Here is a 72089-nt window from a genome sequence, read left to right as displayed (position 1 = left end):
GCCATCTTCCTCTAGCTCATCAGCTCAAGCAGTCGTGGAGAAGGTGGTCGACGGGGTGGTTGACAACACCTCCACCACCACCACCACTAAGGTCATCACAGTCGTGGAGGAGGTGGTCGACGGGGTGGTGTTGTCATCTTCCTCTAGCTCATCAGCTCAAGCAGTCGTGGAGGAGGTGGTCGACGGGGTGGTGTTGCCATCCTAAACTAAACCATTTACAGAAAGCACACCTGACAGCTGTCTGCTCAGGGACCGATCTGGCCCGAGTTCTGTGTGGGTCCCACAGGTCCAAACCCAAAGAGAACCTGATCATCTCCAGAGCCAGCCTCTGTCACGAGCAAAAGCCCCTGCTTAATTTGAGAATCCACCTCCGTTTCTTTAAGTCCTGTACAATGAGCCTCTCAGTGTTTGAGCCAATAAAAAACATGAATAGCACTGTAAACGTGTGTGTAATTCTTTCAAACTCATGCACAGATACGATACACAGGTGCAAACGTACCATCACTTACAGAAATAGGATATGCTCAGATATCTACACTGGATTCAAGTGCAAATTTGTAAGCGCAGGATAAAAGGCTACAAAACATGGCTGCACAGACCAACTAAAGTCAATGGCACTATAAATGACTTTGTATGACAATAGCACAATCTTAGGTTTTTGCTTAATAATTAACTTAATAATGTGCTCTGTAATTACAAAATGCCAAATGACTCTCTTGATGAGTTCATCTCAGGTAACATCTCTTGATGCATGGATGTGTAAGAGAGCAGCATCACAAACCCAAGTTTGTATTGATAATAGATTGGGAGCAGCATCACAAACCAGTGAGCAAAGTAAAAGAAAAGAAAGGGTATATTGCTGAAGGGTACGTGTTAAGGCAGGAACCTAAGCCCTCCTATTCAAGCCGGAAAGTCTGCACACCAATTTCACCTTCTCCACGATGTATTACATTACAGACATATTCTACAATAGATTGACTTCAATTTCAGTCTAAAAATTATACACAAAATAGCAAAACAAATCTAAATGTAAAATATCATATGTACACAAGTGTGCAAGCCCTTTGATATGACACCCAAAAGTAAGCTGAGGTACATTTTGTTTCTCCTGATATTGCTTGAGATGTTTTTACGACTTAATTGGAGTCCACCTGTGATGAATTCAATTGATTGGACATGATTGGGGATTACCAACAGCTGCCTATATAAGGCCCCACAGTTGACAGTGCATGTCAGAGCAAACTCCAAGCCATGGGGTCAAAGGAATTATCTGCAGACCTCAGAAACAGGAAGAATAAAAGAAGTTTGGAAACACCAAGAATCTTTGTAGACCTGGCCGCCTGGACAAACTGAGCAGTGGCCAGACGGAAGAAGCCCCTCCTTACTAAAACACAAAATGCTAAAACTAAAAATCACAGCCCGTTTGGAGTTTGCCAAAGGGCACCTAGAGGTCTCTCAAACCAGGAGAAACAAGATTCTCTGGTCTGATGAAACCAAAATGTAACTTTTTGGCCTGAAGACCAAGTGTCATTTCTGGAGAAAACCAGACACCGTTCATGAACTGTCTAATACCATCCCTTCAGTGAAGCATTGCGGTGGCAGCATCATGATGTGGGGATGTTTTTCAGCAGCGGGAACGGGGCGACTAGTCCTGATAGAGGGAAAGATGAATGCAGTTAAGTACACCTTTTCTTACCTGCTCCGGAGCGCTCTGGACCTCAGACTGGGCTGAAGGTTTACCTTCCAACATGACAACGACCCGAAACACACAGCCAAGAGAACAAAGGAGTGGCTTCGGAGAAACACTGTGCATGTCCTTGAGTGGCCCAGCCAGAGCTAAGATCTGAATCCAATTGAACATCTGTGAGAAGAACTGAAAAGGGCTGTGTACCGACGCTTTCCATCCAACCTGAGGGAGTTTGCAAGGGTATGCCAAGAGGGATGAGTAAAAATGCCAATAAACAAGTGTGCTGCTTGAAGCGTCTTTCCCGACACGCCTTGAAGCGGGAATCACTGCCAAAAGTGCAGAAACCAAGTATAAGGCTAAGTGTACAGTGTCTTGTGCAAAACCTGTATAAAAACCTGTTTTAACTTCGTCATTATTGGCTACTGTGTGTAGATGTTTGAGGCAAAAAAAAATCTCAATCTATTGTAGTATAAGTCTGTAAGGTTATAAAACGTGGAGAAGTTTAAAGAAGTGTGCAGACCATCCGGCTTGGACCATATTTGTTTAAAGGTCAGTGGTAGAGAGAAGAGATGCGCTGAACATTCAGCTCTAAGTCCTGTCACGCAGTTCCACTAAGATTTATATGTTGTATTCGTCACCCTTTTGTCATTCGTCACATTCTCACATGAGTCATTGTGTCGTTTGCCAGTGGACGTGCTGAAACTTATATCAAAGCCAGCTTCGAGAGATTTACATTTTGTCATTTAGCAGACGCTTTTATCCAAAGCCTCATGGCGATATCCCTCGCATCATTTGGGACCTGATGCACATGTGGGCTGGCCAGGTGCAGGGGAGGGGGAGTCGGTTTACAGGAGCTGACGCGTCTGTGTGGCGGAGGATAAAAGGTCCCTCACAGTGTCGTCTCAACACTCACTTCTCTCCCGTCAGAGCCAGAGTACCCATCCAGCCTCTTCGTCATGGCAACACTCTTCGCCAGCCGTTCCTCCTTCGGTGGAGGTGGATTCTCCGTAGGCTCCTCCCGAGTCTCCATGTCCGCAGGGGGCGGTGGCCGCATGATGAGGGCAGGCAGCGTGTACGGTGGTGCCGGCGGTTCCGGGGTGCGCATGTCCAGCGCCTCCAGTCTGGGTGGTGCAGCTGGATTCGGCGGGGGGTTCGGAGGTGGTGCCGGGTTTGGAGGTGGTGCCGGCTTTGGAGGGGGTGCCGGCTTTGGAGGGGGTGCCGGCTTTGGAGGTGGTGCCGTAGCGGGGTCTGGAGGAGGCGTCATTGGCAATGAGAAGTTCACAATGCAGAACCTCAATGAACGTCTGGCTGCCTACCTGGCCAAGGTGCAGGTCCTGGAGAAGGCCAACGCAGAGCTTGAGCTGAAGATCAGACAGTTTCGGCCTTCATCCCCTTCTGGCCACGACTACAGCAGCTTCATGGTCTCCATTAGCGACCTCCAGGCCCAGGTGAGCTCCTCAAATTAGCCTCCATCTGCAACAGAGACACACTGTGCTTTCCTCTCATGCTAAACTTGTGATTTTGAAACAAATAAGGATCGTTTCTCTTGCAATAGCAAGCAATAAGTACATTATGCATTTGTATATGTGTTTCCTGATGAGTTCCTGATGTGTTCAGATCCAGGGTGCCATTCAGCTGAAGGGTTCTGTGCACCTGGCCGTTGACAACGCCAGCCTCGCCATGGACGACTTCAGGGTCAAGTAGGTTTGCGCACAAGAACATATAAATCCTGTTGTTTAGTTTACTCCAAAAGACCAAAAAAAAACAGTTTCTAGGTTTACTCCAAAAGATACAATTCAATTCAATTGTATTCATATAGCGCCATAACAATACAATTGTCTCTAGGCGCTTGATGGAAATAGATAGATGTGACCATCTTATTTGATATTGAATTAAAATTTAATGCGTGTAAAATATTACATTCAAATTATTCAGCCTGATTTGTGTATCCTATGCCATCAAATTGTGTGTGTGTAAAATACCTAACTTTCCACTGTTCTACTCTGTATGTTCTCTATGAAACACATTTTTTTTTGTGGAATGCATTTAAACCAGCATAATGAGCTTACTTTTTGGGTATTTATCGTACATGTTTTGTTTGTTGATTATCCCATCAATTGCCATCTCTATAAGGTATGAGACAGAGTTGACCATGAGGCAGTCAGTGGAGGCAGACATCGCCGGGCTGAAGAGAGTGCTGGATGAGCTGAACTACTCTAGGAACGACATCGTCATGCAGATCACCGCCCTGCAAGAAGAGCTTATCTATCTCAAGAAGAACCACGAGGAGGTGACAACAGCAAACAGGAACAAAACTAATACACAGGAATTAAGTTCGGGCAGGGCCACGAGGAAGTCTGTATGCCCGAGCCCAACCTGCTCTGAGGCCTCAGGGCACAAACAAGACTGGCTTTCTGTCTTAGCTTGCTGTGCAGAGCAGGTGGCAGTGACAGATAACACATAGTTCCCAAGCCACTCTGTAATGCACCCTCCCTGGGCATAGGTGTAGATTTCTCATTCACTTACTCACTGACTATCAGTTCTTGCACTGGCAGAAGTGGCTTCAGTTGAGCCTTGGTAAAGTCTTGAAAGGAGTGACACTGTCTGTCTTACAGTAGCACGTTGTTAATCCTAGTAGTAAAGAAAGCTACATCTCATTTTTAATAAAACTAATTCTGTTTTAGGAGCTGTTGTCCATGCGTGCCGGGTTGACCGGACAGGTCAACGTAGAGGTGGACGCTGCACCTCAGGAGGACCTCACCAAGATCATGGCAGATATCCGTCAACACTACGAGGCAGTCTCATCCAAAAACCAGAAGGAACTTGAGTCTTGGTTCCAGGCTAAGGTAGATGACATCCACATTTACACATGCACATATACCCCCAGTGTGCACACACACACTCATAGAGATTACATTTTTTGCCAGATCAGAATTTGCTATATCAGCCTCTAGACCTATGCATTCATGACCCTCCGCTCAATTCAATTCAATATTATGTATGTATAGCGTCAAAACAATACGTTTTGAGGTACTATACTCCAATGGTGACTTGTTTTGTAACATTGTGAAATAAATTAGCTAAAGTCCTTTCTCACATAATGTGTTCTCTTTTTGCTGCTGTTTTGCAGTCAGAGGAAGTGAACAAGGAGGTTGTTAAGAGCACAGAGACCCTTCAGACCAGCAGGTCCGAGATCAACACTGTGAAGAGCTCAGTTCAGTCCCTGGAAATCGAACTTCAGTCTCTAATGAGCATGGTGAGCCTACCCATAAGCACCGAAACACAGAACCATTGCACACAGTCACATGTCAACTCTGTTCATTTTGCACCCTGGATGTTGTGCTTGTCTAGTGAGCTTTATTTGGTTCTGCCGTCTGTGCAAGTACGGCAATCCAGACTATTCTTATTTGTAGTTCCACGTTGGTGGAATGAACTGCCTAGCACTACCAGAGCAGGGGAGTCCCTCTCTAACTTAAAAAAGCTTTTGAAGACCCAACTCTTCAGAGAGCACCTCCCTTCCTAACTAGCACTTCGACTAGTGCTTAACTTCTTCTTTTTCTCTTCAATTTCGGTTTTCTATTTGTTATGTAAAGTAGTATTTATTGTTACACCAGGTTAATATTGCTCGTAGCTTGACTGTTCTCTCTCTATAGATGCTTTGGACAAAAGCGTCTGCTTAATGACTAAATGTAAATGTAAACAATTCTAATGTTACATGTTGTCTCATTGAAGGTGGCAAGTCAGGCCATACGGTCAATCTGTAACGATTTCAAGGAAATCCTACTGTGTCCCACCACTGCGAGCCTTGAACTTCCACCCCACTCCTGTTCTAATCAATGTAGTTCATGCCATTGTTCTGCCATGGAAACACTACACTGGTATACTCACATATAACTGTGATACACCAGTTAAATAAGAAAAAAAGAAAAAATCTAATACCAACTCTCCTCACTCCCAAATCCCGACAGAAAGCATCGATGGAGGCCACATTGCATGAGACGCAGTCACGCTACTCCGGCATGCTCTCAGGCTACCAGATGCAGGTTGGCAGCCTGGAAGGTCAGCTGATGCAGCTCCGCGGGGACCTGGAACGCCAGGGACAAGAGTACTCCATGCTCCTGAACATCAAGACCAGACTGGAGATGGAGATCGGAGAGTACAGAAGACTCATGGACGGAGGGGCAGTTGCAAGTGCAGGGTATGCTAATCATTTAGTAGCTTTTGGCAAATTAACTAATGACTCAGCAACAGGAAACAATTAAATCTGAGTGGAAAATGAAAGAAACATATAGAATTGGGAAAAACTAAATAAATATCCGGGATGATTTTTGTCAGAAAAAGTCTTCATAAACTCTGTGTATAAACTGTGAGGTGACACCATGTCAGCATTGCACAGATGAGAGACTCAATGTGAATTGTCTTCTCTTTTTCCCTTACAGTGGCATGTCAGCCTCATCCTCCTCCTCCACCACCACCACCACCACTAAGGTCATCACAGTCGTGGAGGAGGTGGTCGACGGGGTGGTGTTGTCATCTTCCTCTAGCTCATCAGCTCAAGCCATCCTAAAATAAACCATCTACACAAAGCACACCTGACAGCTGTCTCCACTGGGACCGATCTGGCCCGACTTCTGTGTGGGTCCCACAGGTCCAAACCCAAAGAGAACCTGATCATCTCCAGAGCCAGCCTCTGTCACAAGCAAAAGCCCCTGCTTAATTGGAGAATCCACCTCTGTTTCTTTAAGTCCTGTACAATGAGCCTCTCAGAGACAATAAAAAAGGACGTGAATAGCACTGTAAACATGTGTGTAATTCTTTCAAACTCATGCACAGATACGATACACAGGTGCAAACGTACCATCACTTACAGAAAATAGGAAATGCTCAGATATCTATACTGGATTCAAGTGCAAATTTGTAAGTGCAGGATAAAAGGCTACAAAACATGGCTGCACAGACCAACTAAAGTCAATGGCACTACGTATAAATGACAACTATGTATGACAATAACACAATCTTAGGTTTTTGCTCAATAATTAACCTTGATGACCAATATTTCTTAGTGTCAAGACATTTCACCTGGTTTAATGTACCCATGAACTCTTGCAATACCACATTGCATCATCTATAATCCCATAGCCCATACAGTATTATAAGAGGATCCATTTGTGGCCTAATCCACCCTAATCCCAGGTTGTCATGGTGAAGCACTGGCCTGAAAATGGCAAGAGGATTCAGAACCTCAATTAGTATGCGAGGCAATAGAGTAGAATTGAATAGAATAGAATCAATGTGTATATTTAGTCTACAATTCAATAGTTCAGAAGTGTGGACAATTCTATAATTCCTATAGACGTATAGATAAAGCATATATGAGTCAACCAGAGAAACACTACAGCAAAAAATTAGACGCCCATGTGGTCAAAATTCTGGTAACACTTTATAATAACTACACACAATGGGATAATGTATAGAACACCGGTCAGTATCGGGAAAATAAGCCCCGACAGGGCGAACAGCCTGTTGCTTCACCCTGAAGGGGCTTATTTTCCCGATAATGACCGGCGTTCTATACATTATCCCGCTTATTACACGGCTACTTGCCAAAACGAAAATAACTTAAAACAGTGTGTCTTTTTACAATTTATTTGTTACCATTCGTAGAGTTAAAAAGCAAAGAAATAGTTTGCTAAAGACGTTGAACTTCAAAGATGTTGAACATTCTTTAGAACACAGCTGCTCAACCGTCCGCTGAAAGTCTTAAATAAGTTACCGGACTACTTCCGGAGTGCTACGAAAAACATGAATCAGGGGCAAAAAGGCCACTTTCCTTGACAGCGGTCATTAATGCATAGCAACGGTCAAATATCGATTAATAATTGACCGCAGAACGTTGGAAAGCCCCCTTCAAGTGAATGAAGCATTCTACAGGATTAAGAAGAGCCGTGTAATAATCATTAATTAAGCATTTGTTACCTGTTGGGTAATGGTTTGTTCACCATTAGTTATTTATTGTTCATTCATAATTAATCGTTAGTAAAGCATTTGTTCACACAATTATTAATGTTTTTTTTTCATAGTAAATAAGCTGATCTAATTTTTTTTATTAATAACAAAACAACCATTTATAAGTTAAATCATGTTCCCATTATAAACCAGTTGCAAACTAAAACTAAATGCTTTATTCATCATTTGAAAAGCATTGCTCCTATGTTAATTCTCATCAATAAAGCATTTGTACACACACTCTTGAATTGTTTGTTCATAGTAAATAAGGCTGTCCTAAATTATGTTTATAAGTTTGATATGTTTAAATTATGTTTATTGCGATACTTTGACATTTATAGCCGTTAGGAACCTCATGGCATTGGATTTCAAACCATCTTCCAACTCACCTGGCTTCTCTTGAGGATATCTCTTCTCCTTTCAACGGGCAAAACCTTATAATAAGTATTGTGGAAAAAAAAATAATTACATAATTGTCCCTTTATAAACTATTTGCAAACTATTAGTAATTTCTTTGTTCATCATTTGTAAATCATAGTTCCTGCATTCATTTTAATCAGTAAAGCATTTGTAAATTCAGTTAGTAAATGGTATGTTCATAGTAAGCAAGCCCATGTTAAACGTTTATGAGTGTTTTTTCATTCATCGTTCATGAATGATCTATTAACCTAGATCTAGACCTACATTTGTCCATGCCTTAAATAAAATGTTATGATTTAGAAATGGGCCTAAACTAATAGCTGGGGTGTTAATACATATGTTACAAATATTTACCAATAATGTAATCCATGATTAATTCAGGAGTTACTGCTGGTTAGTCAAGTATATTGTGTGAGCCCATCTAAAGTGAGCACTTTCTATGCTTTATGTAGTGGGTTGGAATTGGAGTGTCTGTACCTTTAAGCCTGAGGTGTGTTGTCACACCTGACTGACGTCACGGTTGATCCCTGGCTGTATTAGGTCACTCTTTTAACTTTGGTTTTATCGTAGTTCAATTACAGATGCACTAATACTTGCTTCCCATATTTTGTGCTTCCATTAGATTGCCGGCTGACGGCAATTGAGGCTGCCTTCTGTCACCAGCTGCTGTTTTGTTTCTACTTAAAGTTCCGTTTTTTCGTTATATATTTGTCCATGGATTCTTGATTATTGTTTCACTGCGTGCGTGCTGCCAGCTCATCTAAACGGTAACAGGCGCGTGTGTGTGCGTGCGGGTGTTTATGAGTGTCGGTGGGGATCACTTTGTTTTCATTTAATGTTTGTAAGTCTCCATTGTCTGCACGTTTTGTTGTTCGTACCCTGTCCTTGTTGCCTTCTGTAAAGCCTCACCAGTGGCGAACTTACCCCTGTGACTGGGCACATAACACTTTGAAGGGTATATTGCTGAAGGGTACGTGTTAAGGCAGGAACCTAAGCCCTCCTATTCAAGCCGGAAAGTGTGCACACCAATTTCACCTCCTCCACGATGTATTACGTTACAGACATATTCTACAACAGATTGAATTCAATTTTAGTCTAAAAATGATACAAAAAATAGCCCATAATGATGAAGTGAAAATTTTTGCTAATTAAATGAAAATCTAAATGTAAAATATCATATGTACACAAGTGTGCAAGCCCTTTGATATGACACCCAAAAGTAAGCTGAGGTGCATTTTGTTTCTCCTTTTGAACTTACCCCTGTGACTGGGCACATAACACTTTGACTGTTTATTTTTTGCAGTGCTATAATTTTAAGGTGCTTGAAGTGCCCATTTGGGGGTGTATTGTTTTGCCGTGCTTAACTGCGTGCTACTACGCGTTCTTTTACTGCCCAATCAGTCCGACGGGGAAGGCCGTCTGTTGGTCTCCAGAGGCTTGATTTGTGTACTACGTGTGGTTGTTCTTTTGTGTTTGTTTTCTGGTTGTCCTTTTTGTTGCAAGAGTTTGGTACTGTCAGTAGGGAGGCCTGGCACCTGGTGGTGGGTATTTGCATGTGTGTGACCATCTTTGCAGTGTTGGGTCACCCGGGTGTGCAGTGCAGTGTGTTCTCGTGTGGTCCCTTGGACCCCCCCTCCTAGACAGATTGCCCCCCTCTGGTAAGCCACTCTCCTGCCTATGTTTTGTGGTGTCAATCCTGTCATTGTGTATGTGTGATGACCAGCGGAGAACTTCTCCCGTAGTTCAAAGAAACCCAATGTAACCTAACTTATTCAATAAAAGAAATACATTATTTTTGTAATAGAAACCTGTCTCTGCTTTATCCTTGCACGAACCTGTGTTGCTGTGTATGAACAGGCTACTGAATGCTCATGTGCGTTGAGGACTTTCAGTTAGCAATAGTCTCATTTAGTTCCTAAGGGGAGCATAACTCCTCTGGGTGGCGTAGTCGACAAGTGAAACTGGTCATTACCCTGGCCTCTCTACATTTACAAAGAGTTGCAAACATAACCCGGACACACACATGTATTCTTCTATTTGGACAGAAATATGCCTACGGATAGTAAGTGTTAATGCATCTTTAACAAACACTTAACAACACTTAAATTCATGCTTAACTCATGAGTTAATACTGATTAGTTGACTACATGGTGTGAGCCCATCTTAAGTGAGGACTTGCTATGCTTTACAAGGCATTTATTAATGAGTTGCAAAAGCTAGCAGATACCAAAGAGACACAAGTGAAAGTAGTATTATTTTAAGTAAAGGGAAAGAAATGTCAAAGTGATGAAAACGTACAAATATTTATTTAAAACTTAATATTCACACAAGTTGAAAATCATCACTAAAAATAATGAAACTGTCGAGTTCAAGTAATACTTATATTTAGACATAAAAGCTTTACGCAGACATCAATAAAGCATTTGGAAAGAAATTATGAAATTCGGACTGGAAAGGCTTTTCTTATATCCCTGAACAACCTTCCAAGTGGCCCATCATCAGGGTGACCAGAGCCAAAAAGTCAATCATTTTATCCGGATCATGGCATCATTGTAACAAGTCCTGCGTTGCGTTCTGTGTGAGTCTGTTTGCTGGGCAAGAAATGGCCACGCACTGAAGTTATGATGTTTTGTTCCAGCGAAGTGGAGCTCCGTACACTGAACACATTAACATACAACAGACAGTCTGCAACATGCAGTCGTCAAACACACTGGATATTAGCCTGTTAGCAGAGGGAAAATGTATGCTAGACCTCATGGCATATGACAAACAAGATACATGCATTAAATATCACATTGTTTGTATCACATGTTGCAGTTCACAATCTTTGAGTATATACACCGTTATGTCATCATTATACCATAGCTTTGTGGGTTAATCACTTATAAATACATTTAGTATAGCATACGTACCTCTTTTCAAATCAGCAACTTCAAACTGCAGTCTTAAAGTAGATGCAAATTTAACCACGTTTCTTAAAGGGGCAAACTTAATATGTAAACTGACCTGATTTCTAATGGAATTCAATTAAATTAAAATAGTCATGAAAAACCTTGCTTCATTTGTAAATGTGTTGAATTTTGTCCACTCATATCTTGGTTTTAATTGATTTTCTTGATTGTATGAAAAAAATAAATCAAAAAACTAGTAGTACTTTAACTCATACATGTAGTATGTCACAAGCTGGCTCTTGCATGTGACATGAACGGGAGTTTGACACGCAAGGTTGTATAGTAAAAATTACATTTATTAAAGTACAGTAGAAACAGTCAGTATAATTGTCTAAAATCAAAGTGTTGTGCAAGCGGGTGTCTCAGAAGTGTACACATGTTAAACAAACAAACGCAACGTCGCGGAGAGTAAGCCTCTTGAACACTGCGCCAAGGCCTTCTTATGGTGCAGTTCATCAAGGCCTGATTCCTCACACCTGCGCAGACTCTGCTACCTCAGCTGTGGACAATAGAGAGCACTGATAGCAGGGGGCGGGGCAGACCAGGCTGGGTCGTGACAGATATAACAAAGTGAAAGGGCTGTGACTACAGTATTTTGGGAAATGAAAATTAGTATAACCATCTCTGATTTGGCATATCTGTGGCCTGGAAAGATCTGATTCCTGTGTCTTGGAGGGTGGGGGTGGCTACCTGGCTTGACAGAGACAGCCTTGAGGCAATTGCACAGATTGAGTCTTAGGGGGATCATGTCTCAACCACCACACGGAAACCGCAGACATTTCAGATGCAGGTTTACACAGAAACATTACTTTTCTTGTCGCCGATCCCTCACAACTTTTCCTGTCAATCAAATCAGGACAGTTTCCCAGTGACTCTAAAATGTCATCAAAACAAAACCACGTTTTCAGACTTAAGCCATTGTTACGCTCTGCTCTGTAATTACAAAATGCCAAATTACTCTCTTGATGAGGTCATCTCAGCTAACATCTCTTGATGCATGGAAGGGTAAGAGAACAGCTTCACAAACCCAAGTTTGTATTGATAATAGACTGGGAGCAGCATCACAAACCAGTGAGTGAAGTCAAAGAAAAGGAAGGGTATATTGCTGAAGGGTACGTGTTAAGGCAGGAACCTAAGCCCTCCTATTCAAGCCAGAAAGTCTGCACACCTGTTTCACCTTCTCCACAATGTATTACGTTACAGACTTATTCTACAATAGATTGACTTCAATTTCAGTCTAAAAATTATACACAAAATAGCAAAAAAATTGTGCTAATTAAAAGAAAATCTAAATGAAAAAATATCATATGTACACAAGTGTGCAAGCCCTTTGATATGACACCCAAAAGTAAGCTGAGGTACATTTAGTTTCTCCTGATATTGCTTGAGATGTTTTTACGACTTAATTGGAGTCCACCTGTGATAAATTCAATTGATTGGACATGATTGGGGATTACCAACAGCTGCCTATATAAGGCCCCACAGTTGACAGTGCATGTCAGAGCAAACTCCAAGCGATGGGGTCAAAGGAATTATCTGCAGACCGCAGAAACTGGAAGAATAAAAGAAGTTTGGAAACACCAAGAATCTTTCTAAACCTGGCCGCCTGGACAAACTGAGCAATCTGGGAGGACGGGGGCGTGAGCAGGAACCTGAGGGTCAATCTGACAGATGGCCAGTGTATCCATTTGGAGATGGGAGAACCTTTCAGAAGATCAACTATCCAGGCAGCACTCCACCAATCAGGCCTTTATTTTAGAGTGGCCAGACGGAAGCCCCTCCTTACTAAAAAGCACATCACAGCCCGTTTGGAGTTTGCCAAAAGGCACCTAGAGGACTCTCAAACCAGGAGAAACAAGATTCTCTGGTCTGATGAAACCAAAATGTAACTTTTTGGCCTGAAGACCAAGCGTCACGTCACAGAAAACCAGACACCGCTCATCAACTGTCTAATACCATCCCTACAGTGAAGCATTGCGGTGGCAGCATCATGATGTGGGGATGTTTTTCAGCAGCGGGAACGGGGCGACTAGTCCTGATAGAGGGAAAGATGAATGCAGCTAAGTACACCAAGAAAACCTGCTCCAAAGCGCTCTGGACCTCAGACTGGGCTGAAGGTTTACCCTCCAACATGACAACGACCCGAAACACACAGCCAAGAGAACAAAGGAGTGGCTTCAGAGAAACACTGTGCATGTCCTTGAGTGGCCCAGCCAGAGCCAAGACCTGAATTCAATTTAGCATCTGTCTGTGCCCAATATTGGACTATGCTGATGTTGTCTATGGTAACACCTTTGAGACAAATCTCCGTCCTCTTAATGTGTTATATAATAGTCTTTGTAGATTTGTGCTCAGGTGTCCTTATAGAACCCATCACTGCCAAGTCAGTGATTCTTGAGATAAGGGACAAAACAGGTTTTGATTTTCCCAAAAAATATTTGGATAACTTCCAAAATATATGATTACATTTATGTCAAATGAAGTTTTGTCTATCCAAACATGTTTTGGTTCAACCTCCCAGTTGTAGATTTATGGATGTAAATTGAATGTTTGCTGGGTCAGCACTTGATTTTTGTCAACACCATCATAAACATAAATATAATTATGGAAATTATTTTAAATGATCTTATCAGAAATAATTTTACTCATTAGTTTTCCCAGTTCCCCTTATAATGTACACAGGTCTTTAAATCATTAAAAACAAAAGTTTAGAGCCAAAGAAGTCAATGTTTAATGAGTAGAATTGAAATCATATCACGAATTACATTTGTCTTTAACCTGACATTTTTAAGCATTAAAAATACACATCTACATTGGAAATGTGTTAGTCTTTGAACAAATATCCTTCAAGGAATGAAACAGATACCATTTTCTTTAAAAAAAACTATAAAAAATATATCTGAAGGAGTTGACACTCTATATCTAAACTAGATTTAATTCGACACATGAAACTGAAATAGCAATAAAAATGCATAGGAAGTGATATATTTTGCATAAACAGCACTAAAAGGATTAAAATGGACACTAAAATGGCCTTAGTCAACACCATCAGAGAAAGTCAACACCATCAGACACAAATGTTGATGGTGTTTGATGGTGTTTTGATGGTGTTGACGTCTGATGGTGTTGACAAAAAAAGTACATTTCTCCTTATATCACACAAGATTCTCACAGGAGCCATCTTGTTTATCATCTGTTGATCATGGTCCAGCCAATCTATATAAATAAACATTAGATTGCAGAACATTTTACTCTAATGTTGACTCTTTAGCCATTTTGGAGTTGATACGCTATGGTTGTGACGTGTGCATTTTAGTAAATAGATATGAAAAACAAAGTATTATTAAAAACTTACCAGAGCTCAAATTTTCTCATCTCACCAGGAAGACCAAGGAGGAAGGAAAGGGGTCCTTTGAGTTAAAGCTGCCCTAAATTATTCCTGATTTTTTTCCCAATTTAAAAAAGTCTGATGGTGTTGACGAAAACTCTGGACACATGTTCAACTTTTTTTAATGTTTGTGAAATAAATACTATGTTATTTACATATGATATAGATAAAGTTCAATTTTATATCACTTTTCAGACTTTTTAAAGCATTGCAGTGTGATGTGACCTGCTTTCGGACATGGGTTTTTGTAGGTACTGGTCACATATCATATCATTTAGAAGAAAAACAAAATGTTAGACAACAACAAAACACACTTTGTTGTGCTACCCTTGTCCTGTTGATGAGTTTGGTGAGGCTTTTAAAATATATTACGTACATTTTAAGATAAAAAAACTGTGATTTATGTCATGGACATGTTTTGTCCCAGGTCTCAAGAATCACTGAAATGTATGAGTCCCTGAACTGGCTTACCCATAGGTCCAGAAGGCAACTCCACTGGTCAATACTAACTTTCAAATGCATCTACTTCAATCTCCCTACATATTTGAAACAATTTTTATTCCTTTCACTTCTCAATATAGCCTGCGGCATATGGACCACCTGTATTTAGTCACACCTAGAATAAATAAAGAAATTGGTCGACGGGCATTCAAATTCAAAGCTCCATCAGATTGGAACAACCTTCCTTCCTCACTTAGGTCGATTAATTCTTTCCATATTTTCAAATCATCTTTAGTCATGCATTATAAAACATCCTGCTCTTGCTTCTGATCTATCTTACATTTTCTCTCTAGGACTCATTCTACTCAATTCTGCTTTCCTTTTTGTTCATTAAACTGTATCAATGTGTGCTTCTGAGTACTAATACGTACTGTATACTCTCCTTATGCATGTAAGAAAATGTATTTATTTAGGTGTATCTTTCAGTACAAACGTCTATGTCCATTCTTGATGAGGGGTTCCATTTATATATTGATTGTGATTGTACTCTGTAATACTGGCTGGTGGGGGGTGGGGATGTGGGGGCTAGTTCTGGGGAGCATTGTTGGAGTGTGCATTGCTGTGTCTGTTTGTGTTTGTCTCTGTGTTTATGTGTTAGACTTATGTGAAGTGCTTACTCCCGACTATCTTTGTATTGTTTGTTAATATTGGAAGGACCCCCTCGAAAATGAGATGGTACATCTCAAGGGGCTATCCTTGAAATAAAGAATAAATAAAATCTGTGAGAAGAGCTGAAAAGGGCTGTGTACCGACCCTCCCCATCCAACCTGAGGGAGTTTGCAAGGGTATGCCAAGAGGGATGAGTAAAAATGCAAATAAACAAGTGTGCTGCTTGAAGCGTGTTTCCCAACACGCCTTGAAGCGGGAATCACTGCCAAAAGTGCAGAAACCAAGTATAAGGCTAAGTGTACAGTGTGTGTATGCAAACTCTGTATAAAAACCTGTTTTAACTTCGTCATTTTTGGCTATTGTGTGTAGGTGTTTGAGGCAAAACATTTTCTCAATCTATTGTAGTATAAGTCTGTAAGGTTATAAAACGCGCAGAAGTTTAAAGAAGTGTGCAGACTTTCCGGCTTTGACCGTATTTATTTGAAGGTCAGTGGGAGAGAGAAGAGATGCTCTGAACATTCAGCTCTCTGTTCTGTCACACACAGATCCACTAAGATTTGTATGTTGTATTCGTCACCCTTTCATCATTCGTCACATTCTCACATGAGTCATTGTGTGGTTGCCAGTGGACGTGCTGAAACTTATATCACAGCCAGCATAGAGAGATTTACATTTAATCATTTAGCAGACGCTTTTATCCAAAGCCTCATGGCGATAACCCTCGCATTTTTGTGGGCCACATGTAGGCCAGGTGCAGGGGAGGGGGAGTCGGGATACAGGAGCTGAAGCGTCTGTGTGCGGAGGATAAAAAGCCTCTTGCAGTGCCGTCTCAACACCAGGTGGGAGGGGGATAACCTATTTTTGTCATTAAAATAAAGATAAAACCTTTGATTGAAATCCTTACATGAGTGGCAGTCATTGTGTGCTTGCCAGTGGACGTGCTGAAACTTATATCAGGGCCAGCGTCGCGACATGCCTCATGGCGATATCCCTCGCATCATTTGGAACCTGACTGAAATGTGGGCTGGCCAGGCGCGGGGGAGGGTGGAGGGTGGAGGGGGTTACCGGAGCTGAAGCGTCTGTGTGCGGAGGATAAAAAGTCCCTCACAGTGTCGTCTCAACACTCACTTCTCTCCCGTCAGAGCCAGAGTACCCATCCAGCCTCTTCGTCATGGCAACACTCTTCGCAGGCCGTTCCTCCTTCGGTGGAGGTGGATTCTCCGCAGGCTCCTCCCGAGTCTCCATGTCGGCAGGGGGCGGTGGCCGCATGATGAGGGCAGGCAGCGTGTATGGTGGTGCCGGCGGTTCCGGGGTGCGCATCTCCAGCGCCTCCAGTCTGGGTGCCGCAGCTGGATTCGGCGGGGGGGATGGTGCCGGGTTTGGAAGTGGTGCCGGCTTTGGAGGTGGTGCCGGCTTTGGAGGGGGTGCTGGTTTCAGCGGGGGGTATGGTGGGGGAGCGGGGTCTGGGGGCTTCAGCATGTCTCTCGCTGCAGAGGGAGGCGTCATTGGCAATGAGAAGTTCACTATGCAGAACCTCAACGAACGTCTGGCTGCCTACCTGGCCAAGGTGCAGGTCCTGGAGAAGGCCAACGCAGAGCTTGAGCTGAAGATCAGACAGTTTCGGCCTTCATCCCCTTCTGGCCACGACTACAGCAGCTTCATGGTCTCCATTAGCGACCTCCAGGCCCAGGTGAGCTCCTCAAATTAGCCTCCATCTGTAACAGAGACACTGTGCTTTCCTCTCATGCTAAACTTGTGATTTTGAAACCAATAAGGGTTGTTTGACTTGCAAAAGCAATAAGTACATTATGCATTTGTATATGTGTTTCCTGATGAATTCCTGATGTGTTCAGATCCAGGGTGCCATTCAGCTGAAGGGTTCTGTGCACCTGGCCGTTGACAACGCCAGCCTCGCCATGGACGACTTCAGGGTCAAGTAGGTTTGCGCCCAAGAACATATAAATCCTGTTTACTCCAAAACACAAAAAAAAATCTGTTTCTAGGTTTACTCCAAAAGATAGAAATCCTGTTTCTAGGTTTTTTTCCCAAAAGATTCAATTCAATTTCAATGAAATTGTATTTATAAAGCGCCATAACTTGATGGATACAGATAGATGTGACCATCTTATTTGATATTGAATTAAAAATTGAATGTGTGTAAAATATTACATTAAAATTATTCAGCCTGATTTGTGTACCCTATGCAATCAAATTGTGTGTGTGTAAAAGACCTTCTCTGGATGTTCTCTATAAAACGCATTTTTTTTGTGGAATGCATTTCAACCAGTAAAATGAGCTAACTTTTTGGATATTTATCGTACATATTTTGTTTGTTGATTATCCCATCAATTGTCATCTCTGTAAGGTATGAGATGGAGTTGACCATGAGGAAGTCAGTTGAGGCAGACATCGCCGGGCTGAAGAGAGTGCTGGATGAGCTGAACTACTCTAGGAACGACATCGTCATGCAGATCACCGGCCTGCAAGAAGAGCTTATCTATCTCAAGAAGAACCAAGAGGAGGTGAGAACTGCAAACAGGAACAAAACTAATACACAGGAATTAAGTTATCTGAAGAAGGGCCACAAGGAAGTCTGGATGCCCGAGCCCAACCTGCTCTGAGGCCTCAGGGCACAAACAAGACTGGCTTTCTGTCTTAGCTTGCTGTGCAGAGCTGGTGGCAGTGACAGATAACACATAGTTCCCAAGCCACTCTGTAATACACCCTCCTTGGGTATAGGCAGAGATGGGCAGTATTTCAATTACTTGTATTTGAAATACAAGTTTATTTGCTTTTGAGTATTTTGTAATTTGTATTTGATAGGGCAGATAAAAAAATCGAATGTAATTTGTAACAAAATACTTTAGAGTGGAGTAATTTTGTATTTAAAATATTCAAATTACTTTCTCGAGTGTTTAGGCAGAAGGAGATTTTTGTTCTGTCCGATTCTACCACTAGACCATCTGATCTGCCTCTGAATGTCATTGTCAAATCAGGCATCAGTCAATTTGCCAAAAGTGGTGCTTCTTATGGCCCGCCCCTTTTTGGGGCGAAAAGGAAATCACCCCAGATCTCTCTCATTGACTCTCATATTAAATCCATTTTTTTCACAAACCAGGGCTGTGGTCGAAAATTTGGAAAGCTGTCTTGATCCTTGTCAATTTATCTCCATTAGTACACCGACTTAAATGAGGTTCTTTCAAAGAGCGAATCGAGTTGTTGCACTGAACGTTAGCCATCTTGACACAATGTGACTTGATCAAAGCCGTATGATGTCCTTATACGCAATTACGTATGACGAAAGCACGGGGGGATAACCCTCCCGGAAGCCATAGAGATTGCAATGAGAGCCCTGTTTTGTGAAAACATGAAAGTCACACAACTGCTGCCTGCAAAACTATATTTATACAAAATCAATCAAGTTGTTGTTTTTAATAGCTTTGCTTAGTTACACTGACATTCTGTGACAGTTCTTCCTTTTTTACTGGGTTAACCAGAGCGGAATATGTGTGCGGGGGGAAGGGCATGGTGGCGGCGGTTACAAACATGAAAAAAAGGATACGGGACTCAAATGTTTGGGAACCACTGCCTTACACCACTGACAAGGGCCCGTCATAATAGCCTGGTGGTAACTACGTTACGCCACTGAATAGCCCAGACCTGAATGTTCTGCTATACCAAATTGTGAGAACTGAAAATTCAGAAAAAGTATTTCCTGTATTTTAAAAATACAAAATACATGTATTGTATTTTGTTACATTTTCTGGCAACAGTATTTTGTATTTTATTTTGATACATTTATTTGAGGGGTATTTTGTATTTTGTATCAAAATACATTTTGATGTATTTTTGCCCATCTCTGGGTATAGGTGTAAATCTCTCATTCACTTACTCACTGACTAACAATTCATGCACTGGCAGAAGTGGCTTCAGTTGAGCCTTGGTACAGTCTTGAAAGGAGTGATGCAACTACGGCAAATAGTTGTGAGTTTCTTTGTGTGACACTGTCTGTCTCACTGTAGCACGTTGTTAATCCTAGTAGTAAAGAAAGCTACATCCCATTTTTAATAAAACTAATTCTGTTTTAGGAGCTGTTGTCCCTGCGTGCCGGGATGACCGGCCAGGTCAACGTAGAGGTGGACGCTGCACCTCAGGAGGACCTCACCAAGATCATGGCAGATATCCGTCAACACTACGAGGCAGTCTCATCCAAAAACCAGAAGGAACGTGAGTCTTGGTTCCAGGCTAAGGTAGATGACATACACATTTACACATGCACATATACACATACACCCCCAGTGCGCGCACACACACACACACACACACACACACACACACACACACACACACACACACACTCACAGAAACACACTCATACAGATTATATTTCTTGCCAGATCAGATCTTGCTATATCAGCCTCTAGAACTATGCATTCATGACCCTCCGCTCAATTCAATTCAATATTATGTATGTTTATTAGGGGTGGGAATCTCTTGGCACCTCACGAGTCGATTCCGATTCAGAGGTCAACGATTCGATTAAAAATCGATTATCAATTATCGATTTTAAATCGATTTTGTAATAATAAAAAAAAAATGTATATTATTATTATTTTTTTTTTAACACATCCATTTTATGTTGAAATGCAAGCTGCATCGATTATTGCATTGCTCATAGAAAGTCAAAATTGTAGCTAGAAAAAGCTTTTTCTCTAATAAAGGAAATAGAGTAGGTAATTCATCTGTTCATTTTCTTTAATTATCAAACACAAAGTAGGAAGTGTTTTTAGATTGCAAACTCAAATGATTTAATAGTCGAAATGCATCGATAATCGTTTTATCGGTTTCGAATTGATAATCAATAATCAATCGATAATTGCATTTCAACATGAAATGGATGTGTAAAAAACCCGATTATCAATTCTAAACCGATAAAACGATTATCAATCCATTTCGACTTTTAAATCATTCGAGTTTGCTACTCAGAATCTTTGCTACACTTCCTACTTTGTGTTTGATAATTCAAGAAAATCAACAGATGAATTACCTTCTCTATTTTTATTACATAAAAAGCTTTTCCTTGTCACAATTTTGACTTTCTATGAACAATCCAATAATCGATGCAGCTTGCATTTCAACATAAAATGGATGTGTAAAAAAAAAAAAAAAAAATTAATTACAAAATCGTAAGAGAATCGTTTTAGAGAGAATCAAGAAAAATCGAATAATCGATTCCCCCCACCCCTACTGTATATAGAGTCAAAACATACATTTTGTCAGGGCGCTTCGTGGATCTATACTCCAATGGTAATTTGTTTTGTAATATTGTGTAATAAATTAGTTAAAGTCCTTTCTCACATAATGTGTTCTCTTTTTGCTGCTGTTTTGCAGTCAGAGGTCGTGAACAAGGAGGTTGTTAAGAGCACAGAGACCCTTCAGACCAGCAAGTCCGAGATCAACACTGTGAAGAGCTCAGTTCAGTCCCTGGAAATCGAACTTCAGTCTCTAATGAGCATGGTGAGACTACCCATCAGCACCGAAATACAGAACCATTGCACACAGTCTCATGTCAACTCTGTTAATTTTACACCCTGGATGTTGTGCTCATCTAGTGAGCTTTGTTTGGCTCTGCCGTCTGTGCAAGTACGGCAATCCAGACTATTCTCAGTTCCACGTTGGTGGAACGAACTGCCTAGCTCTGCCAGAGCAGGGGAGTCCCTCTCTACCTTCAAGAAGCTTCAGAAGACTCTTCAGAAGGCTCCTCCCTTCCTAACTAGCACCTCAACTAGTGCTTAACTTACACTTCTTTTTCTTTTCAATTTCGGTTTTCTATTTGTTATGTAAAGTAGTATTTATTGTTAACAAGGGTACTATTGCTCGTAGCTTGACTGTTCTCTCTCTTTAGATGCTTTGGACAAAAGCGTCTGCTTAATAACTAAATGTAAATGTAAAAAATTCTAATGTTACATGTTGTCTCATTGAAGGTGGCAAGTCAGGCCATGCAGTAATTCAGTAACTATTTCAAGGAAATCCTACTGTGTCCCACCACTGCGAGCCTTGAACTTCCACCTTCACTCCTGTTTTAATCAATGTAGTTCATGCCATTGTTGTTGCTGGCCACTTGCTCGACTTTCTTCTGCCATGGAAACACTACACTGGTATACTCACATATACCTGTGATACACCAGTTAAATTAAAAAAAAAGCAAAAATCTAATACCAACTCTCCTCACTCCCGAATCCCCACAGAAAGCATCGCTGGAGGCCACATTGCACGAGACACAGTCACGCTACTCCGGCATGCTCTCAGGCTACCAGATGCAGGTAGGCAGCCTGGAAGGTCAGCTGGTTCATCTCAGTGGGGACCTGGAACGCGAGGGACAAGAGTACTCCATGCTCCTGGACATCAAGACCAGACTGGAGATGGAGATCGGAGAGTACAGAAGACTCATGGACGGAGGGGCAGTTGCAAGTGCAAGTGCAGGGTAGGCTCATCATTTAGTAGCTTTTGGCAAATTAACCAGTAACTCAGCAACAGGAATGAATTAAATCTGAGGGGAAAATGAAAGAAACATATAGAATTGGGAAAAACAAAATAAAGATCTGGGATGAAATTTGTCAGAAAAAGTCTTCATAAACTCTGTGTATAAACTGTGAGGTGACACCATGTCAGCATTGCGCAGATGAGAGAATTGTCTTCTCTTTTTCAGTGGCAGTGGCATGTCAACCTCATCCTCCTCCTCCTCTACCACCACCACCACCACCACTAAGGTCATCCCAGTCGTGGAGGAGGTGGTCGACGGGATGGTGGAGTCATCTTCCTCTAGCTCATCAAATCTCGCCATCATAAACTCCACAGTCGTGGAGGAGGTGGTCGACGGGATGGTGGAGTCATCTTCCTCTAGCTCAACAAATCTCGCCATCATAAACTCCACGGTCGTGGAGGAGGTGGTCGACGGGATGGTGGAGTCATCTTCCTCTAGCTCATCAAATCTCGCCATCATAAACTCCACAGTCGTGGAGGAGGTGGTCGTCGACGGGATGGTGGAGTCATCTTCCTCTAGCTCATCAAATCTCGCCATCATAAACTCCACAGTCGTGGAGGAGGTTGTCGACGGGATGGTGGAGTCATCTTCCTCTAGCTCATCAAATCTCGCCATCATAAACTCCACAGTCGTGGAGGACGTGGTTGACAGGATGGTGGATTCATCTTCCTCTAGCTCATCAAATCTCGCCATCATAAACTCCACAGTCGTAGAGGAGGTGGTCGACGGGATGGTGGAGTCATCTTCCTCTAGCTCATCAAATCTCGCCATCATAAACTCCACAGTCGTAGAGGAGGTGGTCGACGGGATGGTGGAGTCATCTTCCTCTAGCTCATCAAATCTCGCCATCATAAACTCCACAGTCGTGGAGGAGGTGGTCGACGGGATGGTGGAGTCATCTTCCTCTAGCTCATCAAATCTCGGCATCATAAACTCCACAGTCGTGGAGGAGGTGGTCGACGGGATGGTGGAGTCATCTTCCTCTAGCTCATCAAATCTCGCCATCATAAACTCCACAGTCGTGAAGGAGGTGGTCGACGGGATGGTGGAGTCATATTCCTCTAGCTCATCAAATCTCACCATCATAAACTCCACAGTCGTGGAGGAGGTGGTCGACGGGATGGTGGAGTCATCTTCCTCTAGCTCATCAAATCTCGCCATCATAAACTCCACAGTCGTGGAGGAGGTTGTCGACGGGATGGTGGAGTCATATTCCTCTAGCTCATCAAATCTCGCCATCATAAACTCCACAGTCGTGGAGGAGGTGGTCGACGGGATGGTGGAGTCATCTTCCTCTAGCTCATCAAATCTCGCCATCATAAACTCCACAGTCGTGGAGGAGGTTGTCGACGGGATGGTGGAGTCATCTTCCTCTAGCTCATCAAATCTCGCCATCATAAACTCTACAATCGTGGAGGAGGTGGTCGACGGGATGGTGGAGTCATCTTCCTCTAGCTCATCAAATCTCGCCATCATAAACTCCACAGTCGTGGAGGAGGTTGTCGACGGGATGGTGGAGTCATCTTCCTCTAGCTCATCAAATCTCGCCATCATAAACTCCACAGTCGTGGAGGAGGTCGTCGACGGGATGGTGGAGTCATCTTCCTCTAGCTCATCAAATCTCGCCATCATAAACTCCACAGTCGTGGAGGAGGTGGTCGACGGGATGGTGGAGTCATCTTCCTCTAGCTCATCAAATCTCGCCATCATAAACTCCACAGTCGTGGAGGAGGTTGTCGACGGGATGGTGGAGTCATCTTCCTCTAGCTCATCAAATCTCGCCATCATAAACTCCACAGTCGTGGAGGAGGTCGTCGACGGGATGGTGGAGTCATCTTCCTCTAGCTCATCAAATCTCGCCATCATAAACTAAACCATCTTCACAAAGCACACCTGACAGCTGTCTGCTCTGGGACCGATCTGGCCCAACCTCCGTGTGGGTCCCACAGGTCCAAACCCAAAGAGAACCTGATCATCTCCAGAGCCAGCCTCTGTCACAAGCAGAAGCCCCTGCTTAATTGGAGAATCCACCTCCATTTCATTAAGTCCTCGAATTGATAATCGATAATCAATCAATAATTGCATTTCAACATAAAATGGATTATCGATTATCAAAATCGATTATCAATTCTAAACTGATAAAACGATTATCAATCCATTTCGACTTTTAAATCATTCGAGTTTGCTACTCAGAGTCTTTGCTACACTTCCTACTTTGTGTTTGATAATTAAAGAAAATCAACAGATTAATTACCTTCTCTATTTATAGTACAGAAAAAGCTTTTCCTTGTCACAATTTTGACTTTCTATGAACAATCCAATAATCGATGCAGCTTGCATTTCAACATAAAATGGATGTGTAAAAAAAATATATATATATTTATATATATATATTTTTTTAATTACAAAATCGATTATGAACTTTTCTGAATCGAGAGAGAATCGTTTTAGAGAGAATCAAGAAAAATCGAATAATCGATTTCCCCCCCCCACTCCTAATGTATATAGAGTCAAAACATACATTTTGTCAGGGCGCTTCGAGGATCTATACTCACAATGGTTACTTGTTTTGTAATATTGTGTAATAAATTAGTTAAAGTCCTTTCTCACATAATGTGTTCTCTTTTTGCTGCTGTTTTGCAGTCAGAGGTCGTGAACAAGGAGGTTGTTAAGAGCACAGAGACCCTTCAGACCAGCAAGTCCGAGATCAACACTGTGAAGAGCTCAGTTCAGTCCCTGGAAATCGAACTTCAGTCTGTAATGAGCATGGTGAGGCTACCCATCAGCTCCGAGACACAGAACCATTGCACACAGTCTCATGTCAACTCTGTTAATTTTACACCCTGGATGTTGTGCTCGTCTAGTAAGCTTTGTTTGGCTCTGCCATCTGTGCAAGTACGGCAATCCAGACTATTCTCATTTGTAGTTCCACGTTGGTGGAACAAACTGCCTAGCACTACCAGAGCAGGGGAGTACCTCTCCACCTTCAAGAAGCTTTTGAAGACCCAACTCTTCAGAAGGCACCTCCCTTCCTAACTAGCACCTCAACTAGTGCTTAACTTACACTTCTTTTTTCAATTTCGGTTTTCTACTTATTATGTAAAGTAGTATTTATTGTTACACCAGGTTACTATTGCTCGTAGCTTGACTGTTCTCTCTCTTTAGATGCTTTGGACAAAGGCGTCTGCTTAATGACTAAATGTAAATGTAAAAAAATTCTAATGTTACATGTTGTCTCATTGAAGGTGGCAAGTCAGGCCATGCAGTATATCTGTAACGATTTCAAGGAAATACTACTGTGTCTCACCACTGCGAGCCTTGAACTTCCACCTTCACTCCTGTTTAAATCAATGTAGTTCATGCCATTGTTGTTGCTGGCCACTTGCTCGACTTTCTTCTGCCATGGAAACACTACACTGGTATACTCATATATAACTGTGATACACCAGTTAAATAAAAAAAAAAAAGCAAAAATCTAATACCAACTCTCCTCACTCCCAAATCCCAACAGATTGCATCGCTGGAGGCCACATTGCACGAGACACAGTTGCAGGTAGGCAGCCTGGAAGGTCAGCTGATGCAGCTCCGCGGGGACCTGGAACGCCAGGGACAAGAGTACTCCATGCTCCTGGACATCAAGACCAGACTGCAGATGGAGATCGGAGAGTACAGAAGACTCATGGATGGAGGGGCAGTTGCAAGTGCAGGGTATGCTAATCATTTTGTAGCTTTTGGCAAATTAACCAGTAACTCCACAACTTGAATGAGTAAAATCTGAGGGGAAAATGTATGAAATACCTACAATTGTCCAGAACAAAATAAAGATCTGGGATGATTTTTGTCAGAAAAAGTCTCAACGTGAATTGTCTTCTCTTTTTCCCTTACAGTGGCATGTCAACTTCATCCTCCTCCTCCTCCACCACCACCACCACTAAGGTCATCACAGTCGTGGAGGAGGTGGTCGACGGGATGGTGATGTCCTCTTCCTCTAGCTCATCAAATCTCGCCATCATAAACTCCACAGTCGTGGAGGAGGTGGTCGACGGGATGGTGGAGTCATCTTCCTCTAGCTCATCAAATCTCGCCACCATAAACTAAACCATCTTCACAAAGCACACCTGACAGCTGTCTGCTCTGGGACCGATCTGGCCCAACCTCCGTGTGGGTCCCACAGGTCCAAACCCAAAGAGAACCTGATCATCTCCAGAGCCAGCCTCTGTCACAAGCAGAAGCCCCTGCTTAATTGGAGAATCCACCTCCGTTTCATTAAGTCCTGTACAATGAGCCTCTCAGTGTTTGAGCCAATAAAAAATATGAATAGCACTGTAAACGTGTGTGTATTTCTTTCAAACTCATGCACAGATATGATACACAGGTGCAAACGTGCTCAGATAGCTACACTGGATTCTAGTGCAAAGTTGTAAGCGCCTATAAAAGGCTACAAAACATGGCTGCACCGACCAACTAAAGTCTGAGCACCTCTGAAACAAGGTTTTTCCAAGGGTATGTTTACATTTGATTTAACTTAAAACTTTGACTTACATGACATTATTGCTGAGGTCTTTTAGAATATAATCAGATATTCCATTTGTGCATCAATGTTTTTAGTTAAGGGAAATGTACAAAAACATCAAGGCCTGTCAGACAACTTAGAAAAGTCTCAGTTGCACTCTGTTAAGTACTCGATACCCATAAAAGTTATACACACAGTTTAACAAACATTTTCTAAGCAGAAACTATCTATTCCATGGAAAGTTCTGACTTGGTTGGCGCTTCACAAAACATATCCTAAAACACTTTATGTCTTATGCTCCAGTCCTCTGTCATTGTCCTTCTTTATATCCTGTGGTGTCAATTATTTGTGTCAGCAACCATTTTTGCAGATATATGGGTAAGGTACGTCACATGCTGGCGCAGATCTGCCTCAGGGAAATCCCCATAGTCCTGATATGTTCTCCATGTTACTTATTAGAGAACTGTACACCAAAATGAATGTTGCCTTTATAAAAACTCAGCATATCTTTCCAAACATACACACAGTAATAAATGTGTGCGCTGAAAGCACCACAACACATTTAACAAACTCACTGTCCCGAGAAAATCTTTCTTACACCGTATTTTTATTGACCTGCAGGTGTCACTAGAGAGCGAACGACGCTTCGAGTAGTGAACCTTTTTTCAACACGTCTGGCTGCTTTCGCCATCACTACTAAACACACACGCGGTCCCAATGAACAGAAGTGGGATTGCAGATGCTGGATTGCATATGCTGGTCTCAGTATGGTTTAATTGTGCATTTTAAAATACAATCAGAGAAAGTCACACCGGTAGGTTTCTGAAGAAATGAATGCTGCGGTGGATATTTAAAACATACTATGATACTCCCACTACAGCCTTGACTGGCTGACCCTCTTTAACCCAATCAAATGCTCACCCCTGACCTGACTCCAACCAATCAGAAAGCTTCTAACCTTAGTCTCATGACCCGCCCCTTCTCACTCATTTGAAATCGTTGCGTGTGTGACTAAAAAGCCTTTAACTAATTAAATTAATTATGTTACATTTCTTCTTACTCATTAAAATATTCTTACACTTGCTATCGACCTGTACATTATTAAGATTATACTAGTAGCCTACTCTGTATGCTGCTACATTCTGTTAGTTGTGGCTAGCGGGATTTCGCTAACACTTTAGCCTAGTGTCAGATGAATGAACATGTTCATACCCTATGGCCAAATCAGCTAGCTAACGCTAGCTAGCAAACAATTCTGTTGGTGCTCAACATTAGCTGGTTGCCTTAATAGGAATTTTGGTTAAGTTACACTTGACTGAAAACACATTTTTACCTTGTCCACTCGAGCATCCTGCAGTCAGTGGTCTACTTCCACCAATTCACCTTGCCCTTAATGACCACATAATCATTCTGTATTACCTATTTGTATTAGCCATTTCACACAATTCAGAAAAAAACGTGCAGGAATTATAGGCCTGTAATTATACTGTTATGAATCTGCGTTATTTGGAAGAAAGTTGATGTGTGACTGAATTTAGCCCACTAATTGTTTTGCTCTATACAGTCGATCCCTGTTCCCCCCTCCTTGTCCGTTCCATTTGGGAGACCCAGAGGTGAACTGTCCGACGCGCCCCCTCTCTTTCCCCCTTCTCACCCAGGATCTGCACCTTCTTAGTGAGCATGGGCGCCAATTTGCCAATTTCTCACACAGTGATATGATAGATAATAGAAAAGCGCTTTGCGGCCCAGATGATTTTTTTTTTTTAAGTGCTTGTGCCGCCCCCCATGTGCAATGAAAAAGTGACGCCCGGGCGGATGCCCGGTTTGCCTTAAACCTTCTGTGTGTGTGTGTGTGTGTGTGTGTGTGTGTGTGTGTGTGTGTGTGGGTGTGGGCAAGAGTAAGTGTTTTGTGCCATTTAGGGGCTACTGCTCCTTTAGACATTATACGTATAACATCTAAACCTGCCAAATATGGTAAAACAATGCCTATGATTTGACTTCCTCATGTGCTAGGAACTTACAAGTCTACATAGGGAAACCTGATGAGGACGCCCTGAGAGAAATCAAGGAATGAGAGTTGTCCTGGACATGTTTTACGTTTTGCAAACTGGGAAATGCAAGAGTGTGGTTCTCATGAATCCACTGCACAGGGATGGGAGAATCTGTGGCCTGCACTGTAAAAAAAACCCTGTAAATTCCTGGCAGCTACGGCTGCCAAACAAAAACCATAAAATTAAAGTAAAACATCCTAATTCAAATAAAGTGCAAAAACCCTATATTTACAGATATTTCCATTTAAGGATTTGCAGAGAAAAACTGTTTTTTTTTTAATAGATTTTTCCTCAATTAATACAATCAAACACCATTCATTAAGTCAGGCTTCTTTAATTAAGATTAAACACCTTCAATAAAGTGGCAGCCCTAACAGTTTTGCAGAGAAACACTGGTATTTTACAGATTTTCCCTCATTTATTACAATGAAACACCTTCAATTAAGTGACGGCAATTCACATTTAGCAGAGAAACTGTCATTTTACAGATTGTTCCTACATTTTTATGATCAAACACATTCAATAAAGTGCTGACACATGCTCAAGATTGTAAAATGATGGTTTTATTTTGGAAGACAATTATTTCAAACATTGACTTGCAGGATTTGTGTTTAGAGTTTATGTTTAAACTAAACAGATACATCTAGAAGTTTAAAATTAAGTAAAGTAAAAAAGCATGGCACAAAAAAAAGAGAGGTCACACAACGTAGCAGCCCAAGGCCGGATTATACTCAGTTTTTAACGCAACGCGTAACCACGTAAGATACACAAGAGCCCCTTGCGCAGTTACATAACTCTTTTACGTGCTTAAGTGCGTCCCCCAAAATGTCTGACAATCCTACAAAGCCACTCCAGCCTCTCACAGCTCGCAAAGACTGTGATTGGCCTGCTAACCGACGGACGGAGTGTCAGACAGAGAGTTTCAGGTGATGCAGAGTTTATTGATGGAGTACAGCCGGGGAACAGGACACAAACAAGATCTAGGAACATGAACTAAAGATCGCACAGAGTCTCACTCTGGCTACTGTGTGCAAGGGCAAAGAACAGAGGTACATGGCTACAAGCCAGTCACATTACTCCCGGTGCCGTATGCACGGCACTCTGGATAATGCAGTCCTGAAAGTCTGCCGGCACCGAACTGGCTGACTCGGAAGCCAGCAGACAGGGAGCTTGTGGGGCTGGACGCCCACGGACAGAGAGCTTGCTGGGTTGGAAGCAAGCTGACAATGGGGTTGTAGTTGCCGGTGGCCGGGAGGCGGAATACCAGGGACGTAGAGTGGGCCACAGAGCTAGAAGTCTTGGCCAAAGGTTTCGTCCTTGTAGCGACGAGACCAAACACGGAGTGAGGGGAGTGCAGGTTATATATAGGAAGTGAATCAGGTGTGTGTGATCATGTGATTGGGGACCTGAATGCAGTGCAGCTGGGACGGTAAGTGATACTGATGACATGCAGCTGAGAGTATGAGTGAGAGTGAAACAGGTGTATGTGCTTGTGTGATTGGGAACCTGAATGCAGAGAGTGAGCTGAAGGGGGCGTGGCCGGAGCGGAGCTAAGCAGGAACATGACAGTAGCCTCTACCCACAGAAGTTAAAACATTTGACTTCAGACTCATATTAAACTACATGGAGTGAGTCAGTCCATTGCAAAGTAATTTATTGTCTTTATTGTTCTGCATTGCTCTGGGCCAGCCAGATCCAAGGTTAGGTCAGGTCAAAAGTATTGGGACACCTGATCATCACACATATATGAGTTTCACGCACATCTCATTCCAACACTACTCTATAACAGCTGCCGCTCTTGTAGGAAGTCTTTCCACAAGATTTTGGAGTGGGTCTGTTGGATTTAGTGCCCATTCAGCATTAGGGAATTTGGACAATGCTCTTGTGTGACTAGACCAGGCTTGCCGATGCCGTTAGAATGGGTCCCAAATATGTATAGTGGTGTTTAGTTCAGGGGTGGCTTGATTTTAACCGAATGAACAAAGTGAGTCTGTGACGGGGAACCTATGTGACCCGCCACTGCAGCCTGTAGGCTGCTGCTTTTGTGGACTGGGTGCAGGTGTTTTGGTGTGTGTGTGTGTTACATGTTTGATGTTCATGTCTTTGTTCAGTTAAAATCAGCACACATTCAATGTCTTGTCCCTGAAATGTTCTGTTTATTTAGTTTAACAATCATACATCATATTGTCATATTTCATACCGTTTGTCAACCGGTGTTTAGTGTCTAAGTTTGTGTTGTGAAGATGGCACGATATATGTAGTTTATGTTTAATGAGATTTGGCTGCTTTATTATGTGTCGGCTATGCCGGCACCAAGCCTAATTGCTACCATGTGTAGTCTGTGTTTCCTAGTTGATTGGGAGTTTGATTGTTTAGGTATGGCTGCTGTGAGCCACAGGTGTTGGTGCCTTGCTGATTGACACACCTGAAATCAATGATTGGTATGAGCCAATTCAAGGTGCTTGTCAAGGCTACTTAAACTTACCTTTTTTCTTTGTTCAGGAGAGTTGCCAGTTTAATAGGACGTAAGTCCTTGGAGCTCTCACGATGGGCGAGTTACCTTGGTCCTTTTATTTGCTTTTGTTTTGTTTCGTAGTGAGAGTGATCGTGTTTAATAAGGTGCAAGCCTTACGAACTCTCACTGACCAGTTAATGGTCCTTTTTTATACATGTGAATTGCTTATGTGTTGGTGGCTTTAATGCCATGCATTTGTCCTTAGTGAAAACTGTTTTTTATATTGATTTAGTATTGTCAGTGTTTTTACTGCCTTTGTGCCTTACTTGGGTTGATAAAAATACCCATCTTTCTAACATCTTCAACCTCCTGAGTCCTCTTATGAGTAACATCTTGTTCTAAGCGCGAAGGCTATCCCGACCTTTTACAGAGTCTTATCTTATCAGGATAACCCAATCAGCCAGCAAGACACGGAAACCTGTAACTAATATCATAGGTTGACTGACCTGTCAGTCTGACACAACGCGCGCACCCAAGACTATTTTGTTGCTATCATATGTCCATGGTTGCTATGGTAAACTCTGCTAAGTCTGTACGTGGAAAACATAAACTAATACTTTCCTTGACTGGTCCACACATGTCTCAATCATGACTGTAGACCAATGAGATGCAAAGATATCCGAGTGCACAACAGAGAAGGTGGGATGTAATCAGTAATTCACGTGCATTTGTTTTGTCACGCAAGTTTTAGACAGTTCTATAACGAAATGCAGTTGTACAACGAAACACATTTATTCTACATCATGGCTTCTAAAAATAAAACAGAGAATCAGCCCCAAAAAAGATTGTTTTTATGGGGTAACAGCAGCATTGAAAGAGCTTCAACCGTTGGATGAAGAGAAGATTGAAATAGAGTATGGTAGAATCAGAAAGCAGCAAAAGTCACGGAAGAGTATATGGAGAGATCACCGATTATTTCTCTTCTAACTTTTGATTGGGATAAGATATCAGTTCCATTGGTTCAGGTGATGGCATACCCTTGGGGGCACACAATTTTATGACATAACTGGCCATTTCAATTCATTTTCCCACTTAAATCCACAGTAATCTAGATGCAAAAGGAAAAAGAATTAGTGGGCGCCTATATTTTGGGAAGCTTATCAACATCTTTCTAAAATTTGAGATAACATATATGGTACTCTAAAGGTATTTTATCATAGCTTGAGGGGTACTCTGTAACATCAAATTGAAATTTGCCATCATACTATTCTTAAGACTCAAAAGTAGGCCTTTACATTTGGGCATGGAATTTTAGGTAGAATTTGCCAAAAAACATCAAGGTTCTAACAGGTTAATGAAAATGGGTTTGCTGAATTTTTGAGGAATTCACTGTAAATTCACTGTCGCACAGATTTAGTCTTCATTAGGGATCATGTCTCAACCACCACACGAAAACTGCAGACATTTCAGATGCAGGTTTACACAGAAAGATTACTTGTGAACTTTTCTGGTCGCCGATCCCTCACAACTCTTCCTGTCAATCAAATCAGGACAGTTTCCCAGTGACTCTAAGATGTCATCAAAACAAAACCACGTTTTTCAGACTTAAGCCATTGTTACGCTCTGCTCTGTAATTACAAAATGCCAAATAATTCTCTTGATGAGGTAATCTCAGCTAACATCTCTTGATGCATGGAAGGGTAATAGAGCAGCATCACAAACCCAAGTTTGTATTGATAATAGATTGGGAGCAGCATCACAAACCAGTGAGTGAAGTAAAATAAAAGAAAGGGTATTTTGCTGAAGGGTACGTGTTAAGGCAGGAACCTAAGCCCTCCTATTCAAGCCGGAAAGTCTGCACACCTATTTCACCTTCTCCACAATGTATTACGTTACAGACATATTCTACTATAGATTGACTTCAATTTCAGTCTAAATATTATGCACAAAATAAAAATAGCCCATAGTGATGAATTGAAAATTTGTGCTAATTAAAAGGAAATCTAAATGTAAAATATCATATGTACGCAAGTGTGCAAGCCCTTTGATATGACACCCAAAAGTAAGCTGAGGTGCATTTTGTTTCTCCTGATATTGCTTGAGATGTTTCTACGACTTAGTTGGAGTCCACCTCTGATAAATTCAATTGAATGGCACCTAGAGGACTCTCAAACCAGGAGAAGCAAGATTCTCTGGTCTGATGAAACCAAAATGTAACTTTTTGGCCTGAAGACCAAGCGTCATTTCTGGAGAAAACCAGACACCGCTCATCAACTGTCTAATACCATCCCTTCAGTGAAGCATTGCATGATGTGGGGATGTTTTTCAGCAGCGGGAACGGGGCGACTAGTCCTGATAGAGGGAAAGATGAATGCAGCTAAGTACACCAAGAAGACCTGCTCCGGAGCGCTCTGGACCTCAGACTGGGCTGAAGGTTTACCCTCCAACATGACAACGACCCGAAACACACAGCCAAGAGAACAAAGGAGTGGCTTAGGAGAAACACTGTGCATGTCCTTGAGTGGCCCAGCCAGAGCCAAGACCTGAATCCAATTGAACATCTGTGGGAAGAGCTGAAAAGGGCTGGGCACCGACGCTCCCCATCCAGCCTGAGGGAGCTTGCAAGGGTATGCCAAGAGGAATGGGACGCCTTGAAGCTGTAATCACTGTCAAAAGTGCAGAAACCAAGTATAAGGCTAAGTGTACAGTGTGTATGTAACCTCTAAATAACCTATTTTTGTCATTAAAATAAAGATAAAACCTTTGATTGAAATCCTTACATGAGTGGCAGTCATTGTGTGCTTGCCAGTGGACGTGCTGAAACTTATATCAGGGCCAGCGTCGCGACATGCCTCATGGCGATATCCCTCGCATCATTTGGAACCTGACTGAAATGTGGGCTGGCCAGGCGCTGGGGAGGGTGGAGGGTGGAGGGTGGAGGGGGTTACCGGAGCTGAAGTGTCTGTGTGCGGAGGATAAAAAGCCCCTCGCAGTGTCGTCTCAACACTCACTTCTCTCCCGTCAGAGCCAGAGTACCCATCCAGCCTCTTCGTCATGGCAACACTCTTCGCAGGCCGTTCCTCCTTCGGTGGAGGTGGATTCTCCGCAGGCTCCTCCCGAGTCTCCATGTCGGCAGGGGGCGGTGGCCGCATGATGAGGGCAGGCAGCGTGTACGGTGGTGCCGGCAGTTCCGGGGTGCGCATCTCCAGCGCCTCCAGTCTGGGTGGTGCAGCTGGATTCGGCGGGGGGTTCGGAGGTGGTGCCGGGTTTGGAGGTGGTGCCGGCTTTGGAGTGGGTGCCGGCTTAACATGTGTCGGCGTAGCGGGGTCTGGAGGAAGCTTCATTGGCAATGAGAAGTTCACCATGCAGAACCTCAACGAACGTCTGGCTGCCTACCTGGCCAAGGTGCAGGTCCTGGAGAAGGCCAACGCAGAGCTTGAGCTGAAGATCAGACAGTTTCTGCCTTCATCCCCTTCTGGCCACGACTACAGCAGCTTCATGGTCTCCATTAGCGACCTCCAGGCCCAGGTGAGCTCCTCAAATTAGCCTCCATCTGCAACAGAGACACACTGTTCTTTATTCTCATGCTAAACTTGTGATTTTGAAACCAATAAGGATCGTTTCTCTTGCAATAGCAAGCAATAAGTACATTATGCATTTGTATATGTGTTTCCTGATGAGTTCCTGATGTTTTCAGATCCAGGGTGCCATTCAGCTGAAGGGTTCTGTGCACCTGGCCATTGACAACGCCAGCCTCGCCATGGAGGACTTCAGGGTCAAGTTGGTTTGCGCACAAGAACATATAAATCCTGTTGTTTAGTTTACTCCAAAAGACCAAAAAAAAACAGTTTCTAGGTTTACTCCAAAAGATACAATTCAATTTCAATTCAATTGTATTCATATAGCGCCATAACAATACAATTGTCTCTAGGCGCTTGATGGAAATAGATAGATGTGACCATCTTATTTGATATTGAATTAAAATTGAATGCGTGTAAAATATTACATTAAAATGATTCAGCCTGATTTGTGTACCCTATGCAATCAAATTGTGTGTGTGTGTGTGTGTGTGTGTAAAATACCTAACTCTCCACTGTTCTACTCTGGATGTTCTCTATAAAACACATTTGTTTATGTGGAATGCATTTCAACCAGTATAATGAGCTAACTTTTTGGGTATTTATCGTACATGTTTTGTTTGTTGATTATCCCATCAATTGCCATCTCTGTAAGGTATGAAACAGAGTTGGCCATGCGGCAGTCAGTGGAGGCAGACATCGCTGGGCTGAAGAGAGTGCTGGATGAGCTGAACTACTCTAGGAACGACATCGTCATGCAGATCACCGGCCTGCAAGAAGAGCTTATCTATCTCAAGAAGAACCACGAGGAGGTGAGAACTGCAAACAGGAACAAAACTAATACACAGGAATTAAGTTATCTGAAAAAGGGCCACGAGGAAGTCTGGATGCCCGAGCCCAACCTGCTCTGAGGCCTCAGGGCACAAACAAGACTGGCTTTCTGTCTTAGCATGCTGTGCAGAGCTGGTGGCAGTGACAGATAAGACATAGTTCCCAAGCCACTCTGTAATGCACCCTCCACGGGCATAGGTGTAGATCTCTCATTCACTTACTCACTGTCTAACAGTTAATGCACTGACAGAAGTGGCTTCAGTTGAGCCTTGGTAAAGTCTTGAAAGGAGTGACGCCACTACTTCAAATAGTTGTGAGTTTCTTTGTGTGACACTGTCTGTCTCACAGTAGCACGTTGTTAATCCTAGGAGTAAAGAAAGCTACATCCCATTTTGAATAAAACTAATTCTGTTTTAGGAGCTGTTGTCCCTGCGTGCCGGGATGACCGGCCAGGTCAACGTAGAGGTGGACGCTGCACCTCAGGAGGACCTCACCAAGATCATGGCAGATATCCGTCAACACTACGAGGCAGTCTCATCCAAAAACCAGAAGGAACTTGAGTCTTGGTTCCAGGCTAAGGTAGATGACGTACACATATACACATATACCCCATGAGTGCATACACACTCACACTCACACTCACACTCACACTCACATCAGGAAAGCACAGTCAGTTACAGATGACATTTCTTGCCAGATCAGATCTTGCTTTATCAGCCTCGAGAACTATGCATTCATGACCCTCCACTCAATTCAATTCAATTCAATATTATGTATGTATATAGTGACAAAACAATTCCTTTTTTTCAGGGTGCTTCGACGTACTCTACTCCAATGGTGTCTTGCTTTGTAATATGTAAAGTCCTTTCTCACATACTGTGTTCTCTTTTTGCTGCTGTTTTGCAGGCAGAGGTCGTGAACAAGGAGGTTGTAACGAGCACAGAGACCCTTCAGACCAGCAGGTCCGAGATCAACACTGTGAAGAGCTCAGTTCAGTCCCTGGAAATCGAACTTCAGTCTCTGATGAGCATGGTGAGACTACCCATCAGCTCCGAAACACAGAACCATGTGTGGCATGACACAGGGATGGAGCTAGGTCTAACCAGAGCACGACTACGCCACCTTGGGGATTGCGCCCAAGGAAATAGTTAAGGTGATAAACTAGCCCACTAGGGGCACACAGGTTCGTGAACTGAGGAAGCGGAGGCGTGTTTCCATAAATAAATATATTTTATTGAATTACACCAATGTAAACTACAATACACGATTAGGAGACAGACACAGGACAACACAGACAAATCCACAGAACACACAAGCTGGACTGAGGCTTACCAGTCAGGCAGAGTTATCAGGGAAGTGGGGTATTACCTCCAGAAGGTCACAGCACACGTGCACCGCGCACACCAAATGCACACACTCAAACCTAGTGAAGAAGGTGTATTCACACGTCAATGAGTTCCAATCCAAAACACACACACGGGAGATAGCACCCCCACTAAGGGAGGGAGAGGATATAACCACCAAGCCTTGGGCACCCAGCACAGTTAACAAAAATAAAGAAACAAACAGAAAGATAAATAAAGAACGAAACAAACAGAACCAAAACAAATGTAGACAACTGAGGCAAACACCAAGCAACAGAAGAAATACGAAACAATAATACACGGAGACAGACACACACAAACAAACGCGCTGCAGCTGCTTGGAGGGAGGACGAGACGTGAGGCCGCCCGCCACAGCAGGCCACAAAACAGCGACGTGGGACGCTAGCTAGAAGCTAGTTGTAAAAACAGTGTCAGCAAAACAGCAGCGTTGTCAACCTGCCCCAGCTAATTCCTACGGGAGAAATATAGTAACGTTACCGTCACACGAACGCCAGTAGTATTAATATTAAAAAGAAACAGTAAGCTAGCCTACCAAGCATCCGGGGGCACAGCACACAGGACGGTACAGGCAGCAGCTACGATGTGTCTGTTATCTAAGTACAGTACACAGAGCACAGTTGAGTAGCTAGCTAAAACACAACCGTTCATTCATAAAAAGAAGGACCCACACATACCTGCACGTAGCGCACAACCGACATACAGTTGGACTCGGTGTGAAACCGAAGCGCTGGGAAGGAGGACCCAACCAAACAAAGTTACTCCACGACAAACAGGTGGACAGGAGCTCGATGCAACAGGTACCACGAGATACGGCGCATGCCCAGATGGCACATAGTTGCCCATATATAGGAGCTAAGGAGAGTGGCAAAGCGGCACTTAATTAGGGCTCAATGAGACAGGCGGGGAGAAGCAAACAGACAGAGCAGTGACGTCAGCTTCCACCCGTCCTGCTACATTCTACCCCCCAGTCTTTCGTCGTCGCCCCGACGATGGACACCTCAAAGCTACAAATACCCCTTGGCTAACTCCATGGTCGAAACCACCCCGAGATAGCACGGGAAGTAAGGCTGGCAGGGTTTGCAAGCCCTCCAGCAGCTGCTTGGGGGAGCCGGTGAGGGTTGGAGTGCTGGCCAGCCGAGGCTCTAGTGGTTCGTCGCAATGGCAACGCATTAGCGTTGGGCTCAGTTACAAAAGCGGGAACTGGGGACATTGAGGGCAAACTCTCACTTTCCAACTCAATCTCACCCAGGGCAGCAGGTACAGCCGCAACTGGGGCCGTCGGGACCATGGGTTGGCCAGAAGCACACATACTCCTTGGGGCTGGGTCTGGCCATGAGCTAGAGGATGGTTGAGGTGCTTCCGGGACCAGGATAAGCCAGTCACCACTATCTAATTCTGCACTGCTTGAGGCTGGAGAGGCACTGCCCGGTGGACCAGCTGGTGGGTTGGGGACAGGCACGTTCCTCTCCAGCACACGTTTTAAAAGAGTGCGGTGGACCCGTTTGACCTTCAGCAGGCTATCTACGGGTGCAATGGTGTAGACAGAACCTCCCTCCGGAGGCGCTTTCAACACCTGATACACCACTGGGCTCCACAGGTCATGAATCTTGTGACGGCCTCTCACGCCGTAATCACGAAGATAAACCCGCTGACCCTCCACCAGTGGCGCATCGCGGACATGCTGGTCATGTTGAGCCTTGCGACGGCCTGCAGCCACCTTGAGTCGTTCCCGTGCCCCCTCAAAAGCTACCTGTAACCGGGTTTGGTGTTCCAGAACCCACTCATGCACACTCCCTGCAGCCGGCTCTGACACCCTACCAAGCAGAAAGTCTACTGGCAGTCGGGGTTCTTGGCCAAACATCAAAAAATGTGGTGTCTCACCGGTTGCCTGATGGGGGGTGCTGTTGTAGCAGAAGAGCAGCTGGGGGAGACACGACACCCAATCCCTCTTCCTGGACACTGGCAGGGTGCGCAGTAGGTTGTGCAACGTGCGATTAAAACGCTCGCACTGTCCATTACCCGCTGGGTGGTATGGGGTAGTGCGGGACTTCTGGACCCCATAGAGGTTGCAGAGCTGTTGAAGGAGCCTAGACTCAAAACTCCGACCCTGATCAGAGTGGATGCGGCCAGGCGCCCCAAACTTACAAAACCACTCGGCCACTAGTACTTGGGCCACCGTCTCCGCTCGCTGGTCCCTAGTTGGCACAGCTAAGGTGTATTTGCTAAAAACGTCCGTCATTACTAAGACGTTCTCATGCCCAGAAGCAGAGGGCTCCAGCAAGGTAAAATCAATTGCCACAATCTCGTGTGGACGCCCAGCTAGGAGATGGCCCATGAAGCTCTGCGCAGCCGGCTGGGTGTTCTTTGCCAACTGGCACCGCTCGCACTCTTGACACCAACGTGCCACATCAGAGGACATACCTGGCCAATAACAACGCTGCCGCAGCAATTCTGTGGTGCGCTCAATGCCCTGATGCCCATGCTCCTGGTGTAGCAGTGTCAATACCTCCGGCCTCAAGGTTGATGGTAGAACTACCTGGAGGATCTCCTCTGCCCCCTCAGGGCGAAGGATCCGGCGGTAAAGCACACCGTCCTGTTCCACAAGACGGTCCCACTGACGGAGCAGGGTCAACGCAGACTTGGAGAGCTGACGGCGTTCGTCAGGACCAGGTCGGGTCTTACGCCTCCAGAAATCAAATACCTCCCTCAGAACTGGATCGGCCCTCTGTAAAGAGTGGACATCAGTAGGAGAACGACAAGGTAAAGCGTCAATAAGTGACTGGCTAACCTGAACAGTGGGCCCTTGCTCCATGGCTTGCTGTAGAGAAGGCGGGACGGCTGTGCCCGGGATAAGTCCTTGCACCCCAGAGGGAGCAGCTTGGTTTTGCCGGGAAAGGGCATCGGCGTTTACATTGCTCCTTCCTGACCTGTACCGCAGCTCAAAATCAAAAGATGCTAACTGGGCAGCCCAGCGTTGCTCAGTTGCTCCCAGCTTAGCAGAGGACAGATGGCTAAGGGGATTATTATCTGTAAATACCAAACACTTATGTCCCAACAGATACTCCCTAAACTTCTCCGTCATGGCCCACTTGAGCGCCAAGAACTCTAGCTTCATAGAGCTATAATTGTCCATGTTGCGCTCAGTGGGCCGAAGACCACGGCTAGCATATGCAATGGGTCGTACCTTACCTCCTTGATCCTGGGAGAGTACGGCTCCTAGCCCCCCAAAGCTAGCGTCTACCTCCAGGATGAAGGGCAGCGAGAAGTCCGCATAGGCCAGCACGGGGGCGGTGGTGAGCTTGGCCCTCAAGGCCTCAAAGCTCGCCTGACAACCCGCTGTCCATGCACTAGCCAGACTCTGTTTGGTGGACCTGTGGGACTTGGACCCGGTTTGCTCGGCCACCAACCTGTGTAAAGGGGCTGCCAGTTTGGCAAACCCCTCCACAAAGCGCCGGTAATAACTGGCAAACCCCAAGAATGAGCGCAGTTCAGAGACGCTGGTAGGGTTACGCCACTGAGCCACTGCCTCGATTTTACTGGGATCAGTTGCGACGCCCTGGTCTGATATGACATGGCCCAGATATTTCACTTCCCTCTGAAAGAAAGCGCACTTAGTCAGTTTTGCCTTAAGACCTTGGTCATGCAGCCGGTCCAGAACAAGCTCCAACCGTTCTAAGTGCTGAGACACTGTGGACGAAAACACCACAATGTCGTCAAGGTACAACAACAGGGACTGGCACTGCTGATCACCAAATATACGCTCCATGAGCCGCTGGAACGTAGAGGGAGCATTGCAGAGCCCAAACGGCATTCGATTCCATTCGAATAATCCAAATGGGGTACAAAAGGCGGTCTTGGCCTTATCCCTCTCGGTGACAGGGACCTGGTTATACCCACTGGCCAAGTCCATAGTGGAAAACCAACGGGCCCCTGTCAGCGCATCCAGCGACTCCTCAATGCGAGGTAGGGGGAACGCATCCTTCCTGGTCTTCGCATTCAATTGTCGATAGTCGACACACAAACGTAGTGCACCATCCTTCTTTTTAACCAGGACAATTGGGGAAGCATATGGGCTGCAGCTCTCCCTAATTACCTGAGCCTCAAGCAGTTGATTGATGTGGGCCTTCACAGTCTCGTACTCTGATGGAGGTATGCGGCGGTAGCGCTGCCGAACAGGCGTTTCATCAACCAGGGGGATGTCATGGGAGAGCAAATTAGTGCAGCCCAAGTCTCCATCATGAGCCGAAAAAACGGTGTGATGCTTCTGAAGCAAGGCACTAACCTGCCTCTGCTCCGAACTAGACAGTGATGGCAGCTCAAGCGCTTTAATTTGGTCTAGTATGGAGTGCGGTGATGGCTGAACAGTGTGGGAATTAACAGTGGCCGTGATAGGCTGAACTTCAGTCACCCCTGAAGGCAGACTGACCACATACACACTCTGTAATGTGCCCAGGGTGGTACGTGGATACAGAAGCACATCTGCAGTACTGACATTGACCACTGGTATACAGGCAGTGCCACAGACAACCCTCACCAGAGCAGGGGAGGCCAACAACCCAGCCGGTAGGCCAGACTCTGGGGGTTCAAATAAAACAGTGCCATGAGCGTACAGTGCTGAGCAAGTGGACGGGATAAGCTTCATAGTCCCACCAGGGATACGACACGCTTTTCCACCACGCACTTTCACCTGACCCACCATATCAGGGAGGGGCTGTGTCTCAGCATGACGGCACTGTTGCAATGCCTCAAGGAGGGGAGTAGGGGCCTGTGAGACCAAGGGCAGTTTGAAAAGAGCTGGGCCATGTTGTCCAAAGAGTTCCTGGTAGCACTTGCTAAGGACATTCATCCCTAGCACACCAGGAACTTTGGCGCACAGGTCACCAGGGGGGTCCTTTACGACCAGGATCCCACAGTTTGGTACAGACTTGCCACAAAGCTCCACACCTAACTCTATGTAGCCAACGTAGGGGATAGCAAGCCCGTTGGCTGCGCGGAGCTGAAGCCACTGACAAGACTGGAGATGGTCCTGACCCAGTGGCGCAAAATGCTTTAAAAAGAAAGACTCCACAATGGTGGACACCATGGACCCAGTGTCTATTAAGCAGGGTACCAACACCTCGCCAATGCTTACATCTAAATGGGGACAAGACGACATTAAAGATGATACTGTACCTACACTAACCCCAACTACTGAGCCAGGAGGTTCCCCGCCCGAACTGTGGCTCTGCAGTCCGGTGGGTACTAGTTTTCCGTCGGTTGAAAAGGGTGATGCTGCCTGTCGCTGCTAGGCAAGGGGACAGGAAGAGAGAGAGGCTGCAAGCCGGGGGGAACCCATTGTCCCTTGCACTCTCTGGCAAAATGCCCAGGTTGCTGACACCTCCGGCAAATTACAGGATGGTTCCTAGGGGGGCGGCTAAACTGAGGGGCTGCTTGCAGTGAAGCAATGCTCTGTGTGAGCTGGTTTAACTGAGCTTGCTGCCGTTTCATGAGGTCTTTTAACTCGTCAAGCTCTGAGCCCTGGGCCGGGTTGCTAGCTGTGGGGTGTGAGCCTCCCCTAACACCATACTGGATGCCATATGTTGATGGGAGAGAGTGGCTACGCTCCCTAGCACCCCCTGGCATTCCCTCCCGCTCCCACCTGATTGCCTCAGCACGGACTTCGAGTAAAGTCATAACAGGCTGCCGTCGCACCAACTGCTTCAACTCCCTACGAAGGGCACCATCCCGAACATGCTCGGTAAATTGGTCCCGTAATAACACTGCTGCATTGGGGACTGAGTCAGGGTCACACTGCTTAACTTTATCCATAAGGCCCAGTAAAGCCAAGGAAAACTCCTGCAGCGTCTCCCCCTCCTGCTGTTTCCGGGAGAAGAAGGCTTCCTGCAGGGCTATGTACGAAGCAGAACACCCATACAACTCTTTAAGTATAGCAATGATGCAATCTGGGTCCCTACGATCTGAACTGGGGCGATACTTGATCTCTTCTCTCGCCTCACCCACAAGGTGATCGTAAAGAAAGAAGGCCTGCTCGGTGCCAGAGAGGTGACGGGCATGCATACAAGCCTGAGCTTCCTCAACCCAGTCAGTCACGCTAATACCAGTGCTGCCACGGAAGTGAGGACACTTTCTGTCTCGTGGCATTAAAACTAACCTGTCAGGCAGTGGGGCATTGGTACCATCACGTCCAGTCCTGGGGACAGCAGATGGCGAGGAGAGAGTGCTTGAGGGGCCTGCATCAGACGGAATAACTTGGGAGGCAGGCGGAGGTAGTTGTTCCTGCCTTAAGCGCTCATTATCAGCCTTCAGTGATGCCACCAACTCCCTCAGCTCTCGCATCTCCTCCTCAGAGGTGGACATGATCAAAAATAAATAGGACTTACGACAGGCAGTGGCAAAAGCTACCGAGGTCAGAGGAGCCCAGAGATCTCACGACAAACGCTGCTGTTTTGCTTCTAAAGAAAAACGAAAAAAAAACACAAGACAGACAAGACAAAGCAACCACCAATACAAACAAGTATGCAGAATACACAAACCAACAATGAGCAGAAAAATAATAAAACGGATGAAACACACGTCTCCGCTTGTAGTCAGTAGATCCTGCCGCCTACGCCAAATGTGGCATGACACAGGGATGGAGCTAGGTCTAACCAGAGCACGACTACGCCACCTTGGGGATTGCGCCCAAGGAAATAGTTAAGGTGATAAACTAGCCCACTAGGGGCACACAGGTTCGTGAACTGAGGAAGCGGAGGCGTGTTTCCATAAATAAATATATTTTATTGAATTACACCAATGTAAACTACAATACACGATTAGGAGACAGACACAGGACAACACAGACAAATCCACAGAACACACAAGCTGGACTGAGGCTTACCAGTCAGGCAGAGTTATCAGGGAAGTGGGGTATTACCTCCAGAAGGTCACAGCACACGTGCACCGCGCACACCAAATGCACACACTCAAACCTAGTGAAGAAGGTGTATTCACACGTCAATGAGTTCCAATCCAAAACACACACACGGGAGATAGCACCCCCACTAAGGGAGGGAGAGGATATAACCACCAAGCCTTGGGCACCCAGCACAGTTAACAAAAATAAAGAAACAAACAGAAAGATAAATAAAGAACGAAACAAACAGAACCAAAACAAATGTAGACAACTGAGGCAAACACCAAGCAACAGAAGAAATACGAAACAATAATACACGGAGACAGACACACACAAACAAACGCGCTGCAGCTGCTTGGAGGGAGGACGAGACGTGAGGCCGCCCGCCACAGCAGGCCACAAAACAGCGACGTGGGACGCTAGCTAGAAGCTAGTTGTAAAAACAGTGTCAGCAAAACAGCAGCGTTGTCAACCTGCCCCAGCTAATTCCTACGGGAGAAATATAGTAACGTTACCGTCACACGAACGCCAGTAGTATTAATATTAAAAAGAAACAGTAAGCTAGCCTACCAAGCATCCGGGGGCACAGCACACAGGACGGTACAGGCAGCAGCTACGATGTGTCTGTTATCTAAGTACAGTACACAGAGCACAGTTGAGTAGCTAGCTAAAACACAACCGTTCATTCATAAAAAGAAGGACCCACACATACCTGCACGTAGCGCACAACCGACATACAGTTGGACTCGGTGTGAAACCGAAGCGCTGGGAAGGAGGACCCAACCAAACAAAGTTACTCCACGACAAACAGGTGGACAGGAGCTCGATGCAACAGGTACCACGAGATACGGCGCATGCCCAGATGGCACATAGTTGCCCATATATAGGAGCTAAGGAGAGTGGCAAAGCGGCACTTAATTAGGGCTCAATGAGACAGGCGGGGAGAAGCAAACAGACAGAGCAGTGACGTCAGCTTCCACCCGTCCTGCTACACATGGCACACAGTCACATGTCAACTCTGTTCATTTTACACCCTGGATGTTGTGCTCGTCTAGTGACCTTTGTTTGGCTCTGCCGTCTGTGGAGGTACGGTAATCCAGACTATTCTCATTTGTAGTTCAACGTTGGTGGAACAAACTGCCTAGCACTACCAGAGCAGGGGAGTCCCTCTCTACCCAGCTCTTAAGAGAGCACCTCCCTTCCTAACTAGCACTTCATCTAGTGCTTACACTTCTTTTTCTTTTCAATTTCGGTTTTCTATTTCTTATGTAAAGTAGTATTTATTGTTACACCAGGTTTCTATTGCTCGTAGCTTGACTGTTCTCTCTTGAACGATGCTTTGGACAAAAGCGTCTGCTAAATGACAAAATGTAAATGTGAAAAATTCTAATGTTACATGTTGTCTCATTGGAGATGGCAAGTCAGGCCATGCAGTAAATCTGTAACTATTTCAAGGAAATCCTACTGTGTCCCACCACTGCGAGCCTTGAACTTCCACCCCACTCCTGTTTAAATCAACGTAGTTCATGCCATTGTTGTTGCTGGCCAATTGCTTGAATTTCTTTGCAATGGAAACACTACACTGGTATAATCACATCGTATACCGGTTATCACTAGTTTAAAAAAAAGAAGCAAAATTCTTACTCTAATACCAACTCTCCTCATTCCCAAATCCCTACAGAAAGCATCGCTGGAGGCCACATTGCACGAGACGCAGTCACGCTACTCCGGCATGCTCTCAGGCTACCAGATGCAGGTAGGCAGCCTGGAAGGTCAGCTGATGCAGCTCCGCGGGGACCTGGAACGCCAGGGACAAGAGTACTCCATGCTCCTGAACATCAAGACCAGACTGGAGATGGAGATCGGAGAGTACAGAAGACTCATGGACGGAGGGGCAGTTGCAAGTGCAAGTGCAGGGTATGCTAATCATTTAGTAGCTTTTTGCAAATTAACCAGTAACTCAGCAACAGGAATGAATAAAATCTGAGGGGAAAATGAAAGAAACATATAGAATTGGGAAAAACAAAATAAAGATCTGGGATGATTTTTGTCAGAAAAGGTCTGTATAAACTGTGAGGTGACACCATGTCAGCATTGCACAGATGAGAGACTCAATGTGAATTGTCTTCTCTTTTTCCCTTACAGTGGCATGTCAACCTCATCCTCCTCCACCACCACCACCACTAAGGTCATCAGAGGCCCGCTATTGGTGAGGGTCCCAGAGGTCCAAACCCAAAGAGAACCTGATCATCTCCAGAGCCAGCCTCTGTCACGAGCAGAAGCCCCTGCTTAATTGGAGAATCCACCTCCGTTTCATTGTCCGGTACAATGAGCCTCTCATTGTTTGAGCCAATAAAAAACATGAATAGCACTGTAAACGTGCGTGTAATTATTTCAAACTCATGCACAGATACGATACACAGGGGCAAACGTGCTCAGATATCTACACTGGATTCAAGTGCAAAGTTGTAAGTGCCTACAGGATAAAAGGCTACAAAACATGGCTGCACTGACCAACTAAAGTCTGAGAACCTCTGAAACAAGGTTTTTCCAAGGGTATGTTTACATTTGATTTAAATTAAAACATTTTTTAACTACATTCCATTTACTTACATGACATTATTGCTGAGGTCTTTTAAAATATAATCAGATATTCCATTTGTGTATCAATGTTTTTAGTTAAGGGAAATGTACAAAAACATCAAGGCATGTCAGACAACTTAAAAAATTCTAAAGGCATTGGACTGTAGAGTAAAGACACTCAGTTGCAATCTGTGTACTCGATACCGATAAAAGTTATACGCACAGTTTAACAAACATTTTCTAAGCAGAAACTATATATTCCATGGAAAGTTCTGACTTGGTTTGCGCTTCACAAAACATTTCCTAAAACACTTTGGGCCCTATCTTGCACCCAGCGCAATTGACATTGTCACCGACGCATGTATCATTCCTATCTTGCACCCGGCGCACAGCGCGATTTTCCCTCCAGAGGCGCGCTTCGAAATGAACTTGCGTCGACATGGGCGGGGGCGGAACAGAGAAGGCGTTTCTCTGGCGCAAGTGGTATTTTGCAGTTTCAAAACAACGCCGTGCGCCGTGCGCCATTGACCAAAAAAAAGCTGGTCTAATGTGAGGCGCAATGTCTAAAGTCTGTAACGCGTATTCAGAACGCTATTTTAAGGGCGCATGTGCTTGCCCGCACAGTATAGGACCTGTAGGCTACACTTTACTTCTGTCGTCTTCACGAGAGATTTACACCAATTGTTTGGCAAGCCATATATAATTACAAGGAAAATAAAGTATTTACCACATGAGGAAATCATTTTGATATCCGTATCCAAGACATTTAAAAACTAGGCATACATCTAGCGTACACAATTGACCCAAATGATTCAGGTTAATTGAAGCTGCGTGACATTTGATTTATTGTATGGCTTTGTTGCATTTATTTAATGCCAGTATTATTATAAATCTTGTAAACTCATCTCTGTGTTTGTGGACTTTATTTATGTACCTTGGGTTTGGTCAGCTGGTGCACTGGCTTGGGTGCCGATTTCCATGCCCCCAAATCCCTGCACGCTTTCAGGCGTGAGGGTAGACGTGGCGATGTCCTCTGCTGCCGTCAGATCCTGGGTCGAGGCAGATCCACCTCCCGTGAAGGCACGAGAACGTGTGTTACCTTCCAGCTTGGATGTCCCACGTCTCCGGACGTCATTATAGCGTTTTCGGCAACGTTTTCGGGTGCCCCGTTGCAGAAACAATCACGGCAATATCTTGACATGCTTGCTTGACTTTGCTTACTTTTGGAGGGTTTCTCGCATCCTCATATATATCTATCTCCCGGCTTTTTACAAAGCCATACAATAAATCAAATGTCACGCAGCTTCAATTAACCTGAATCATTTGGGTCAATGTGTAGGCTACATGTATGCTTATTTTTAAAATATCTTGGATATGGATTTCACAATGATTTCCTCAAGTGGTAAATACTTTATTTATCTTGTAATTATATATGGCTCGCCAAAATATTGGTGTAAATCTCACGTCGGTCTCCTCGGCTGTTTACTTCTCCGGTCTTCCACCAGGTAATTCCGCCATCAAAATAACAAGCCGCTATGGACTATGCGCTTCTCGCTCTTAAAGGGAATGTGAAATGACGCTCCGATTGGTTTATTGCATATTACGCCCAAACCACACCTATGGCTGAGTAACCTCCTTTGGACCAACCCTTTTGACACTTGCGCTGGACGCAAGTGTGTTTTTTCCGCCGTTAAAATAGCAACTGCGCCATAGAGCCGCCCACACAGCTACTTGCGCTTGGCGCCGTCCTACTTGCGTTTCTGATCGGCAAGATAGGGCCCTTTATGTCTCATGCTCCAGTCCTCTGTCATTGTCCTTCTTTATATCCTGTGGTGTCAATTATTTGTGTCAGCAACCATTTTTGCAGATATATGGGTAAGGTATGTCACATGCTGGCGCAGATCTGCCTCAGGGAAATCCCCATAGTCCTGATATGCTCTCCATGTTACTTATTAGAGAGGGGAACTGTACACCAAAATGAATGTTGCATTTAAAAAAACGCAGGGACAAAAAGGAAGAGCATATCTTTTTAAACATACACACAGTGAAAAGAAAACTTATCTTGACTAAGCACATTCACTTGTTAACCACAAAAATGATCTACAGTCTTAAGTCTATTGCCACCAATAACACCGAAGGTAACAGAGTGGCTATAGGGACCTCTCTGGGTTCCATGGCCATGTTCCGAAAGCCCATTATTCCGACAGCCCACTGTTCCGAAATTGTGAGCAGAGCAACGTGATACGTGAACCACTAGGCTTATAGCCCACGTGCACATCCCAATGAATTGAACACAATAATAAACATATAAATGCATTCATTTCACAAGCATTAACTTTAATTCAGAATAGTATTATACGCACATGGCATTTGCATGATGATAAAAATACTTGCATGATAGCCAACGCATGCATGCCTTGTCAGTGCTTGTAATGTCCTGCAACAATCTGCCAGTGATATCCTTCGAACGAATGGTACCCCATATTCCATGGAATAGATAGTTTCTGCTTAGAAAATGTTTGTTATACTGTGTGTATAACTTTTATGGGTACACAGATTGCAACTGAGACTTTTCTAAGTTGTCTGACATGCCTTGATGTTTTTGTACATTTCCCTTAACTTAAAACATTGGTGCACAAATGGAATATCTGATTATATTCTAAAAGACCTCAGCAATAATGTCATGTAAGTAAAAGGAATGTGGTAGAAAAAGTTTTTATTTAAATCAAATGTAAACATACCCTTGGAAAAACCTTGTTTCAGAGGTGCTCAGACTTTAGTTGGTCGGTGCAGCCATGTTTTGTAGCCTTTTATCCTGTAGGCACTTACAACTTTGCACTTGAATCCAGTGTAGATATCTGAGCACGTTTGCATCTGTGTATCGTATCTGTGCATGAGTTTGAAAGAATTACACACACGTTTACAGTGCTATTCATATTTTTTATTGGCTCAAACACTGAGAGGCTCATTGTACAGGACTTAATGAAACGGAGGTGGATTCTCCAATTAAACAGGGACTTCTGCTCGTGACAGAGGCTGGCTCTGGAGATGATCAGGTTCTCTTTGGGTTTGGACCTGTGGGACCCTCACCAATAGCGGGCCAGATCTGTCCCAGAGCAGACAGCTGTCAGGTGTGCTTTGTGTTGATGGTTTAGTTTAGGATGGCTTGAGTTGATGAGCTAGAGGAAGATGACTCCACCATCCCGTCGACCACCTCCTCCACGACTGTGATGACCTTAGTGGTGGTGGTGGTGGTGGTGGAGGAGGAAGATGAGGTTGACATGCCACTGTAAGGGAAAAAGAGAAGACAATTCACATTGAGTCTCTCATCTGTGCAATGCTGACATGGTGTCACCTCACAGTTTATACAGACCTTTTCTGACAAAAATCATCCCAGATCTTTATTTTGTTTTTCCCAATTCTATATGTTTTTCATTTTCCCCTCAGATTTTATTCATTCCTGTTGCTGAGTTACTGGTTAATTTGCAAAAAGCTACTAAATGATTAGCATACCCTGCACTTGCACTTGCAACTGCCCCTCCGTCCATGAGTCTTCTGTACTCTCCGATCTCCATCTCCAGTCTGGTCTTGATGTTCAGGAGCATGGAGTACTCTTGTCCCTGGCGTTCCAGGTCCCCGCGGAGCTGCATCAGCTGACCTTCCAGGCTGCCTACCTGCATCTGGTAGCCTGAGAGCATGCCGGAGTAGCGTGACTGCGTCTCGTGCAATGTGGCCTCCAGCGATGCTTTCTGTAGGGATTTGGGAATGAGGAGAGTTGGTATTAGAGTAAGAAATTTTGCTTCTTTTTTTTAAACTGGTGATAACAGGTATACGATGTGATTATACCAGTGTAGTGTTTCCATTGCAAAGAAATTCAAGCAATTGGCCAGCAACAACAATGGCATGAACTACATTGATTAAAACAGGAGTGAAGGTGGAAGTTCAAGGCTCGCAGTGGTGGGACACAGTAGGATTTCCTTGAAATAGTTACTGAATTACTGCATGGCCTGACTTGCCACCTTCAATGAGACAACATGTAACATTAGAATTTTTCACATTTACATTTTGTCATTTAGCAGACGCTTTTGTCCAAAGCATCGTTCAAGAGAGAGAACAGTCAAGCTACGAGCAATAGAAACCTGGTGTAACAATAAATACTACTTTACATAAGAAATAGAAAACCGAAATTGAAAAGAAAAAGAAGTGTAAGCACTAGATGAAGTGCTAGTTAGGAAGGGAGGGAGGTGCTCTCTTAAGAGCTGGGTAGGGAGGGACTCCCCTGCTCTGGTAGTGCTAGGCAGTTTGTTCCACCAACGTTGAACTACAAATGAGAATAGTCTGGATTACCGTACCTCCACAGACGGCAGAGCCAAACAAAGGTCACTAGACGAGCACAACATCCAGGGTGTAAAATGAACAGAGTTGACATGTGACTGTGTGCCATGGTTCTGTGTTTCGGAGCTGATGGGTAGTCTCACCATGCTCATCAGAGACTGAAGTTCGATTTCCAGGGACTGAACTGAGCTCTTCACAGTGTTGATCTCAGACCTGCTGGTCTGAAGGGTCTCTGTGCTCGTTACAACCTCCTTGTTCACGACCTCTGCCTGCAAAACAGCAGCAAAAAGAGAACACAGTATGTGAGAAAGGACTTTACATATTACAAAGCAAGACACCATTGGAGTAGAGTACCTCGAAGCGCCCTGAAAAAATGTATTGTTTTGTCACTATATACATACATAATATTGAATTGAATTGAATTGAGTGGAGGGTCATGAATGCATAGTTCTCGAGGCTGATAAAGCAAGATCTGATCTGGCAAGAAATGTCATCTGTAACTGACTGTGCTTTCCTGGTGTGAGTGTGAGTGTGAGTGTGAGTGTGAGTGTGAGTGTGAGTGTGAGTGTGAGTGTGAGTGTGAGTGTGAGTGTGAGTGTGAGTGTGAGTGTGAGTGTGAGTGTGAGTGTGAGTGTGAGTGTGAGTGTGAGTGTGAGTGTGAGTGTGTATGCACTCATGGGGTATATGTGTATATGTGTACGTCATCTACCTTAGCCTGGAACCAAGACTCAAGTTCCTTCTGGTTTTTGGATGAGACTGCCTCGTAGTGTTGACGGATATCTGCCATGATCTTGGTGAGGTCCTCCTGAGGTGCAGCGTCCACCTCTACGTTGACCTGGCCGGTCATCCCGGCACGCAGGGACAACAGCTCCTAAAACAGAATTAGTTTTATTAAAAATGGGATGTAGCTTTCTTTACTCCTAGGATTAACAACGTGCTACTGTGAGACAGACAGTGTCACACAAAGAAACTCACAACTATTTGCCGTAGTTGCGTCACTCCTTTCAAGACTTTACCAAGGCTCAACTGAAGCCACTTCTGTCAGTGCATGAACTGTTAGTCAGTGAGTAAGTGAATGACAGATCTACACCTATGCCCGTGGAGGGTGCATTACAGAGTGGCTTGGGAACTATGTCTAATCTGTCACTGCCACCAGCTCTGCACAGCATGCTAAGACAGAAAGCCAGTCTTGTTTGTGCCCTGAGGCCTCAGAGCAGGTTGGGCTCGGGCATCCAGACTTCCTCGTGGCCCTTTTTCAGATAACTTAATTCCTGTGTATTAGTTTTGTTCCTGTTTGCAGTTCTCACCTCCTCGTGGTTCTTCTTGAGATAGATAAGCTCTTCTTGCAGGCCGGTGATCTGCATGGCGATGTCGGTCCTAGAGTAGTTCAGCTCATCCAGCACTCTCTTCAGCCCAGCGATGTCTGCCTCCACTGACTGCCGCATGGCCAACTCTGTTTCATACCTTACAGAGATGGCAATTGATGGGATAATCAACAAACAAAACATGTACGATAAATACCCAAAAAGTTAGCTCATTATACTGGTTGAAATGCATTCCACATAAACAAATGTGTTTTATAGAGAACATCCAGAGTAGAACAGTGGAGAGTTAGGTATTTTACACACACACACACACACACAAAATTTGATTGCATAGGGTACACAAATCAGGCTGAATAATTTTAATGTAATATTTTACACGCATTCAATTTTAATTCAATATCAAATAAGATGGTCACATCTATCTATTTCCATCAAGCGCCTAGAGACAATTGTATTGTTATGGCGCTATATGAATACAATTGAATTGAAATTGAATTGTATCTTTTGGAGTAAACCTAGAAACTGTTTTTTTATGGTCTTTTGGAGTAAACTAAACAACAGGATTTATATGTTCTTGTGCGCAAACCTACTTGACCCTGAAGTCGTCCATGGCGAGGCTGGCGTTGTCAATGGCCAGGTGCACAGAACCCTTCAGCTGAATGGCACCCTGGATCTGAACACATCAGGAAACACATATACAAATGCATAATGTACTTATTGCTTGCTATTGCAAGAGAAACAACCCTTCTTTGTTTCAAAATCACAAGTTTAGCATGAGAGGAAAGCACAGTGTGTCTCTGCTGCAGATGGAGGCTAATTTGAGGAGCTCACCTGGGCCTGGAGGTCGCTAATGGAGACCATGAAGCTGCTGTAGTCGTGGCCAGAAGGGGATGAGGGCAGAAACTGTCTGATCTTCAGCTCAAGCTCTGCGTTGGCCTTCTCCAGGACCTGCACCTTGGCCAGGTAGGCAGCCAGACGTTCATTGAGGTTCTGCATAGTGAACTTCTCATTGCCAATGACGCCTCCCTCTGCCGCTCCGCCACCGTACCCCCCGCTGAACCCAGCACCTAAATTCGTTGGAAGCGGCAACATACATTCCATGGGCTTCCCGGAACCGCCGGCACCACCTCCAAACCCGGCACCACCTCCAAACCCGGCACCACCTCCAAACCTGGCACCACCTCCGAACCCCCCGCCGAATCCAGCTGCGCCACCCAGACTGGAGGCGCTGGAGATGCGCACCCCGGAACCGCCGGCACCACCGTACACGCTGCCTGCCCTCATCATGCGGCCACCGCCCCCTGCCGACATGGAGACTCGGGAGGAGCCTGCGGAGAATCCACCTCCACCGAAGGAGGAACGGCCTGCGAAGAGTGTCGCCATGACGAAGAGGCTGGATGGGTACTCTGGCTCTGACGGGAGAGAAGTGAGTGTTGAGACGGCACTGTGAGGGCCTTTTATCCTCCGCACACAGACGCTTCAGCTCCGGTAACCCCCTCCACCCTCCACCCTCCCCCGCGCCTGGCCAGCCCACATTTCAGTCAGGTTCCAAATGATGCGAGGGATATCGCCATGAGGCATGTCGCGACGCTGGCCCTGATATAAGTTTCAGCACGTCCACTGGCAAGCACACAATGACTGCCACTCATGTAAGGATTTCAATCAAAGGTTTTATCTTTATCTTAATGACAAAAATAGGTTATCCCCCTCCGACCTGGCTTCCCACCTGACTCCCCCTCTTCAGCCCCTGGCCAGCCCACATGTGCATCAGGTCCCAAATTATATGAGGGATATCGCCATGGGGCATCTCTCAACGCTGGGTGTGATATAAGTTTCAGCACGTCCACTGGCACACACACAATGACTGCAATTCATGTGAGGATGTGACGAATGATGAAAGGGTGACAAATACAACATGTAAATCTTAGTGGATCTGCATGACAGGACTGAGAGCTGAATGTTCAGAGCATCTATTCTCTCTCCCACTGACCTTCAAATAAATACGGTCCAAGCAGGATGGTCTGCACACTTCTTTAAACTTTAAAGAAAAAACGTTATTTAGAGGTTGCATATACACACTGTACACTTAGCCTTATACTTGGTTTCTGCACTTTTGGCAGTGATTCCCGCTTCAAGGCGTGTTGGGAAAGACGCTTCAAGCAGCACACTTGTTTATTTGCATTTTTACTCATCCCTCTTGGCATACCATTGCAAACTCCCTCAGGTTGGATGGGGAGCGTCGGTACCCAGCCCTTTTCAGCTCTTCCCACAGATGTTCAATTGGATTCAGATCTTAGCTCTGGCTGGGCCACTCAAGGACATGCACAGTGTTTCTCCGAAGCCACTCCTTTGTTCTCTTGGCTGTGTGTTTCGGGTCGTTGTCATGTTGGAGGGTAGCCCTTCAGCCCAGTCTGAGGTCCAGAGCGCTCCGGAGCAGGTAAGAAAAGGTGTCCTTAGCTGCATTCATCTTTCCCTCTATCAGGACTAGTCGGCCCGTTCCCGCTGCAGAAAAACATCCCCACATCATGATGCTGCCACCGCAATGCTTCACTGTAGGAATGGTATTAGACAGTTGATGAGCGGTGTCTGGTTTTCTCCAGAAATGACGCTTGGTCTTCAGGCCAAAAAGTTACATTTTGGTTTCATCAGACCAGAGAATCTTGTTTCTCCTGGTTTGAGAGTCCTCTTGGTGCCATTTGGCAAACTCCAAACGGACTGTGATGTGCCTTTTAGTAAGGAGGGGCTTCTTCCGTCTGGCCACTCTAAAATAAAGGCCTGATTGGTGGAGTGCTGCCTGGATAGTTGATCTTCTGAAAGGTTCTCCCATCTCCAAATGGATACACTGGCGATCTGTCAGATTGACCCTCGGGTTCTTGCTCACGCCCCCGTCCTCCTTGATTGCTCAGTTTGTCCAGGCGGCCAGGTTTAGAAAGATTCTTGGTGTTTCCAAACTTCTTTTATTCTTCCTGTTTCTGAGGTCTGCAGATAATTCCTTTGACCCCATGGCTTGGAGTTTGTTCTGACATGCACTGTCAACTGTGGGGCCTTATTAAGGCAGCTGTTGGTAATCCTCAATCATGTCCAATCAATTGAATTTATCACAGGTGGACTCCAATTAAGTTGTAAAAACATCTCAAGCAATATCAGGAGGAACAAAATGCACCTCAGCTTACTTTTGGGTGTCATATCAAAGGGCTTGCACACTTGTGTACATATGATATATTACATTTAGGTTTTCTTTTAATTAGCACAAATGTCTAAAAACCTGTTTTCACTTCATCATTATGTAGAGTATGTCTTTAACGTAATAAATCGTGGAGAAGATGAAATTGGTGTGCAGACTTTCCGGCTTGAATAGGAGGGCTTAGGTTCCTGCCTTAACACGTACCCTTCAGCAATATACCCTTCCTTTTCTTTGACTTCACTCACTGGTTTGTGATGCTCATTGGCGGAGATCCCGTGGGGGACAGGGGGGACAGGGGGGACGACACAAGCGATGCTTATTATAAACGTATATATCGTATTATAAAACAATGTGCTTTTTAAGTGTTGAAAAATCATGATCCCCCTATTCATGTGGTTTGGTTCACATGCTGTTTCCAACGGGCGGGTCTACGGACAACTCCGTGTTTCATTCAATCTGCCCAGTACACAGTCATGTTGTGACATTGTTCGCTCCACTCTCCCCTGTCACTCCCGCCATGATAAAAGATATGTAAAGAGATTTACCTCATTCTCGAACGCAGTAAGAACATGTAAAGAATACGTTTAATAATGGATTGACATGACAACGTGTACGTTTGCCGAAAACACACGCATGCCAATTTTTAACACCGTTATGATAGCTAGCTAGACAGTTAGGACAGTGTCCTGTCAGGGGCAGGTTAATGCTAGTAAATAATCGTAGGTCTTCATCTCAGTGCCTCTCCAGATTAGTTAAATTAACTGAAGGTAAATTGATATAATTTTTTTCTGCGGTCCATCAATAATGCTGGTGTTAACTACATGTGGTGACAGGCTTTGGTAGGCTACAAGGGGTAGAGTGCTCGGATGGTAATAAGAAAGTTACTAGTTCTAATCCCTGTCGAAGCGTCTTTGAGCTGTTATAGAACTTATTTTGAGCATCAAGTTCTCTTTAACTTTGGACATTATTTGCCTGTGAGTAGATATTTAATGCCGTTTAGATCATTCAAAAATCACTTAGAATTTCTGTTTGTAAATGTGATAAGAGAATTCGGTATTTATCCGGAATTACTCTCTGAAATGTTACCATGTATTGTCCCCCCTAAATGGGATCTCCGCCCCTGGTGATGCTGCTCCCAATCTATTATCAATTCAAACTTGGGTTTGTGATGCTGCTCTCTCCATGCATCAAGAGATGTTACCTGAGATGACCTCATCAAGAGAGTCATTTGGCATTTTGTAATTACAGAGCAGAGCGTAACAATGACTTAAGTCTGAACAACGTGGTTTTGTTTTGATGGCATTTTAGAGTCACTGGGAAACAGCCCTGATTTGATTGACAGGAAAAGTTGTAAGGGATCGGCGACACAGCAAAGTTCACAAGTAGTCTGTCCGTGTAAACCTGCCAGCTCTCTTTCAGCAAGTCGTGATTCACGAAGTGTTTCTGACTCTGCCACTTCAGCTAATTAAATGACGGCATCTTGTCTCGCTGGCTCGAGGGCGCATTGGAAAACCTGGAAAAACTGGGCGACGAACATATATTGATAATAAAACTAACGAGTTTGCAAATAAATTGTGCAAAATATTTGTTTCTCTAATTAACACAATACAGGTGCATCTCAATAAAGTAAAATATCATCAAAAAGTTGATTTATTTCAGTAATTCTATTCAAAAAGTGAAACTCATTTATTATATAGATTATTTACACACAGACTGATCTATTTCAAGTGTTTATTTCTTTTAATTTTGATTATTATAACTGACAGCTAATGAAAACCCAAAATTCAGTATCTCAGAAAATTAGAATATTGTGAAAAAGTTAAATATTGAAGACTCATGGTGTCACACTCTAATCATCTAATTAACTCAAAACACTGGCAAAGGCTTCCTGAGCCTTTAAATGGTCTCTCAGTCTAGTTCAGTAGGCTACACAATCATGGGGAAGACTGCTGACTTGACAGTTGTCCAGAACACGATCTTTAACACCCTGCACAAGGAGGGTAAGACACAAAAGGTCATTGCTAAAGAAGCTGGCTGCTCACAGAGTGCTATATCCAAGCACATTAAGCAATGTACCCATGAACTCTTGAAATGCCAGATTTAATCATCTACAATCTCACCCATATAATACTATACTACTGTATGGATTCAGAGGATCCATATCTGATTTGGGGTTTAATCCACCCCACTTCAGGTTGTCATGGTGACGCACTGGCCTAAAAATGGCAGGAGACTCTACCGCTTCCGTACATTCAGAACCTCAATTAGTATGCGAGACAATAGAGTAGAATTGAATAGAATAGAATCAATGTGTATATTTAGTCTACAATTCAATAGTTCAGAAGTGTGGACAATTCTATAATTCCTATAGATGTATAGATAAAGCATATATGAGTGAATCAGAGAAACACAACAGCAGAAAATAGACGCCCATGTGGTAAAAATTCTTAGAGACCAGTCAAAGAACACCGGTGAGTAGAGGTTCCATCTATATTCATGGCCGATGGTGGCATACTGGACCAGGGAATCGTCCTCAGAGCAAACTCATGCATATAGGTGGCCAAAACTCATTTTTTATAGACACTCAGTTGCATTATGTTAGCTACTCAATACCCATTTAAGTCGTACGCACAGTTTAACAAACCTTTTCTAAGCAGAAACCATCTATTCCATGGAAAGTTCTGACTTGGTTAGCACTTAACGAAACATGTCCTAAAACACTTTATGTCTTATGCTCCAGTCCTCTGTCATTGTCCTTCTTTATATCCTGTGGTGTCAATTATTTGTGTCAGCAACAATGTTCCCTCTAAGCTGCGCGCGCGCGCAATCGCGCAGGCCAGTCGAAGTGGCCGCGCAATAGATTTTTCGGACCACGCACATTTTTCAGACGGCACAAATATATTTTTTTAGGGGTTAAAAATCTGAGCATCAAAGTAGATGTAGGCTAGCTAGGTAATAAACATTTAAAATACTGAGATGTCTGACAACCAAGCCGGATGTGCGTTACAATGTTTACATACAAAGTATCCTTTAGCTCTCTTGGCGGGCTCTGCTCAGCAGTTATAGGCTACCATGGCGAAAAGAAAGGCAGAGCAAGTGCCGCAGAAAAAGGTCTGCCTAACGTTTAAACATGAGTGGATAGATGAAATAGTCCAAACTGAGGTAGGATACAACTTTCAGACATATTTACATATGAAGAAAGGAGTGGCGTGATCTGCAAATTCTGCTCGGAGGCAAACGCGAAAAGAGAGTTCGCTGGTGGGAAAACATGCAGTAAACACAAGTGACATTATTCTGTTTGTCCGTAAAATTTGTGAGCACTTGGATGCCCGCTTCCCTGAAAATTAGCTGAGTTGGCTGCCTTTGAGCCGGATACGTTGGGTCGTGCAGTTATTGAATTTGATCATGGTCTGAATGACGTGACCAATCTGGCGAAAAGGTTCGAAGCGGTCCCGGGACGCATTTGTCAACAATACAACGAATTCAAGTTCATGGTTAATGAAAAAAGGAAAAGCGGGCTGCTTAAGTCATTTTCTGATATTGGTCGCTGAAAAATTAGCTTTGTCCAGACATCTGGTACAACTTCTTGACATTTGTGGCACATTCCAAGCATCTAGCGCCGACTGTGAACGCGGTTTCAGTCTAATAAATATCTAAGACAAAATCGTGAGGCGAGAGAAGATTTGAGGAAGACATTTCCAATATTTTCAATTAGACTTATTAGGTCTTATAGATCTAAGTGATCTTGATTACTGCAACAACAATTTGACATATGTTTAGTCAGAAAGATGTGTCTTCCATAGGCCTGCAGACAAGATGAGTCACAGCCAGATAGGCCTACCTCCCTCAATGAAATTCAAATGACTTGTTTTGTAGCCTAGTTTGTTACAAACCACTCTGGTTATTAAATTATTTATAAAGGCTATGAAAAATACACCATAATTTATATATTTCTTGTAAAGCACTGCATTAGCATTTTTCTTTAAATGAAGTTCCACTTAAATGTTTTACCTGCTGAGAAATGACTAAACACCTTGGATACTTTTATTTGTAAAATATATATATAAAAATATCAGTATCATTCATAACCAGTGAACCAGTCATAACCTCCCTAAACCTTATTTATTTTCAACCAAAGATCCTTTAAGTTCAACTAAACTGGGCCTCGTTTCCCGATAACGATGTATCTTAACGGCCTACGTGGATTTTCGCGACATCGTACACTAAGTAGCACTTTGTATTTACGTGCGTTTCCCAACCATCAACTTAAAGTCAGGTGCACGAGCGCAACGTGCACGAGTTCTTAAGTAGCTCTTAGGAGCTGTTTACGTCAGGTTAACCTGTTTACGTTAATTGCTGTGAAATTAGCTAGCCTATGCGTGCATCGAACGTGCAATGTGCACTAAATTCGGGGCGGGGATAGTAACGCCATCTCCAGCAGAGAAGCCTATTTAAACTGTGTTCCCATTGTAAGGACATTTATTACGATCTGTCTGAGAGTGGGCTGTCAAAGCTAGCATCATCAAAGTCATACAGTACAGTAGGCTACATACATTCAATAAAATTAACCTACATTTGAGTCCAACTGCATGACCATTCTTGCCCTACACTTACCCTTACAATAAAGAAGTGATCCTATTTCAACCATAACTTCATTTTAAATAATGTCTTTCTTTATGACATTTAGTTTATAGTTTAGACAGCAACGTTGACATCTACAGTATATTCAACTGCATCCACTACATAATCTCAAACTTTATTTGTTGGTAACTCTCCAAAAAGGCTACCATTAACACATTTCTTAATGAAAAGGAAACATGCATCACAATAATACTTCAGTGTAACCTGTACCTATGTGGAGTGCAAATATGTCTTGCCATTACACTACCCAACAGCCCTACGTCTGCTAACACTACAGAATGCATAATTCCTACGGGCAATGCACTAGTTTTGTATAGCCTAATCTTTATTTTCAAATACTCAATATTCTTTATTTCTATTTTGATGGGAATAGGCAGGTGAAACAATGACATTCTCATGATGTGCTATACACAGAAACATCGTTTGGATTTCTTCTACATAATATACAACCATCTAGCTAGAAGCTACCATATAAGCCAATGGAGTGGTGGCATAAGCGCTAAATGTGCCATCAAACTACTGTTTGAAAGCTTCAGTCAAGACCTAAATACTCTGCATTGGTCGCGTAGCACATTTCCGATCAAACCGAGTCATTATAAACATATAAAAAGTTGTGTAGATAGCTTTATTCATGTAAAATATTCCTCGCTTCAAGTAGCCATGTTTTTTTTTTAAATTCCCGTTTCTTCCGAACGACGGTCGAACGACGCCCCTGGTGGATTACATCGCTAAGTGTGAAGTTACTACTGGTCCTGACCACACGTAGAATTCCTCTCAATGAAAGATACACTTAAGCTAAGTGTGGCGTTGGGAAACCCGTTTGCAACGTAGGAATCCTCTTACGAGCGATTTCAAGTGCTTTTTAGGCTAAGTGCGCGTTCGGGAAACGAGGCCCAGACTGGTAAAACACCATCAATAAAATGTTCCAAAGTCCAGCCATTATAAAGGATATTGAATAAATATCAACCTTGTAGATATATTGATGCATTTGCTGTCATCTCTTTGAAAACCTATTGCTAACGCAGGCTCGTGGGCATTTTCGGCAGGTCGCGTGGTTTACGAATTGCTCACAGTGCTGAAATGTGCGCTCAGAATAAAAAATATTTGCTCAGTGCTGAAAAAAATTAGAGGGAACATTGGTCAGCAACCATTTCTGGCGCAGATCTGCCTCAGGGAAATCCCCATAGTCCTCCATGTTCTCCATGTTTCTTATTAGAGAGGGGAACTGTACACCAAAATGAAGGTTGTATTTATAAAAACTCAGGGACAAAAAGGAAGATATCTTCCCAAACTAACACACAGTAAAAAGAAAATGTATCTTGATAAAGCACATTCATTTGTAAACCAAAAAAAAAAGAAAGATCTATAGTCTTAAGTCTATTGCCACCAATAAAACAGTAAGTAACAGAGTGGTTACAGGGACCTCTCTGATGGCCATGCTATGTCTATGTCCCACTAATGTTTTAACATGATAAGTATGCATGTAACCTTCCTACATCCATATTGTGAAATCTAATAATAAGCTCGGTCTAAGCAACGCTACAAACATTGGGAATGTTACACCAAACAATACTGAGTGGCTGTTGTGTGTGTTGTGTTCCTCTGTAGTCCGGAATCTTTTGAGGGTAGGCGCTGCGTGTCATGAAACCGACATCAGAGTGCCACTGCTCCTCCTGGTGCACGTAACGGCAAAGAACCACTTCTGTGGTTGAACGCGTCAACGCGAGTGCCTGCCATACTGGCTAGTAGAGACTTGATGCCTCGCCTAAGTGTAGAAGTGGTTCTTTGCAGTTCCGTCCACCAGGAGGAGCAGTGGCACTGCGATGTTGGTGTCGTGACATGCAGCTCCTACCGCCAAGGAAATCCCGACTACCGGGGAACACATTATTTTGTTATTTCGACCAGTTGTCATTTTTCTGCAAATAAATGCTTTAAATGACAACACTTGTATTTGAAATTTTGTAGAAATGTTGTCAGTTGTTCATTTTACTCAAACACATACCAATAAATAGTAAAACCAGAGAAACTGATAATTTTGAGGTGGTCTATTTTTAGAGCTGTATATATATATATATATATATATATATATAATACACACAACAAAATGTACATTGTTCCATATAATCCGTTTCAGCATGGTCCAGAGTATAAATGAATGCAGTCAATTTATAACAATTAATGTATGGCGCAAGGCACTTGTCACATGATCAGTATTATGGAAGAGTTTTGTGTAACATTCCCAATGTGTGAAGCGTTGCTTAGACCAAGCTTATTATTAGATTTCACAATATGGATGTAGGAAGGTTACATGTCCTCATCATGTGAATACATTAGTGGGACATAAACATAGCATCACCACCAGAGAGGACCCTATAACCACTCTGTTACCTACTGTTTTGTTGATGGCTATATACTGAAGACTATAGATCATTTTTGTGGTTAACAAATTAATGTGTTAGTCAAGATCTGTGTGTATGTTTGGAAATATATGCTCTTCCTTTTTGTACCTGAGTTTTTATAAATGCAACATACATTTTGGTGTACAGTTCCCCTCTTTAATAAGTAACATGGAGAACATATCAGGACTACATTTATATAAAAACTATGGGATTTAGCTACTTACCATTCAACCATGAGGGACAGGGATGCAGTGTCACTGCATGGTCAAAAATGCAGGGTCGTGGCTAAAACACAGGCTCAGCCAATGGACTAAAGATCTTTGAAATTAAATCATTGAAAAAATCAAAAAAAAATTGGAAAGTGTTATTTAAAGGCATTGAAATTTAGATGTCAGGGTTGGGGACAGCTACTTCCCAATAGAAAGTACCCTATAAATGATGATTTTGTATATATTTAGCTTATCAGTATCTCATTTAATGCATTGGGTTTATATAGACCATAACATTTTCTTAGTAAATATCTATGCCTAAATACCTAATTGTTTTGTAAATAGTTTTTAATTGTTGAGGGACTGCATATTACACGAATTCGGTAGAATGGCCCTTATAGGACTTTTTTTGTGAAGCGCAACCCAAGTCAAACTATTCCATGGAATGATTGTTTTTTGCTCAGACTCATATGGGTATCGAGTAGCTAACAGAATGCAACTGAGTGTCTATAAAGTATGTGTTTTGGCAAACTATACATGAGATTGCTCTGAGGACGATTCCATGGTCCAGAAAACCACCATCAGCCATGAATAAAGATGGAACTTCTACTCACCACTGTGTGTTTGATTGGTCTTTAAGATTTCTTACCAAATGGGCGTCTAATCTTTTGCTATTGTGTTTCTATGAATTTCTCATTTATGCTTTATCTTTATGTCTATATGAATTTTAGAATTGCGCACTCATTGAACTATTGAATTATAGACTAAATATACACATTCATTCTATTCTATTCAATTCTACTCTATTGTCTCGCATACTAATTCTTGTTCTTAATGTATGAAAGCAATAGAGTCTCCTGCCATTTTCAGGCCAGTGCGTCACCATGACAACCTGCGATTAGGGTGGATAAGGCCCGAAATCAAATATGGATCCTCTGAATCCATAATACAGTATGGGCAAGATTGTAGATGATTCAATGTGGCATTGCAATAGCTCATGGGTACATTGCTTAAACCAGCTGGCATGTCTTAACACTTAAAAATATTGGTCATCAAGGTCAATCATTGAGCAAAAACCTAAGATTGTGTTCTATTCATTCATACATAGTTGTCATTCATACATAGTGCCATGGACTTTAGTTGGTCTGTGCAGCCATGTTTTGTAGCCTTTTATCCTGTAGGTGCTTACAACTTTGCATTTGAATCCAGTGTAGATATCATTTCCTATTTTCTGTAAGTGATGGTAGGTTTGCACCTGTGTATCGTATCTGTGCATGAGTTTGAAAGAATTACACACACGTTTACAGTGCTATTCATGTCCTTTTTTTAATGTCTCACACACTGAAGGCTCACATTGTACAGGACTTTAAAAAACGGAGGTGGATTCTCCCATTAAGCAGGGGCTTCTGCTCGTGACAGAGGCTGGCTCTGGAGATGATCAGGTTCTCTTTGGGTTTGGACCCGTGGGACCCGCACCAAAGGCGGGCCAGATCGGTCCCAGAGCAGACAGCTGTCAGGTGTGCTTTGTGTTGATGGTTTAGTTTAGGATGGCTTGAGTTGATGAGCTAGAGGAAGATGACATCACCACCCCGCCGACCACCTCCTCCACGACTGTGATGACCTTAGTGGTGGTGGAGGTGGAGGAGGATGAGCTTGACATGCCGCTGTAAAGAGAAGACAACTCAAATTTAGTCTCCCACCTGTGCAATGCTGACATGGTGTCACTTCACAGTTTATACAGACCTTTTTCTGACAAAAATCATCCCAGATCTTTATTTTGTTTTTCCCAATTCTATATGTTTCTTTCATTTTTCCCTCAGATTCTATTAATTCATGTTGTGGAGTTACTGGTGAATTCACCGATTGGTGATAAATGATTAGCATACCCTGCACTTGCACTTGCAACTGCCCCTCCATCCATGAGTCTTCTGTACTCTGCGATCTCCATCTCCAGTCTGGTCTTCATGTCCAGGAGCACGGAGTACTCTTGTCCCTGGCGTTCCAGGTCCCCGCGGAGATGAACCAGCTGACCTTCCAGGCTGCCTACCTGCATCTGGTAGCCTGAGAGCATGCCATAGTAGCGTGACTGCGTCTCTGACAACGTGCCCTCCAGCGATGCTTTCTGTAGTGATTTGGGAGGAAAGTTGGTATTTAGGTATACATTTTGCTTCTTTTTTTTAACTGGTGTTAAAGGCACCTAGTGCAACTTTATATAAACGTTCAATGAAAAATAAACATTCAATTTCTAGTCTTTTTTACACGTAGTAAGTTTCAATAACTCCATACCATTACATATCGACATTCAAGCAGCAAAGATGAGACGTCGTTGTGTGGTGAGAACTGATAGAAAATTGTAAACAACAACAATGGCCGGTGGGGAGAGGGCATTTTTCCATTGACTGGAATCCTGCTTTATTTATTGTAGGTTACAAAAAACAAAGAAAATGGCGGCGATTGTTGTTGTTATCGATTTTCTATCAGTTCTCACCACACAACGACGTCTCATCTTTGCTCCTTGAATGTCGATATGTAATGGTATGGAGTTATTGAAACTTACTATGTGTAAAAAAGACTAGAAATTGAATGTTTATTTTGAAGCCTCGAAAGTTGCACTGGATGCCTTTAACTGGTGTATCACAGGTATATGTGAGTATACCAGTGTAGTGTTTCCATGGCAGAAGAAAGTCAAGCAAGTGGCCAGCAACAACAATGTCATGAACTACGTTGATTAAAACAGGAGTGAAGGTGGAAATTCAAGGCTCGCAGTGGTGGGGCGAAGTAGGATTTCTTTGAAATTGTTTCTGATTTACTGCATGGCCTGACTTGCCACCTCCAACGAGACAACATGTATCAGAGTTGACATGTGACTGTGTGCAATGGTTCTGTGTTTCTGAGCTGATGGGTAGTCTCACCATGCTCATCAGAGACTGAAGTTCGATTTCCAGGGACTGAACTGAGCTCTTCACAGTGTTGATCTCGGACCTGCTGGTCTGAAGGGTCTCTGTGCTCGTAACAACCTCCTTGTTCACAACCTCTGACTGCAAAACAACAGCCAAAAGAGAACAGAGTATGTAAGAAAGGACTTTAACTCGGTTATTACACATTATCAAAAAACAGGTCACCATTGGAGTAGAGTACCTTGAAGCGCCTGCCCTTGAGACAATTCTATTGTATTGGCAGATACGTATTTCTTAGCTATAACCATCTCTGATTCGGCTTATCTGTGGCCCCGGAAGATCTGGTTTCTGTGACATAGAGGGTGACTACCTGGCTTGACAAAGAAAGCATTGGGCCATTCGCACAGATTTAATTGCTTGTGCAGTGATAACCAGTCTTAGGGATAGGCGGATCATGTCTCAACCACAGCATGGAAATCACAGTCGTTTCTGATGCAGGTTAAATACAGAAAGATTACTTGTGTAATTTGCTGTGACACCAAACCGTCACACTGATTGAATATTGAATTAAATTGCATGAACGGAGGTACATGAATGCATAGTTTTCTTTGCTAATATGATCTGGCAAGCAAGAACAGCAAGATCTGATCTGGCAAGACATTATATCTGTAACAGTCTGTGCTTGCCTGATGTGTCATGGGGTGTATGTGTATATGTGTATGTGGGTGCGTTTATGTGTGTGTCATCTACCTTAGCCTGGAACCAAGACTCAAGGTCCCTCTGGCTCTTGGATGAGACTGCCTCGTAGTGTTCACGGATATCTGCCATGATCTTGGTGAGGTCAGCCTGAGGTGCAGCGTCCACCTCTACGTTGACCTGGCCGGTCATCCCGGCACGCAGGGACAACCGTTCCTAAAACAGACTTTTCTTTTATTTAAAATGGGATGAATCTTTCTTTACGACCAGGATTAACACCGTGCTACTGTGAGACAGACAGCATCACACAAAGAAACTCACAAGGATGTGCACTAGTTACGTCACTGCTTTCAAGACTGTACCAAGGCTCAACTGAAGCCACTTCTGCCAGTGCATGTACTGTAAGTCAATGTGTAAGTAAGTGAATGTGAGACCTACACCTATGCCCGGGGAGGATACATTTCAGAGAGGCATGGAGACTATATCTAATCTGTCACTGCCCCCTATTCTGCACAGCATGCTAAGACAGAAAGCCAGTCTTGTTTGTGCCCTGAGGCCTCAGAGCAGGTTGGGCTCGGGCATCCAGACTTCCTCGTGGCCCTCTTCAGTAAAAGGAAAAATGAATTCCTTCCTCGTGGCCCTTTTTCAGATAACTTAATTCCTGTGTATTAGTTTCTTTCCTGTTGGCAATTCTCACCTCCTCGTGGTTCTTCTTGAGATAGATAAGCTCTTCTTGCAGGCCGGTCATCTGCATATCGATGTCGGTCCTAGAGTAGTTCAGCTCATCCAGCACTCTCTTCAGCCCGGCGATGTCTGCCTCAACTGACTGCCGCATGGTCAACTCTGTCTCATACCTACAGAGATGGCAATTGATGGGATAATCAACAAACTAATTCTATTCACATTTGGATACAGTGGATAACAATAATAGTTGACAGATTACAAATATCTTTGTATGCTGCTGCCATGCACAGACTATTAAAAACAATCTCCACGCCAAAATGGTCACATCTATCTTGAAACTTTCGGAGTAAACCTAGCTAAAGGATTTCTATCTTTTGGAGGAGGCCTAAGCCTAGAAACAGGATTTCTATCTTTTGAAGTCAGCGTAGAAACAGGATTTCTGTCTTTTTAAGTTAACCTAGCAACATGATTTTTATATTCTCGGGCGCAAACCTACTTGACTCTGAAGTCGTCCATGGCGACACTGGCGTTGTCCATGGCCAGGTGCACAGAAGCCTTCAGCTGAAGGAAACCCTGGATCTGAACACATCAGGAAACACACAAACAAATACATAATTAACACTTAAGGAACTGCTATTGCAAAGGAAACGACACTTAGTGGTTCAAAAAAAACCCTCAAGTTTAGCATGAGAGCAAAGCACAGTGTGAACTCTGTCCATGTCAGCCATGAGACACTGCCATGGGAGTCACTGTGCAGATTACTCAGTGCTATCTTTCTGCTGTAAATGGAGGCTTCTTTGAGGGGCTCACCTGGGCCGAGAGGTCGCTAATGGAGGCCATGAAGCTGTCGTAGTTGTGGGCAGAAGGGGATGTCCTGCTTTCCAGAAACATTCTGATCTTCAGCTCCAGGTCTGCGTTGGCCTTCTCCAGGGTCTGCACCTTGACCAGGTAGGCAGCCAGACGGTCGTTGAGGTTCTGCATGGTGAACTTCTCATTGCCAATGACGCCTCCCTCCACAGCTGCAGACATGCTGAAGCCCCCAGACCCCGCTCCGCCGCCGAACCCCCCGCTGAACCCGGCACCACCTCCGAACCCCCCGCTGAATCCAGCTGCGCCACCCAGACTGGAGGCCCTGGAGATGCGCACCCCGGAACCGCCGGCACCACCGTACACGCTGCCGGCCCTCATCGTCCGTCCACCGCCCCCTGCCGACATGGAGAGCCGGGAGGAGCCTGCGGAGAATCCACCTCCACCGAAGGAGGAACGGCTGGCGAAGAGTGTTGCCATGACGAAGAGGCTGGAAGGGTACTCTGGCTCTGACGGGTGAGTGTTGAGACGACACTGCGAGGGGCTTTTTATCCTCGGCACACAGGTGCTTCGACTCCTGTAACCCGACTCCCCCTCCCACCTGGCCTCCCACCTGACTCCCCCTCCCCTGCGCCTGCCCAGCCCCCTTGTGCATCAATTTCAAAATGATGTTAGTGTGAAGAATACAACATATCAGTCTTAGTGGATCTGTGTGTGACAGCACTGAGAGCCTGCGGCTGATTCAGGTGTCCTGATGAAAACCCTTGAGCCATCTGAACGAGGCACACACATCCAGCAAGGTCCTCAGTGGCTCTCTGCATGAATTAGATATTAGATAACTCTCATTGACATGAATAGCACAGGATTCACTCACATCTTGTGTTCACACACACTGAGAGGATTCAGCAGGCTTTTCTAAGTGGGGGTCTGCTCACATAGCCAGTGGGTTAAATTCCATGTAGTTAAGTGATCTCAGGCAAGGGGAAACTTTAAAAGATCAACTTCTCCCTTGAGCGTCGTCTATCATTTAAAGGGCAAATACCATGGTTATACCTTGCAGGTACATGTTCAGAGGAAACCCCCTCTCCCCCACTGACCTTTAAATAAATATGTCCTCAAAACATGAATTGGAGGGCTTAGGTTCCTGCCGTAACAGGTACCTTTCAGCAATGTACCCTTCCTTTTTTTCACTTTTGGCATTTTGTATTTACGCAGGTTCACAGAAAAGTTCACAGGTAATATTGCTGTATAAGCCTGCATCAGAAACGACTATGGTTCCTTTGTGGTGGTTGAGACATGATTCGCCTTTTCCTAAGACTGATTCTCACTGCACAAGCAATTCAATCTGTGAGATTACCCTAATGCTTTCTCTGTCAAGACAGGTAGTCACCCCCACCCTCTATGTCACAGGAACAAGATCTTTCCAGGCCACAGATATGCCGAATGAGAGATGGTTATTGCTATTTGTATTTACCCAAAGAAACACAGGACTCTAGGCACGGAGCCGTTGTATAAAGAAACCCACTAAATAAATCCATAAATCCCACCAAGATAGATTCAACAGCAAAAGTATGTATTACTGTAACATGCACCCCTAACAGTCCCAAGTCCTCCCCCAACAGCCTGTAGGTATTGACATGAACCCCTAGCAGTCCCAACAGTCCTTAACTTCCCCAACAGCCTGTAGTAAGAAACAAGTAAATCTGTACTGATCTTTCTGTCCCCAAATCCAAGGCTGAGGCAATTCTACAGTGAACTCAACTGATTAAGACACTTAGGCGAGGCATGAAGTCTCTACTAGCCAGTATAGCAGGCACTCGCGTTGATGCGTTCAACCTCAGAAGTTGTTCTTTGCAGTTCTGTCCACCAGGAGGAGCAGTGGCACTCTGATGTCGGTGTCGTGACATGCAGCTCCTACCCCCAAGGGTGTCTCGCCTACAGAGGAACACAACACACACAACAGCCATTCAGACTAGCATGTTTTCATTAAGCGTTGGGGTTCACTGTCCTCAAAATTCAATTCAGTTTAATGCAATTGTATATAGCGCCAAAATAATACAATTGTCTCAATGCTCTTGACAGAGCAAGGGGCCTCTGAAAGAAAGTCCTATGAAAGAAAGAACTTCCCTTTGACTGGCAGCTTTGAATAGATAAACCCACAACCAGTCCAGGCACTGCACTCCTCAGTAGTTTGTCATGTTGCGTTTGTCACACCCTGCTTGTCAGCTCAGTTTACCCCCTTCATAGAAGGCATCCCAAATTAACACTTCCAACCCCAAGGGCTTTTTTTGACTCTGTTAGGTAGTTTGCCATGCCTGATATTTTTGTATATTTTATCTAACTAAAACCCATGAGGCAAAAGTGGCATTTATGAATGAAATATAAAGACACTAAAATGAAATCTAGTTTTAGAGGTGCTCAAACTTTGTACAAAAACACATTGTAAATATTTTGGAAGTTTTCTTTTTTACTCTGAACCTTGTAAACAAAGGTGTTTGCTCCAAAAAGGTGAGTTTAGCATTCAAAAAGTGTGTGTGGTTTCTATACTTATTATAAGTAATATAGAAAGTGACACTTTTCTTCACTTAGACCACTATGCATATTGATGAGAGAGGTGTGAACATTCTGGGACACCTTGGTCAAAAGACAATGGCCAGCACGTAATGGCCCTGGAATGTCTTTGTGGCCCTCTACCCCCTTCAGGTTTTCTTTACACATCATGAACCAATGGTGATCACTGAATTACCATCCCCTTATCATATGAATAGTTGTAATTTGCTAATGGGAGGGTCAAAACCTCACTCAGATGCTGAAATGTGCAAAGGATAAGTTATACTCTCCTTACAAAGTGATTATTTAAACTTTAGTTTCAAACTGTATATATTTAAAAAGAAACAGGTTCAAGGTTGCTGTGGGTGTTAGTTTTATGTTTGTAGGACAAAAACTTGCGGAGATTTTTAATTCTATTAATAAAAATACCACCAAGTGCCCCACGGGGCCCCTTCGTTTTGGAAGGGTTAAAGCCCCCCTCAAGCCCATCAAGCCAATTGTGGCATAATTGGTAGTTAGACAGTCATCACTTACCATGTGATTGCAGCCCAGTGTTCAGTTCATAAAAAAGGAAGCAAACGCAATTTGCTGCATAGCAAATAGTCCACACACACACACACACACACACACACACACACACACACACACACGCACACGTACATATACAGGTGCGGAAAAAATTGAGAGACCACTTAAAAATTATCAGTTTCTCTGGTTTTATTATGTATTGGTAAGTGTTTGAGTACAAGTTACATTATTGTTTTATTCTATAAACTACTGACAACATGTCTACCAAATTTAAAAAATATATATCGTCATTTAGAGCATTTATTTGCAGACAAATGACAATTGGACAAAATACAAAAAAGATTCAGTGTTTCCAGATGTCGTATAATGCAAAGATAACAAGCCCGCATTAGGTGATGGGCGTCCGCTTCTACGCTGAGATGCGGTCATGTTGAATGCCTTCCATTTGTACATTTTTTGTCTTACAGTGGATGGATGGAGCTGAATTTTTTTTTTTCAAAATCTAGACTCATTGATTAACACGACCTTTGGAGGAATAATTTCACCCCATAAGAGATAATGTCACTTGGAGCCTATTTTAAGACTTCTCCAAGCTAAATGTAACACACTAGACCCTTTCACAATAAACAAGCAAACAAACAAACAAAAACAGAACAACAAAGATACCCTCATATGTCTAAACGTCAGTGGAGCCAAAATATAATGGTTGAGCTTGGTTGCTTGCTAAAATATATTGGTTGAAAACAAAAAGGTGTATTCAGTGTCACTGCAAATGGTTACACTGGAAGGCTGGCAGATTCATCCTACAAGCTGCATTCAACGTTGTACTGAACACAGAAAACACAGTACTATACAGATTTTGTTCTCAGATATCAGTCTGTGAGGCCCCTCCACAACATATGCGAACTCGGCCACTGCAGTTGCTTGTGCTTGATGGCCGCAACAGAGCAAGCACACTCTCGCAGTTCGTTCACGAACTGATTCTAGTTATTTGCTGATGTGGAATTTTGGGATCACATGGTAAGGACCCCTACTGGTGAAGAAGTGAATTGAGTTAAATAGTCATGTGATGCACTTAACTTATAGCAGGGCAAATATGAATTTCGTTCTTTTGTAGCTAGATGTGCACGAAGAAGGATGTGTGTGAGAACAAAAACATTTAGCTACCCCTAACTGTCTGCTTGGAGGGCGCACACGGTATGGGTGTTTAAATCTCATTTGATTAGTTTTGTGTTAAAAGTGTTAAGACATAATTCTGAGTTAATTTATAATATCATGGATTGGTCCAGAAATGGCTTTGGCCACAAGAGGCTAATTTACGTGACATTTGCTGATGTTAGAATGTGATACATTTTATTTCAGTTTTTCACGGTGGTTTGGAGTATGATAGCAAATAAAAACGAATTAACCATCAGTTGGAGCATGGTTCATCTTAAACCA

The 72089-nt window shown here is 43.7% G+C and overlaps 6 protein-coding genes across 6 annotated transcripts in view; 4 read left to right on the top strand and 2 right to left on the bottom strand.

Annotated features, from left to right (window-relative positions):
• LOC308379190 (keratin, type I cytoskeletal 50 kDa-like) overlaps positions 1-205 on the top strand; it is a gene marked incomplete at both ends in the record, with an annotated part of 3673 nt that extends 3468 nt beyond the window's left edge. The window contains one exon of the mRNA XM_080856248.1: positions 1-205. This exon is cut by the window's left edge and continues 360 nt beyond it. Coding sequence (XP_080712374.1) covers positions 1-205 — 205 coding nt within the window.
• Positions 206-2715: 2510 nt separating this feature from the next.
• On the top strand, positions 2716-6259 carry LOC308379189 (keratin, type I cytoskeletal 50 kDa-like; the record flags this gene model as incomplete). Its single annotated transcript, XM_080856247.1, has 7 exons — positions 2716-3135; positions 3305-3387; positions 3821-3977; positions 4372-4533; positions 4818-4943; positions 5656-5885; positions 6127-6259. The coding sequence occupies 7 exons, from the start codon at positions 2716-2718 to the stop codon at positions 6257-6259; spliced, it is 1311 nt and encodes a 436-aa protein (XP_080712373.1).
• A 10546-nt stretch (positions 6260-16805) lies between these two features.
• Positions 16806-26204, top strand: LOC308379188 (keratin, type I cytoskeletal 50 kDa-like; the record flags this gene model as incomplete). Its single annotated transcript, XM_080856246.1, has 7 exons — positions 16806-17252; positions 17416-17498; positions 17928-18084; positions 19651-19812; positions 20954-21079; positions 21811-22046; positions 25994-26204. 7 exons carry the CDS (start codon positions 16806-16808, stop codon positions 26202-26204), a joined length of 1422 nt encoding a protein of 473 aa, XP_080712372.1.
• Positions 26205-34251: 8047 nt separating this feature from the next.
• On the top strand, positions 34252-46104 carry LOC308379187 (keratin, type I cytoskeletal 50 kDa-like; the record flags this gene model as incomplete). Its single annotated transcript, XM_080856245.1, has 7 exons — positions 34252-34653; positions 34823-34905; positions 35359-35515; positions 35952-36113; positions 36441-36566; positions 45493-45728; positions 45957-46104. The coding sequence occupies 7 exons, from the start codon at positions 34252-34254 to the stop codon at positions 46102-46104; spliced, it is 1314 nt and encodes a 437-aa protein (XP_080712371.1).
• A 3258-nt stretch (positions 46105-49362) lies between these two features.
• Positions 49363-53438, bottom strand: LOC308379358 (keratin, type I cytoskeletal 13-like). Its single transcript, XM_080856454.1, has 7 exons — positions 52886-53438; positions 52645-52727; positions 52037-52193; positions 51439-51600; positions 50873-50998; positions 49908-50143; positions 49363-49681 (listed from the first exon to the last, which is right to left on the bottom strand). The coding sequence occupies exons 1-7, from the start codon at positions 53435-53437 to the stop codon at positions 49546-49548; spliced, it is 1452 nt and encodes a 483-aa protein (XP_080712580.1). The 5' UTR covers position 53438; the 3' UTR covers positions 49363-49545.
• A 10586-nt stretch (positions 53439-64024) lies between these two features.
• LOC308379186 (keratin, type I cytoskeletal 50 kDa-like) lies at positions 64025-67979 on the bottom strand (the record flags this gene model as incomplete). The annotated part of the gene is made up of 7 exons (XM_080856244.1): positions 64025-64151; positions 64374-64609; positions 65400-65525; positions 66135-66296; positions 66778-66934; positions 67261-67343; positions 67575-67979. 7 exons carry the CDS (start codon positions 67977-67979, stop codon positions 64025-64027), a joined length of 1296 nt encoding a protein of 431 aa, XP_080712370.1.
• Positions 67980-72089: the final 4110 nt, after the last annotated feature.

Source organism: Sprattus sprattus (genome assembly GCF_963457725.1).
Source record: "Sprattus sprattus genome assembly, chromosome: 18".
NCBI lineage: Eukaryota > Metazoa > Chordata > Actinopteri > Clupeiformes > Clupeidae > Sprattus > Sprattus sprattus.
The sequence above is the reverse complement of the archived record's forward strand: the minus strand, read 5'-3'. Positions and strand labels throughout refer to the sequence as shown.

Coding starts and splice junctions, on each gene's coding strand:
- LOC308379358 (XM_080856454.1), bottom strand. CDS start 53,437: ATGGCGACACTCTTCGCAGGCCGTTCCTCCTTCGGTGGAGGTGGATTC. Junction 50,999..51,438: donor AGTCTTGGTTCCAGGCTAAG/GTAGATGACGTA, acceptor GCTGTTTTGCAG/GCAGAGGTCGTGAACAAGGA. Junction 50,144..50,872: donor TTCAGTCTCTGATGAGCATG/GTGAGACTACCC, acceptor AAATCCCTACAG/AAAGCATCGCTGGAGGCCAC.